This window comes from Orbicella franksi, chromosome 10, assembly GCF_964199315.1.
Source record: "Orbicella franksi chromosome 10, jaOrbFran1.1, whole genome shotgun sequence".
Classification (NCBI taxonomy): Eukaryota; Metazoa; Cnidaria; class Anthozoa; order Scleractinia; family Merulinidae; genus Orbicella; species Orbicella franksi.
The window spans coordinates 10777935-10850023 of NC_138154.1; the positions used below are offsets into that span (position 1 = coordinate 10777935).

Below are 72089 nucleotides of genomic sequence, written 5' to 3' on the forward strand. Positions count from 1 at the left end.
TAATAACGTTAGACAAGTAGTTGAGATTATTAGCACTAGACTAAGTACTAAAAAAACAGCATATTTGAATTTCAACTGTCACTGACACAAAATGAAGGGTCATCTTTGAAAGATCTCACTCCATTTCGGCAGAAAAAAAAAGTACAAAGCAGCAAAACGAATCAAGAAAATGATAAAATGCCAATCAGCTCAACTTAAAATTTATAGACAAATACATATGTATGTCAGACTCCATTATCAACAGTTTCCGTTTGGTAACTCACCATGGCGACTAAACTCAAGCCCTCAGCACCGCCTTGTTCTCAAAACGTAGAGTCTAAACGTCAAGTTTACCGTCAAGGAGATGAATTTTTTCGCTTTTGAACATATCAATGTTAACACTGAGGTAGGAAGAATCGTCTTGTCTATTCCGTTTAGACATCCATTTAACGAACCAAGCCGGCCGCCATTTTTTCCCTTATATAGTTTCTAGTCCTTCTCATCCTAAACAATAACTATACCCAGTCTTCCACGGATAATAGCGCGCAAACGGAGTTCCAATGTTGCAAAATTCAACAACTTGGACCTTCATATTCAACAACTTATATTTATGTTCAACAACATATTTTTATATTCAACATTTTATATTTATATTCAACGATACGCATTTTCTTTCAACTTCAACCCAAATTATTTTCATTCAACAAAAATATTTGTTCAACTTCAACCAAAAATAATTTCATTCAACAAAAATATTCGTTCAACTTCAACCGAAAATAATTTCATTCAACAACAATATTTGTTCAACTTCAACCCAAATTGTTTTCATTCAACAAAAATATTTGTTCAACTTCAACCGAAAATAATTTCATTCAACAACAATATTTGTTCAACTTCAACCCAAATTGTTTTCATTCAACAAAAATATTTGTTCAACTTCAACCAAAAATAATTTCATTCAACAACAATATTTGTTCAACTTCAACCCAAATTGTTTTCATTCAACAAAAATATTTGTTCAACTTCAACCAAAAATAATTTCATTCAACAACAATATTTGTTCAACTTCAACCACAATTATTTTTATTCAACAATAAAGTTCCCGGACATTCAAAATATCGTCATTCAACAAAATTCCCCGTCCCTCCCCCCGAACTACCCCGAACGCTGTCACAAATCCCTAGTGTTTTGGGTACCCAAAACACTGAAAGCGTAAAACTGATGCGAGTGAAATCATCCACAATTCTGCTCAAAACCCATTTATCTTCTTACGACGCTTTGTCTCAATAAATTAAAGCGTTCATTAGCTTGATATAAACACAATACGTCACTGAAAATAGTCGCAATTCATAACAGACTGTCTGATCCGAGTCCGCAGTTATAACGACATATAAAACCGAATTCACGCGCCAAAGATCCTTGTATGAACATGCGCTTGGTGCCTATCGATAACCCTTGAAATGCACGTTATTTAAAATGAGAAAGCCGCTTTCTAAACCTCCGATAGTGCGGCGATTAAAATCAATGTACGGACGAACGGCCGTCACGCAATATGCAGGTCTCAAGCTGTGACCGACCTCTGTATGTGTTGCCTGTCGGAAATAAACTCTGGCTTAGACTTGTTTGTCGCTCTTTCCTTGACCATCCCTCCTAGTATACGTAGATTTTGCCGGAATATATAAGATGAAGATATAAAAGATTTGCTTTGCCTTTTAATCCTCGGTCGATTTGGCTACCCTGAATTAAAGAAACGATAACAAACAAGTATATTGGAAAGGGATACCCATATATCACCAGGGATTTGGGTATCCCACTTTCCCAGTGTTCAAAAGGACTTAGCCTTGTCTACTTTATTTGCATTTTTTATAGAAATGTCTCCGAAGAAAAAAACTGCTTTAATGGCAAAATCTAATAGGAGGGATGGTTAAGGAAAGAGCGAGAAATAAACAAGTCTAAGACTTTCCCTGTATCCAAAGATTAGCCTTGTCAATATTTTATTTATATTTATTTTGGTTTTGTCTCCGAAACAAAAACTTATTTAATGGCACAGAGAACTGTTCGCCGGCAAAATCTACGTATACTAGGAGGGATGGTCAAGGAAAGAGCGACAAACAAGTCACATATTGCGTGACGGCTGTTCGTTCGTATATTGATTTTAATCGTCGCACTATCGGAGGTTTAGAAAGCGGCTTTCTCGTTTTAAATAACGTGCATTTCAAGGGTTGTCGATAGGCACCAAGCGCATGTTCATACAATGATCTTTAGTGCGCGAATTCGGTTTTATATGTCGTTATAACTGCGGACTCGGATCAGACAGTCTGTTATGAATTGCGACTATTTTCAGTGACGTATTGTGTTTATATCAAGCTAATGAACGCTTTAATTTATTGAGACAAAGCGTCGTAAGAAGATAAATGGGTTTTGAGCAGAATTGTGGATGATTTCACTTGCATCAGTTTTACGCTTTCAGTGTTTTGGGTACCCAAAACACTAGGGATTTGTGACAGCGTTCGGGGTAGTTCGGGGGGAGGGACGGGGAATTTTGTTGAATGACGATATTTTGAATGTCCGGGAACTTTATTGTTGAATAAAAATAATTGTGGTTGAAGTTGAACAAATATTGTTGTTGAATGAAATTATTTTTGGTTGAAGTTGAACAAATATTTTTGTTGAATGAAAACAATTTGGGTTGAAGTTGAACAAATATTGTTGTTGAATGAAATTATTTTTGGTTGAAGTTGAACAAATATTTTTGTTGAATGAAAACAATTTGGGTTGAAGTTGAACAAATATTGTTGTTGAATGAAATTATTTTCGGTTGAAGTTGAACAAATATTTTTGTTGAATGAAAACAATTTGGGTTGAAGTTGAACAAATATTGTTGTTGAATGAAATTATTTTCGGTTGAAGTTGAACAAATATTTTTGTTGAATGAAATTATTTTTGGTTGAAGTTGAACAAATATTTTTGTTGAATGAAAATAATTTGGGTTGAAGTTGAAAGAAAATGCGTATCGTTGAATATAAATATAAAATGTTGAATATAAAAATATGTTGTTGAACATAAATATAAGTTGTTGAATATGAAGGTCCAAGTTGTTGAATTTTGCAACATTTGGCTAACCATATTCCATGGCAGTTATGTCTTCTATCAGGAGCCCATCACCGATGGGCTCCTGATCTTGTAAGTTTCTGTTTCGTTCTGTGCGATGAACTTAAGTTTTGACAGTTTGTTCTTGTTTTCAGTGCTTTTTACAGGTTTCCTCTGGAAATAAACTTATTTTGCAACAAACCCAGTGGACAAATTATCTAGTGTCACTTGGCAGATGTTAAAATGTTCCGATTTTTGGCTGATTGCAATAATCACCAGTCAGTTTGGATTTGCATGTGTTTGAGTAAAACAAGGCCATGGAAATCACATGATTAGCGCCACGCCATCGTTTTCGAAAAGCTCCTTTTTCACATGTTTTCTGTTCACACGGAAACAAAAAGCCGGCGTGTTCAAATTCCTCCGGTTTCAAGAGCGGTTTCAAAAAGCTCCGTTTGTGTGATGAATTAGTGTGGACGGTAGGCCTAACCGTAGAAATAAAGCTGCATTTTCAAATTTCTCCGGCGTATTGTGGACTGGGCCCAACTGAAAAAGCCACCATGTCCAGTGAAGGACAGAACAAAATAAACAAATGGGCGCTGAATTCGCCTCAGTCAAGGAGCTACAAAATCATTCACTATTTATATACAGTGAGTCCTATTTAAAATAGCAGTATATTATAACGGAAGATTTTTCTTTTGTAAACGAGCTAGAACTAGTGAACTCTGACTCTCAACGAGATAATTTCCGAGGGAAGGGACCCCATGTAAAGAACGGGGGGCTGCTCGTCGTACCTTTCAGGGGTTAAAAAACAGTTTTGGTGCCTCTTAAAGTGTTCAGCCTCAGGAGGTCCTCAGCACCATTAAGGTTTTGCGCCGAAAAAAGTCGGTGTCAGTTAAATTGTTGTTTTAGTTTTGTTACCTTTTAGGGGCAGAAAATATTTTAGCCAAGCCCACAAAACAGGATCGTGGAACCTCTTAGGGGTTCTTTTCAAACTTTCCGACGAGCATCCTGGTCCTTTTTATGTAGGAACCTGTCCTTTTCCTGGGAAATAGAGAGTTTTAGCAATGACGACGGCGATGGGGACGACGCCTTGTAAAAAATGAATTTATATTTTACCTTCGAATGTCACAACTCTGTATATCGGTTCAGTACGCCTATCGGCCTAAAAACTTGCTCAGGCTAAACATGCACCGACAGTGTTCAGTTCAAAAGAAAATACCCAAAATTAGCCGATGCGGTTCGCGTTCTCCAAAATACATAGAACTTAGTCATTTCACATTGTTGTTTTGCAGAAGACAGCAAAGAAATGTACCAAGGCGGATTCAAAACGCACGTGCAAAGCCATTGTTCTGCTCATTAAACCTTTTGTTTGGTGTCGCTCTCGTCGCCGTCGCCGTCGTGGTTTGCTAAAACTTCCTAATAACTACGACGAGGGAGCTTAAGCAAATCACCACGGCAACGGCAACGAGAAGTCCACCAAACAAAAGGGTATAATGAGCAAAACAATGGCTGTGCACGTGCGTTATAAATCTTTGTACATTTCTTTGCCGTCCTCTGCAAAACAACAGCGTGAAATGACTAACTTCTGCGTATTTTGGAGAACGCGCACGATGGCGGCTAATTTTTTGCATTTTCATTTGGAATTGAACGCTGGCGTTACATATTTAGCTTGAGCAAGTTCTGAGACCAATAGGCGCACTGAACAGATCTAGACAGTTGCGAAATTCGAAGGTAAACTATAAATTCATTTTTTTACTATGCGTTGTCCTCGGGGTCGCCGTCCTCATTGCTTAAGCTCCTAATAAGACACAAATCGGGGCACTCGCTTGTAAGGAAGAGCCGTTACACTCTTGGGTACTGGGATCTAGTACCGAACTTGACAACCAATTAACAGCAATAACTCCGACTGCTTTGGTTCCAACAGCAGTGTTTGTTTTCTCGAAAAAGTGCATAAAATTTAATCGAAATGTTATCGAAAGAGCTTTGCAACTGCGATCGCTTATGTATGACTTTTACCAGCGTCTATTGCTTAACGATGTGAAGAGCAGATTGCAACGAAATACAAAGTCCAATAAGGATAGTGCAACTAATATACCAGTCAAATCGAAGTTTCAACATCCCCCCGGGCATACCCCGGGCATTTGACGCCTTTTCCTGCCCGTGGGGGGAGGGAATTTGATCATCTTAGTCTTCCCGGGGGCCGGGCATTTGATCACCACTCATAACGGGTGGGGAATTTGATCCTTAGCCTCGATATCATGTCACGTGTCCCGCTGAATCCATATGGGTTGATAAATCATGGCGGAGACAAACTTTGATGAATTCAAAGGAAAAGATTGCGAATTCGTGGCGGATTGGTTTAAAACCAAAGGCCTACACAAGCTTTGTTCCGTATTATAATTATTAAAGAGGCCTTAAAGACGGGGATTGATGCGGAAGACGGCCTTATCACATTGGCTAAAAAGTGTTGCCTTTCCTTCAATGAAGTGAAGATTTGGGTCAGCCATCTTCAGAAAAAGAAGGAAAACCGTGCAAAGCCAGTGCAGAAGGCAAAAGAAACAAGAGCAAGGAAGAAACAAAAATGATTTCGACAGAAACAAATATATTTTACACTCATATATTTTTTAAAAACTTTAAGTTCATTTTAGAAACTACGCAAATTTGAAAGTTCGCATTGACTGGCACTGACATTGCAGTAGTAGCATATAAATTAATAGTTATGTTCTACATCGACTGCGTGCTAATATGGTTACTTCAATTATACTAATAAAAGTTTATATAATTAAAGGTTTAATAATTTGACATCAAAATTTGGCAACTTTGTAATTGTTTCTCTTTTACTGATGTATCCAATATTTAACAAAATTGGCTTCAATCAAAACAGAGGTATTAAATCTACTTATTTTAAATTGAAATATTCTCTACGTCACGGTGTTTCTTTACGAGTAGAAAATTGGTCTAGTGTAATGCTTACATGCAGTTGATCCACATCGACAAAACGCTACTTTTATATTAGGGGTTTATTGATAATAATTCGACTTAAAAATTTGTCAGCTTTGTTATTGGTTCTCTTTGGTTATTACCTGTTATCTGTCCTCCTCGTGCCTCGTGGCATGTCGGCCCTTGGTTCTCTTTGGTGTTGTCTATTAAACCATGTTTACATACACATCATCATAAGCATAATAGAAGCTACTGAAAAGTTAAGTCCAAATGCCCGGGGGGTTCCCGTTAAGGGATGTTGAAGCTTCGATTTGACTGGTACATAATAGAAAAATTCTAGTTTCAACTTAAGAACTTATTGTTACCAGCGCATGTTACTTGGACGGGAAAGTTCGAACTAAATTACTCTCAATTGAAAACGATCTAACGAAATCAAAAGTAATGAGTGGCTAATGATTTGTATGGCGTTAAGGAGCGGCTTCGTTCCACAAGTTCTCACTTAAAACAAAATATTTAAATATTAATAGCATTATCTAGACGAGACAGTTAAAGTATACATAACAACAAGTGTTGGAACTTTCAATGACTGAGATAAATTAGCAAATAACAGGTGGTTATATTAAATAAAGTCCTATTGGACAGAACGGACATCACAAACTCAGGCGGTCAGAACATGAACTTATTGGCAAAATAATCCACAAGTTTAATTAGAAACTGGCAAAATGTAATAACAGAGGAAATATCTTGTAATTAAACTCTGGCAAATAAAGCGAGTGCCGTTAGCTTTTGAAAATGCAGTGTTTAACAATTATGACAAGTAAACACAAATTTAAATATTGATGACAATTACTGCGGAAATTAAAAATTGTATTGAGGCAAAGACAAAGGCTAAATACGAATAGCCGGCAAGCAAATATTAAAAACGGATTCAAACGATTACCACGCTATTTTCCAAAGCTAAATACATATAACTATAATAAAAACTTGAACTTGAATGGCGATTATGAGCAAATAAAGCAAATTATCGAAAAGCTGAATATGCCTCTATAATACACAAATTTAAGTAAATGCAGCGAGGTATTAAACTGAGCAGTCTACAAATTGCTTCTGACTGTACATTGCCTTTATTCTTAATGATACAATTTCTAGAACGTTACGTCACTAATTGCCGTCACTTTTAAAGCTTCTGTTTTATTTTCTTATTTCATATATATAAATACCGTAATAGGTGCAAAACACAGAAACTCAAGAATACAGTTATTTAGTTTAAATTACGATCAGACAGAAATCGAAGTCCAGTTTATGAGTTCGTTCATGTTTGTCCACTGACTAAGCCATCGTTCTTCCAGTTACAGCCAAGTGTCCTCGACATCCCTTGGCTGCTCACAATGTAATATGCTTCCCTTCCTCTGGAGATGGGTTAACTTCTTGTTCTGTGAGTCCATGGGTAAACCGCCCTCCCTCATGAACATCAACGGTCAAGCTCTCCTGGCATATCAAGTATTCTTCGTTTTCCTCCCTGAGAGTAGCAGACATTTCATCAGGCTTCGCTGCCTTTGGAGTTTGGGTCAGCTGCTTGTTCTGTGAGGCCATGGGTAACCCGTCCTCCGTCATAAACATCAACGGTCAAGCTCTTCTGGCAAATCAATTTTTCTTCGTTTTCCTCCCTGAAAATAGCAACCACTCCATCAGGCTTCCCTGCCTTTGAAGTTGGGTCAGCTGCTTGTTCTTTTTAGCTTTGAGATCAAAGGTAACCCGGCCGCCATCATGAGGGCGGAAGGTTGCAAGAGTCAAGGAAGACAATATTCAGTTTTTACAAGATTTTGTATTATTGTCGAGAAATAAATCTAAAACGTAAATGGTAACACAGTCTCCTACACAAAATGTGATTTTGTGGGATTAGGCAACCGAAACTGTCATGTTTTGTAGGAGGTGGGTCATGTGACTTTCAATCTATATTTAGGGGTGGGTCAGTCAGTTTTGTGCCAAATGGGATGGGTGGGTCATGTGTTTTCTAACCAGCACTTTACCCCACTTTGTAAATGTGACGTTCTGATTACATGTGGGAATCTCTTCCTCGACGAATTAACGACGATAATGGAAATTTTAGAAGTAATCGGAGCGTCACATTTATAAAGCAGCAGACTGAGATAGCTTGAGATAATATCCGAAATGTAAACTTCTTCGATTCTATTCAAAGCCCTTTTAAACGACTCAAAAAGATACAGAAACACTGGTAGATAACACTGCATTTATTTATTTATTTTTTATTTTTAATGCAGTGTTCGGGTCCCCTGTGGTCAGACAAGTCATTTAACGTTGTACCAGAACTGTCTCAAAGAGGAGCTTATATGATATGCTCCTGTCCCACAGTATTGTTTTAACCCCTCCCTCACCTACCCCCCCCCCCAAAAAAAAACAAACAAACAAACAAAAATACAAAAACAAACACAAAACAAAACAAAAACAAAAATCAAACAAACTAAAAACAAACGAAATAACCAAAGTGTGCAATGCTGAAGTTTTGTCGATCAGGAGTCGATGGAAGGCCGGGGGTAGTTCCCAGTCCTCCCCATGAAGTGGTTCAGGACAGTAGAATAATGCATACTTGACGCTTGTTCTAAGTAACCATGATCACGAGATTGAGGAAATAACTATGGTGGAACTAAATCAACTTTATAATCTTTTTTATTTAGTTGAGGTGGAAAAAAAAAGAAAAATAGTCCAACATGTGACGAACCGGTGAAGATTTTCTCAATCGAAGTGAAGAACATCTGCATTCATGGGTCTTCGTAAAAGACAGCGAAAGATTAAAAATTTATGCGTTCAGGCATGTAAATGTACTGTGCTGATTGTGCGTGCCGAATCAGATGATGAGGAAATCGTGTTTTCCTGTAGTTGTCCTGTTGGTAGTGTTTTCATCTCTTTTGGTTACTGTTGACGGATCGTTATTAAGTGGTAAGTTTCAATGTGAAGCTTTATTTAAGATTTTTGTTTCTATTTGACTGACCGCTTCAGTGATGGTTGTAACTCGAGTTTAACTTAAAAACTTAATCTTCATATCTTTTAACTACGTATGTCGTAAAATTCAGCTTACTAACAGGCTAGAATGTGCTGCGTCCACGTTTGAATGTTACGGAACTGAGCTTCCTTTTTTGTCTTAGTTTCCTAATAAGTTTTAGGAACTTGTGCTTCTCAAGTGAAACACAATATATAACACACAATACATAAGCTTTAGTTAATGATTTATTAACTACAGCTTATATATGTTTTGCCACCAAATTAACAGACCTTGTATTCAAACCCTCTCAAGCTCAGTGTAGTGCAAGTCTGGGATTAAATTGTCATTCCAGGATAAAATTAATAATAATTTTTTTTTGATACTGTGGTGGTAAAAAAACACACCATATAATCAGATAGGCAGAAGAGTGTCCCAGTTAACACTCCATTTGGCTTAGAGTTGCTATTAGGCTTGCAAAGAAAAATGTTAGTCTCACCTTCTCACCAAGTCTCGCATTTACCATTCACCTCCCCTCCCTATGCCCTCTCTTGTGTAAGGGTTTTTTGGTTGTGTGGACTGCAGACAAAGAGATAAAGATTTAATAAATACAACTAGGCTAGAAAGGAAACATGGTCAGATAAGAAGTAAATAGATGATTGATATTCTGCATGAAAGACATTTTAGTCATTGCGAGGCCTGATTTTGATGTCAGGCAAGATCAGAATTACTTTAATGAAACATAATGAGTTATCTTTTTTTCATATGCTTGGACATACCCGAGAATGTGTTTTGACTCTTCAAAGAAAAAAAATGGTATGAGAAAACGTTTTGTGAGAATATCTTAAGCTGGGAATAGTGAGATGTTAAAAGCTCTCTTACCAGAGATTTTCAACTTCCTGTCAAGGCACAAGTAATATGAGAGGAGGGGGGGGGGGGGGGGGGACACTCACATGAGTCCTTAATTGTTCCAGTCATGGCTTAGGGGAATTATAAGATTTGTAACATTCAATATGTACAGTAAATGGCTACTTTCCCTATGACTGAGGACTGAGTCCTAAGGTGTGCTTCCAGAAAATATCCAATAACCCACTCCGAATAGGGTTTGTGGAAATTTCACAGGGGAGGGGGAGGTCTTAAAGGTCAAAGTTTCTAAAGGAATTCAAAGTAAACCAAAACTAGAATTTCCAGAGGCATTGGCTGTGGGCCAGGGGGGGGGGGGGGTTAAACCATAAAGCTTTCTGTGGGAGGGGTATGGATATTCAAACCCTCCAGAGAATGGGGTAGAGATATTTTCTGGAACAGTACAAGGTAAATATTATAAATAATGCTAAATACAATAAGTGCATTTGAAATATTCACAATTAAAGCGTAAGTAATAAATTATTATTTGATACCAAAAGAAGATTCTTTTCACTTTTAATTTTACTTTTGGATTTTAAACTTCAACCAGAAAGGCCTAACAATTTGTACTATTCATTGAGGGACTCTACATTTGTTTTAAACTGCACTGTTTCAGTGGGAAATTATATGTAGGCATTGAATTTAACATGGCAACATAACAAGAAATGGTTATTTGGTGAAGTACAGCATATTGATACTGCCACAATACAACTGACATTATCAAGTACAAGCAGCAAAAACAATGGAATTTACTGGTGTGCTCCGAAACTTGGTAATATGTCACAAGGAGTTAACATATCTCTTATAGTGGCAGGTAACTGAATTAAGAGTTACGATTTCAATTAAGTTTGGACCCTCCTGTGTGAAAAGCCTTAAGTACATTTACTTTCAAAAAATACCAGATGATTTAATTTAAACTGTGTGAAATATTTAAGCATTCAAAATATTTACTGTACATCAATAAGACTTTTAGAGTAGCTTCAAATTAAAGCTCTTAGTTTCCTTTATGAAGCAAATCCTGGTAAATGTTTCCTTTTTTCTCTTCAGATTCACCCAGTCCTCCACGTAATTTAAGATACAGTGTTGTGGGTGCCATTAAGAGAGAGTATCGTGTGTTTTGGTCAGCATCAAGTGTTACTGGAGGTTTGCCTGTTAATTACTCTGTCAAGCTGTGTTTGAATGACTCCTTCGCTACAAATAATGGTGTCTGTAATTGGAGCAGTAACCCAGATTGCCGACCTACAAATGTTCTGAGTATAGATAAAGATTTCTTCTGTGTGCTACAGTATAGTGGAGATTTTGTTTCCCCATGTGAGACAAGCTGTAACTATACAGTGTCTGTGGTTGCTGAAAATGCTGTTGGAAGTGCGACAAGCTGGCGATATATGCCACTCATTCCACTGTATTCAGGTAATGCATCATGTGTTGGGTGTGGCACATGTACATATTGCCATTAGTGGTAATAATCAAGTTCTGAAAGTTATGATCCTTGATATTTTAGGACTGAATTCCTATCAGTACTTTTGAAGTGTCTTGACTTTCCAATTGTCTAAAGGTAGTCATGCACAACATGCAGTACACACTGGGTCAATTCATCTTTAGTTAACAAAACAAAAATGTCCCCAATACATGGATCATACATGTAGGGTGAAAGTGAGGGACATATCTTGTTGAAAAGGATTTATTTATTGCCTTAAATATATTGATTTCAGCACTAACCATGAAAATCATAGTCATGGTAAAATACATTCATTTGTATGTTTGTTGAAGGTATGAAACAATTAGTTGAAGGATTTGAGCTTGCATCTACTGATCATATCTTTGATTTGAAAAGTCTGCTTCTTAAATGGTCACTGAGGGCTGTTTACTTACAAGGGAAATTCAGTAAAGATAGAGTTTTTATTGACATGTACAATATTTCAAATGGATATTCGTGTTTTTTTTTTCAATATAGCCTTTCTCTCCCAAGATGTTTCCTTTACGTCCCTTCCCATGTGCTCCTGTCCCACCCCTCCCTGTCGTCACCCATAGTTAAGGTAGAATTGACCACAAAAGGTTGCATGGTACATTTGTAGCTGACCAGCTTTAAATCCATTTGGTCTAATGGTAGTAATGCACCCTACCCTCCATTCTGCAGTGCATGTCCCCTCTCATCACCCCTCCCCCATGCTCAACACTTTGGTTGCTTTGTTGACTGTACGGGCCACTGGGTGAGGAAAACCCTTATGGATCCACAAATTTAGAACTACACGGCCTGTATACTCACTGCAGGCTGCTGCTTGAAAATGTGCCTGTCCAATTAAATGTATTCATGAACACTTGGATTACAAGTTGGATTACAAATAATAAATCTCAGACCGTGTAAAACACTAATAATTGTGACACAGCTTGCACTTTGTGTTGTTTCATGTGTTGCACTAATCTGTATTATGCTCTGTGCTCTCCTGGCTAATATTTCCCTGTCTGCCGGCTACATGTATTATAAAATTCATATTTTGTTGTTTTTGAATTAATTCAATCTAACGTTTTTGTTTTTGACTTTTTCTAACTTTAAGCTACCCCTTTGCCTCCTTTGAGTTTCAATGTTGTCACAACTGATAAGCAGAATGAATTAAGAGTCAGCTGGACTGCAAGGGCTGCATGGAGATACACAAAGATGGAATACAAAATACTGTACCATGCAAGAAATGAAATGGAAAACAAGGTTTGTTGGTATTGCATAGTGTAACTCTACTGCTGTTGTTTTTGTTTTAGTCGATTAGAAGTGAGACACTGAGTTCTAAGTTTTTAATAAAACTGAAAAACTATTCTTGGTTTACTGTGAAACTGATAAAACCATGAAGAGTTTAGTTTGATTTTGACAGGTCAGTTGTGTACTGACAAGTCACAGTAAAGTTCAATACATGTGAACAAACCTCAAACCAATAATTATTACTGTTGCTATTTCAGTTAGATGGGCGCAGTTAGCATTTCTCGAGGCTACATCAAGAACTTAAAGCCTAACGTTAATGAGGGGATCAAGGCCTTTAGAGAGTTACTAGATCTTTGATCTGTTTGATTACTGTTATGACCAGCCACGAGTGAATGCAAACATACACTAATTTATTCAGTAAAAAGCGAGTACATCACGTGATCATGGAGAAATGCCAATCACAACATACCTCTCCTCTAGAATTACCGGTTATTCGTTCATAAACTCCTCATGTAAATTGGAACAACTAAATCACAAACTATTTGTCCTCTATGTCAACCACAGTCCCCGTGATAAAGTCACGATTCACACAGGTAGTCTTTCAAATACCCAGGTCTGGCCCTTTTCCACACAGGGCGTGTCCCCAGAGAACTTGCTTTAAAGGGTGTCTGGGTAGGTGCTGCCGGTGGAGACTTAGGAACCTCAAGATGGTCGCTAACACCAGGGGTGGGTGGTGCTGCATCACGTTCAGGCAAGACCACTGATATCATGCTGGGTGTCACACTTGTAACTGGCTCCCCCAGCCACATCATTCTCACGGCTTTGAACATGGTCTTGGTGCCGCCGGATGACTGTCTTGTTGTCCAGCTGAACTTGAATTGATAGTGGACCAGTTATCTCAACGACAGTCCCTGGCATCCAGGCCTTCTTGTTTCGGAAATCCTTAGCATAAACAGCCTGTCCCTCTAGAATGTCCCTCTCCTTAGCATGGTAATCATGTGCTGCCTTCTGCTGAGACTGTTTATTCCTAACGCGATTTGCTACGCTTGGAACAAGCTGATTCAGCTGTGTGTGCAATCTCCGTTTCATGAGTAATTCTGCTGGTGGAACTCCGGTCGTACCATGAGGGGTGGTGCGGTAACTAAGGAGGAATTGTGACAACTTTGTTTGGACACTTCCATCCTCTATCTTCTCATAGCCTTCTTTAAAGATTCGCACAGCCCTCCCTGCCAAGCCATTTGAGGCAGGGTGATAAGGTGCCACTTTGATGTGCTCGATTCCATTCCTTTTCATGAACTCCTGGAATTCCGAGCTGGTAAAATTGCTACCATTGTCGCTGGGAGGCCATGTGTAGCAAACATCTCTCTCAGCTTTTCAATTGTGGCAGTCGACGTGATAGACTTCATGCGATGCACTTCCAACCGCTTCGAGTACGAATCCATTACTACAAGGAACATTTCTCCTTTGTAAGGGCCCCTGCGTAGTCAAGGTGAATTCTTGACCAAGGGAGTCCCGGTCACTCCCAGGGGTGTAATGGTGCTTCTGCGGGTGCACTCTGGTTTGACTGACATTTGTCGCAGCCCTTCACGTTCTTCACAATCTCTTGATCCATGCCTGGCCTCCATACATAGCTTCGTGCCAACGCTTTCATGCGAGATTCTCCCGGGTGGGCTTCATGCAGCTCAGTGAGTATTTTTGATCTTCCTTGTTGGGGTACAGCCACGCTGGCACTCCAAAGTACACAGCCATCTTTTACGCTTAATTCACTCCGCTCGGTGAAGTAAGGGTTTACCTCTTCAGAGTTGTTTTTGGTTGGCTATCCTTCTAAGATGAAGCGCAGCACCTGTGAGAGGATTGGATCCCTCTTGGTCCACTCTTTGATGTGCCCACTATGTACAGGTGTGTCTTCCAAATGCTCCATTAACAAGATTGTTTCACCTGGAACTGGGTCTGACCAGCCTTGTACGATATCTTGTACTCGTAAGCAGACAAGGTCAGGGCCCATCGCTGGATTTGCGGTGCAGCAAGCGCTGGAATCCCTTTCTTCTCAGTCAATCAACCTCAAAAGGTTTATGATCTGTCTTGATAGTGAATAACTGTCCATAAAGAAATTGATGGAACTTTTTAACTCCGAAGATCATGGCTACCTCCTCCTTATCTAAGGTCGAGTAATTTCTTTCAGCCTCGTTTAGAGATCTGGACATGTATCCTATTGGACGTTCAGTTCCTCCTTCCATTTTGTGGGATAACACCGCTCCCACACCATAATCGGAAGCATCAGTGGCAAGTACAAGTTCCTTGGCTGGGTGAAAATGTACTAGTAGCTCAGCTCACTGCAACAGTTCCTTAGATTTCGCAAAGGCCTCCTGTTGTTCCTTTCGCCACTGCCATGTTGATCCTTTCCTTAAGAGCTGGTGTAAAGACTCCAGGATGGTTGCTACATCAGGTAAGAATCTATCGTAATAGTTTAGCGTGCCCAGTAAAGCTCATAACTGACTGACATCCTTTGGTTCCGGCACATTCTTGATTGCATCCACTTTCGCCACCACAGGTTGAATGCCATCGCCACTGATTACCTACCCACAGTACGTGACTTCAGGTTGCATGAACAGACATTTTGCCAAACGTAGCTTTAATCCTGCTGTGAAGAGCTGGCTAAGCACTGCTTCTAGGTTGACTAGATGATCTGGGTCATCCTTGCAGCTGACTAAGATGTCATCAACTTTTAAGACAACATGGGGGATGCCTTGCAATAAATTCTCCATTGTATGTTGGAAACTTCCAGGTGCTGACGAAACCCCAAAGGGCAGTCTGTTATATTGATAGAGTCCCTTGTGAGTGTTGATTGTAGTGAATATTTTCGATTCCTCATCCAATAATAACTGTTAGTATGCCTGTGACATGTCCAGCTTGGTGAATTTAGTTCCTTTTCCTAGTGTGGCAAGCAAGTCCTCAGTCTTGGGGATTGGATAATTATCCAACTTTGAGACTTGGTTAACGGTGCACTTATAGTCGCCACAAATACCCACTGATCCGTCTTGTTTCACCACTGGATTATAGGTGCGGCCCACTCTATGAACACTACCGGAGATATTATGCCTTCACTCTGCAATCGATCCAGTTCCTTTTCGACTTTTGCTTTAAGTGCATACGTTACAGGAGGACCCTTCATGAACTTGGGTGGAGCACTTGGGTCGACATAGATTTTGGCTTCTGTGCCCATCAGTGCACCCAGTCCTTCCCCAAAAATGTTCTTGTGTGCATCTAGGATCTTCTGCAGCTGAGGGTACCCTCCTGGATGTTGAAAATACTGTTCCAGTTAAGCTTAATATTTGAAGTCAGTCCCTTCCAAGTAAATTGGGTCCAGAACTCTTCACCACCATGGCTGGTAAATTATGCTGTTGATTCTGGTACTTGACAGGAATCAGTACCACCTTAACACCTTGTTCCCTGGAAACTTCGTCCACTAAATGTGAAGGCTGCTTCTTCTTCCCCTTTGCTGGCTTGCTGTCTCGTGAACCGGTATGTTTACCTTCCCGCGTTCTGGAATCGGTTCCTTTGCCCGTCTTTTTCTTCTGCCTTTTCTCGCCACGACACTCTTTGGCTATGTACCCTCGTCGTCCGCATTTAAAACACTGAGCGTCTCTAAATCGACAGGCTGAAGCTTCATGTTTCTCCCATAACGGTAACACTCTGAATCTGGACGACTATCTTTAGTTCCGTTCATGTCTCGAGCGTTGACCTGATTAACGCTGCTGGGGGTCGTGTTGGACTGAATATCAGCCACATGCTTCGCTGCTAACTCTTCTCCCAACGCAATCTCCTCGGCCTTCTTGAGTGTCAACTCTCGTTCCGCCAGTAATTGCCGCTGGATTTTTTAAATTATTTATACCAAAGACCAACCGATCTCGTAGCATTTCTGGTAACGTGTCGCCAAAATTACAATGCTCGGTTAGCTTACGCAATTCTGCCACGTATGCCGCAACTCCTTCGTCTTCGTTTCGATTTCCGCTATGAAATTTATAACGCTCCACTATCTCACTTGGCTCCGGTGAAAAGTGCTTCTCAAGTGTGTCGACAATCTTCTTAAAAGTTGTTTCCACTGGCTTCGCTGGTTGAAGTAAATCCCTCGCAAGTGCGTACATTTTACTCCCGCAAACACTGAGTAGAATTGCTCGACATTTCGCCACACCTTCCACCTTTTTCGCTAGGAAATACTGTTCCAACCGCACCACATACTGGGTCCATGATTCTTCTGATTCTTTGAATTCGCATATTTTTCCGTAGGTCGCCATTCCTGTACGAATCTAGAATGAAATGCCTCGTCGCCAAATGCAATGACCAGCCACGAGTGAATCCAAACATACACTAATTTATTGAGTAAAGAGCGAATACATCACGTAATCATGGAGAAATGCCAATCACAACAATTACATCGTGTATTGTCATTGCTTCTGTATACATGCCTTATTAGCCTTGATAGCGGAGCTCCGGCGGCCCGAAGGGCCGCCAAGCGGAGCCCCATACCCATATAGGGAAGAAAAGGAAACCCATGAATTGATTTTCTCATGGTATCATGGCTAGCGGTATTGCTCGTGGGCGCGTACGCACGACGGCGACGACGACGACGACGGAGTCGCGCAAGATGGCGGCCATACTCCAGCTAATAGGTTGACAGAGACATGCACCCTCGGTTTGTAGCGGGAGAATGCCATTTTTCTTGGCGGGATTTTTAAAGAAAAACGATAGCGGAGGTTGATCTAATATTTTTAAGACAGGGTTGCACTGAAGCAAAAAACAGAAAGCAAGAATTAACAGGCAAAGAAGTAGCGAAGAAGATTGCGAAAAAGACTGAGCGGGCCAGCGCTGGGGAAGGAGGCGAGACAGTACTGAACAATGCCGTGAATTATAGTTAGTCAAGGGTTAGAGAAAGGAGGTGAAATAATACCGAACAATGTCGTGAACCAAAGCTAACGAGGGCTATAGAAAGGAGGCGAAAGTACCCGACAAATTGATTCAGAAGACTGCAGAACTCCCCATGGCCAAGTTCAAAATTCGCGCGAACGTGATGCTGTGCAGCCGTGCAAGAAAATTCAAAAGTCACCTGATTTGGTCAGGTGATGAACAAGAGAAATCAAACGTGCCCGAGTGTTTTAGGGAAATTACAAAACAGTAAAAGTAGCGGAAAGAAGTGGTTGGTTCGTTGATTTATCGAAAATATAACTTCAGTTCAGTCTTCACAACTTTTGCTGCAAGTTTCTGCCCGGAAGATTTACACTGGCCGAACTGAATTGCCAACTTGCGGTAAGTGACTTTTGTTGTTGCGTTTGCTATGAAAATTAACAAGTTGCCTCGGCGATATAAGCTTATTTTCAATTGGAATCCATTAAAAGTCTTCCTTATTTGAAGCCATGCTGTAAGAGATTTTAAAAATTGCATCGTTTTAATTTCGCTCGTCTCTAAACAATAACACGTGGGTCGCTTTGGAGGTTGCTGTAAGTTGTAAACAAATTAAGTTTTCTGTCGATTTTCGTCGTCAACTTAAGCTTATAACCTCACGTCTAAAAATAAGCTTAACCAAAACCGTACTTGTAAACACGGCCGGGCGAGTTATGAAGTTTTCTCTGAGTTAGTTAGCACTGCCGCTTCGTAGACTGCTAAAATTTCTTCTTCTCTTGTTGAAAACCAAGGAAGGTCTACAAACCATTTTAAGCCGAAGCGAACAGGATTTGCTAAATTTAATTTTGTTCCTATGTGAATATTTGCATATTGTGATTACAAAGTATGGAGAGTTCCTCGTTTTGTTAGTTCAACTTATTCGGTTTGGCGAAATGCTTTTGTGAATTCCGAGTTTAATTTGGTTGAAGACTGGTAAAGCTACTGCCAATAAAATGACTGCAAAGCTAAATTAAGCCGTCGGCAAAAATACAGACTCTCAGTAATATTCGAATTTAAGCGGGAATAATTTTTAAACTTTAACACCGCAAGCTTAAACGAATTTTCTTTATCCTCTCTTTTATTCGGTCACCTTTCATTGAGAAGGGATTTGCTGTTGATACTCGAGCTCAGATGTAGTGATATGCATCTTGTGTTTATAATGCAGATTTCCTCGTTTCATTTTGTTGTCTGTCCAATTAGTTCGGTTTGGTGAAATGCTTATATGGTCCAAAATGTCGAGTAGACGATTATGCATGGCAATCCTGTCTGCAAATAAAGCTCTGCTTTGATTTTGATTGGCTATTTCATTTTATTTGTGCCATTGCTTTTGGTTGGGGGTACATGGACCCTATTTTCTTAATAAGAGGTTATTCCCCAATGCGGTATTTACACTTAATATGGAAATGTTCCTAAAAAGTGAGATGGTACTAATTAACTCGGTAAATTGAACAGTGTAATAGAAGTTCTTGCCCTGACCATTTCTCGGTAATAAGAAGAACTTTTACATACATATATACACAATTTAGTTGGAGAGAACATTGATCTCCTATCTCCACTCTCTCTCTCTCTCTGCTCTCTTCTTCACACTAATTTTTTATTAACTAACTTATTAAATGAATGTCACTGACTGTTTTCTTTGTTGTGCATGCATACTTTTTTGCTCGTCGAAGAAAGTTTCAGTTTCTTCCTGGCTGTACAGTTTCCTTTCTCCTGTCCTGTACCAATTCGATTGTGATATAACTTTGTGAATTCTCTATTCTCCTTAAATTTTATCTCATCAGGTTGATAGAATGCACTCTCAGAATGTTCCATCATTGTCTTCAGTCGCTACAATTTTCCGGAAAAAAGCAATAGTTTTCTTAATTTCCTTTTACTTTGTCTTAGGACTTTTTAGCATGCCTGTAATTGGCCCATGGGCATTACGGGAGAATAATTTTCAAGTAAAGAATTACATTCGTTTTAGTGTTGAGTATTTTAAATTGTTATGAATTAGGCATTTCTTTTTATTTTTCATTTTTTATATTTTTTATTTTAGTCACACGCAATGTTTTATGATTTTACTGAGGTATACCATGTAAATGTATCAATAATGCACTGGAATTGGCCAATCAGAGTGTGCATTATATCAGCTTTAAACACAAACCATATATAATAAATGACTTGTATGTAAATTATATTTTTATTACAGAGAACTGGACAGGGCAAGAATTTCTTTTGTGAATTTATAGATTGATTCCTCTCAGTGCTGTCAAAATGTCTCAGGAACCTTCATTTCTGATAATCTATTATTTTCCACCATACCTACAGCACAGAAGCTCACCAAATCCTAACTGATAACTAACATGTGTGTATCTCTAGCCTTTGCTGTGTGCTACATGTATGTTCTGTTATCCTGCCTTAACTGCTAGAAACAATTTTGACAGAGCTGTTGCAACAGTTTCACTTAAATTGAATTCCAGCAACAGCGCTACATGTAGCAGTGTTATTGAGTATGAACTTTATGGAGGATTTTAAATTTTTATTTTTTTATGATTACAGACGACAACAAAATATACACGTGTATACATAACCTGATGTTGGTGTTGGTTACAAACCGTAGTTCATAATGGTCATCCTATTACAGGGAAGGGAGAAAAGTTCAGAGAGTTTAGAACATTTCTTCCCCCAGCACACCTTCTGTTTATAGGTGCAATAATTGAGAGGTTATATATATATACGAAGAGTAATGTAAAGTTACTGTATAAACTTAGCATTAAAATCTGACATTTGAACGCCTCCTTTGCTAAAATTAGTCACGATTTAATTATTATCACTCCCTGTGAATTCATAGAGATTCCAGAGGCAAATTATCACCTAATGTGGAAGTCCTGTCTTCAAGTGAGGGAAAATGACACAAAAGAGTTACAATGAGAGTAAAAAGAATTGTGAATGTTGATATGGTGTACATTATACATCATGTAAAGGTATTTGGTGAGTGCCAAAGGCATAACATTTCATGTATTGCTTTTTCAGGACAAAATATATAACGTTTTAAAAGGTGTGATCAGAAAAATAATGAGTACATTGTCCAGGCAGCACCAGTTTATGGACGGCATATGCAGACAGTGAGAGGAACTGTAAACACTATCACGTAAGTTAGTTTTATGCTTATGACTTCTTGTTCTTGGATTTTGTGTCATTTCATCACAAGAATAGGTAATGAAAGATGCAATAGTTGTTGCAATATATTTTTGAAGGAAAACTTATAAGTCTGCCTACGCTGGATAACAGCCATGTGTAAACTGAATGTGAAGCAAACACTCTGTTAAAGACGGGGCAACCCTAAAACCCAGAAACTGGAATCCGGAATCTGGAACCAAAAACCGGAATCCAGAAACTGGAACCGGAATCCGCAAATCAAAGAAAATAAGTTCTTCAAATACACGAAAATTGTTTCGCTTAGCTTTTCGACTGTAAAAAGTAAGCTGCCAAGTGAAAAGAACCTCAAACTTAACCATTTTTGAAACAGAAATTCCCCGTCAGTTGAAATCGTGCAACCGTTATTTTTAGTGAGGGCTATGATTATGAGAATCGCAGTAAAGTGCGTCTTAATTTTATTCCAAGCACCTCGAGAGTGTCTAAAATAAGCTTGCTGGTAATTGCCATTTTGTGTTATAAGTGATCTTCAATTTACCGGGAGTATAAGTTTATCCTTTATGTCTAGTAGATACTGAACAAGATAGAAAATGTCATAGAGAACAGGATATCCATCAGTGGCAGCCCCCTGTACATTGATGGTCACGCCCCCCACTTTCGAAGTCCAAGGGCTAACCCATCTGGTGTAAATATGAAATTTGATTTTTCCAACAGATGCGAGACCAATTCCAGATTAACACAATTTCCACACTGATACTGTGACAAATCAGCATTTCATATTCTTGGCGGCCATCATATTAAAACAATTTGTAGAAATGTTGCACACTTACTTCCGTCTGCTTCTCACTTGCTAACAGATCAGACCACATGTTGTTAAAAGATGCTAAAAGACTGCCAGAAACTCACTGCAATAGCCTATAATAGCTTGTTGTTAATGTGCTGCTCACCAGTCTTCTCAGAGCAATTTGATCTAGACAAGAAGCAGGCTCTCACCAGGGCCAGCTTGAACAAAAGATGTGTAACTTAGCCTATGAGCAGGCTGTTATGTTTGGGCTGGGGGCGTGAGTGGCAAAGCCGCATGAAGGCTCTTGGTGACATGCCAATGCAGAAAAACACTAGACACCTATTTAGCCTGCTCAGACACTAGAGACAGATACTAGAGCCTGCTCACAGGCTATGAGTAACTCTATCCACCCAAAAAATCAGTAACCCTGACTGGATAGTGATGTACCCAATGGATAGCTTTATGCAGCTTTTGAACAACCGGGCCAGATATATAGCTAAGGGTTGTTCAGAACTAGTCAATAATTTTTTTAGCAATTAAAGTCTGTGGCTGAAGTAAAGCCAAGAAAATAAATAACAACAAAATAATTTTTGCTCACATTTATTTATTAGACATGCTGTTTTTAGTTGACCAGTGCTACTACATAGTAATGTGAAGTTGAAGGGCACAAATTTAAAAACACGCCCAGTGTCAACTTGTCAAATATATGAACTGGCCAGACAGTGTAGATTAAAAATTCTCTGAAAGGTAAGATGTTTCTTAAACATTATTTTGTAATTAATGATTTCTCAGACATTGTTTTCTTCAAGAAAAGATTCATACCCCACATGGAGGTTTTTTCTCTATTAGAGCTCTTGATTCCTGATACTTTAATTTGGAATTTCTAAAGACTGGCCATGAATGGGTGTTGGGTGTGAATATCTTCTGGAACTGCACATTCATTCATTGAGTAAGCAAGAACATCAGTATTTATCCTGACAAACTCTGATTTTCTTCTGGAAGCTGAACTCATATACAGTTGTGCAGTTATATGTACAACCAAACAGCCTGGATGACCCTGTGATTGGGACTGTGCACATTGTTGTAACCCTCAATGTTCCAGCTTCTTGTTTGAAGCAAATTGCATTTGCTCTTGAAAGCAAGTGGCGAAGTTCATAACAGTTATGTAAGTTTGCTTTGTATTTCAGGGCAGAGCCTGCCACAGTGAAAGTTGGAGTACCGACCCCTAGCATTTGATTCACTACTAACACTCAGTAAACAAGTAACAATGAAGTACACTGTATATCAAAGAAAGGAATTACATGCCTGTTCCTGTCAGTCAATATATGAACAGTTTACAGATGGGGAGCCTGTATTAAAACATCAAAGATTTTCAAAGCAACCATGTCCTGGTGAGATATTTCTGAGGAAATATAAATTTAAGGTCCTTAATGATTGCTTATAGGCAAGGATTTTTATTGTAAACAATATCTTACTGAGTGTATTTTTCTTGTGTACTAATTGTTGTAGAACACAGACATCACTGTTATGACAGAGATATTAATTTGTGAAAAGTTCTATAAACAAATGCATCTGGGAGCAAATTAATTTATCATGGATGCAGCTTCTGAGAGATCCCCAATATTAATGGAACATACACTGTTCATACATGTAAAAGAGTTCAGTAATTTATTACTCATGATTGTAATGCTTTGTTTGGTTTCTCTGTATTTACAGACAACTTGATGGGATTATAGATTCTGCACCAAGTTCATTGAATAAACTGACTTGGAGGTTCAGTTCTGCAACCCATCCTGTTTGTAGTAATATCATAGCTGCAACATTGTGACAGATACACTGCATTACAGTATTAAGAAACACATATTAACTAATTATTTTTAAGTTCCTTTTAAATTAATCAGTTTTTCTTAGAGATAATTTACTCATGGTTGAAATAATTGGCTTTTTGGCTTTAAAATGATATTTACTGAGCTTTTAAATCAATTTTGTGATGATCTGCATTGGATATGGCATAAATTGATATTTTGCCAACACGAAATGGAGAACTGGGTCTTAAGGAAAGTTGCAGGATTAGCATTTTTATAGAAAGAAAGGGTTGAGAAATTTGTGACATTCTACAGACAGCCTTGCCATTCGCAATGTCCAATAAGGTTAATTTGTTCCATTCTGTTGTAAAAATAGTGTTCTCTAATTTATAAATTATTTCAATCTGTTGTTTAAATGATTGCCTTATAACCCCATGTCTGGCTTGGTGCATGTAGGATATTGATGTATTTTTTAGCCATTTTGCTGTAAATTATCTTAATTGATGTGTCAATCAAAACATATCTTGGAAATGCTGGGCTCTTCTGACAAATGTACCTATGCCTGATAACCTTGGAGTGCATTTGGTTGTGTAGTGCAGACAAAATACATGTACATAATAACTTCCTCTTAGCTTACTGATAATTCTTGGTATAATTTAATCATAGCAAAATTAATTAATGGAACCCAATAACAGCTCTTGTAGTCCACAATGCCAGTCGAGAAAAAGAACAAATCACATTGAAATTGAATAATAAAATTATAATTAGAAGCCTATGCAAGTATTCATGATCAGCAAAAAAAAATATCGTAAGTACCATTCATGCGAGGGTGATTTTGCTTATTGCAAACCCTTCCAGCAGGAGGAGACTCCGTACAATAGTGAAGATGGCTAAATGTATCTTTGGGGACAAGTTAGAAAACAAAACTTTCCAACTTTTCACCTATGTATACTGTTTTGGTATTTTTGTGAGATTTCATTTGGTAGAGATTCAGGGACTGAGTATATTGTAACCACTGCATTTCAATCAGTCCCCACAACAAAAAAATGTGTAAACTTCTTTTGTGTGGGAGTCCCCATGTTAACTAAGGAAGAATATAATGATTAATAACAATGCCTTGTCTTTCTGAATAAGGTAGGAAAGAACAAGAAATGCCACCAAAAAGCAGAGAGGACAGTTCTGTTCTGTGATCAAGATTTTTGGTGGCTTCCAAGAAATCCTTGAAATCATGGCTCTATATTTCATAATCACACCATCTTACACCTTGATCTGCTGATGTAATACTAGTTCCGGCTGAAACTATTAAATCATTCGCAATTTACCTCATACATGTTGGATTATTTTCATTAGAAACAACATTCCGAAAAACAACTGAGGAGCTCCGCTTTTAGGCTGGCCTAAATCTATATATTATAGCTGTTGACTCGTTTTGATCTAGCTACATAACTATGACCCTGAAGTTTAAGAGCTGAATTATTGTAAAAACCTTTCTGCAAATTTGTAATAGTAAAACTTGGTCTTCAATGACGTTAACAATCCTCAGACTCGTCTTGTTTAATATGCTATTTCTGGACTGTTCACGGTTTCCTGAGTTTCACAGTAATAGTTAAATACTCATAGAAAAATTATTCCGTTGATACTGATTCGCTAACATCAGTGCAGTTCTTGAAAGTGTTAGCTCAAGAGCAAGAAGTGTAGCAAGGGACAGTGCAAATTAAGGGGGTAATACCATGGCAAAAGGTGTATAATATTCACCGGCGCAAATTGTTTTCACAAGATGTTCAGAAGATAATTTACCGAAGTTAGTAGAAAGGCACTGAAAGTCTGCCAACTGTCATCCTTGGTGCATTGTTTATTGAAGGTGGCTGAAGCTCACCCTAAGTCTTTTGAGCAACCTTTCTGAAAAATTTACAGCGTGACTCAAAAAACCGTGAAAACTTTAGTTTGATTCTGACATGTCGTGTACTGACCAATCACAAAAAAGTTCAGGAAATTCGAGCAAACCTCTCAACCGCAAAATAATTACAGTTGCTGTTTGCAAATAATTTTATTTGGTTTCCTTGCGTCTAATTGGCTTTTTCATTGCTACACAATAAGATATTTCCATAAATATTTCTGTTCTTCTTCTGTTCTTTTCCCTTGTAGACCAAGGTTATATCTATTAAAAACAGCTCGACAGAGGTTACCTTGCTCAAGCGATTGAAGGCATTTATGGAGTATTACGTCTACATAATAGTCAGATTTGTTAATGAAGAAGGAAAGAAGAGTGCTCCAAGTGAAGTGCAAGGACCACGCATTGTGAAAACACCAGCTGGGGGTATGTCTTCTGTGCTAATACAGCTGTACAAGCATGTTAGATCAAAATAGTTTATTTTTTGTATGTGCAGTTTAAACTCTTGTAAATGTAAGTAGACCCCTTTCAGACAAAGGTGTTTTGCTTTAGAAAGCATATTTAATACCACTTTACTAACTCCGAATTCTGAACCGCTTGCTTGGCTTGCATTGTACATGTGTGTACATGTATAAAACCTCTTGTACTAGCACAAAGTTATTAATATTGCTAGTTAACTTGTCATATACATTTTGCATGGTCCAATAATTCAGCAACCGACCTTTAAAATACAGTCATGTGCTGATACAAGAAGGTTCACAAGATTTTCTTTTTGAGCAAGAAAATGACCATTTACATTGTGAATACTTTTTAAATAGTACAGTTAAAACATAGAAACTGCAATTACAATGTAATTAATTTAATTTATTGTTAATATTTATGTAATTGTTTTGCAATTTAAATTTTAGAACCAGATACTCCATCGAAGGTGATAAGAGATCGGTCAGCGATCTTCCCTGGTAATACTGCTCTGAGGAATGTTACAGTAGAGTGGGAGGTGTGTATTAGCTTTTGAAATTACACTGCCTATATAGGAACACTGATAATGAAGCTACAGTTTAATAATTGTAATATATATTACATTTTTTATTTAATGGTACTAGAAATGATTTCAACCGACGGCTTTTCATTGTTACTGAGTGGTCAGCTTCTTACTTTTCCACCTTCCTTCTCGTGCGCCTGCCTGCCTGTTTGGCAAACTCCCTGGTTAGCACCCTTCAGTCCTGTAGTGTATTGAGCCAGCGGTTGACATTATGAGCATGCGCACTTATGCGCATTCTGTTCCATGTGCTTCGATTGCAATAAACCAAATACATGACAGTGGCGACGAGGATAAAGTCGTAGGAAAACGTCGAAAATATGACTGCTATCGGGAAGATAGAGAGTTTTGATGAGACACAAGAGAAATGGGAAACTTATGCGGAACGTGTAGAACAGTTTTTCTTAGCAAACAACATCGATGAGGACCACCAAGTGCCAATCTTGTTAAGCTCGATCGGCAGCAAAACGTACACATTGTTGAGGGACCTTCTTTCACCGGATAAACCAGCCACGAAGAGCTTCCAAGAGATCGTCACGACCCTTCAGCAACACTTAAGTCCTAAACCATTGGAAATGGCAGAACGCTTTCGTTTTTACAAACGAAATCAGCGAGGAGAAACCGTGTTGGCCTACGTAGCAGAACTGAAGAAACTAGCGACTCACTGCAATTTTGGCGCGAACCTTAACGAAGCTTTACGGGATAAATTGGTATGTGGCCTTCAAAATATGCAGATACAAAGGCGTTTGCTTTCAGAAGCAAAACTGAAATATTCCAAGGCTTTGGAGATAGCCGTAGCGATGGAAACTGCCGTTCGTGATGCTTCGGAATTGCACAGTGAGCTGTACGCAGAACCTCGAGTTGACAAGATCTCAGATAACAGTAAACCACCGCCACCGCCACCGCTGCCGCCGCCGCCGCCACCGAACCTCACGCCTAAAGGTTGCTATCGATGCGGAGGAGACTCGCACGCATCACACAATTGCAGATTCAAGGACCAGACATTTTATCATTGTGGGAAGGTGGGCCATATTTCCAGAGTTTGTAACTCGAGACGACAAGGTAAGCCGAAGCAACCACCCAAAACACCACAAAACACTCAAGTCCATACTGTTCAGTACAGTGAAAGTGATGAATTTGAAGATGTGTTAGGAAGCATGAAGATACGCAATGTGAGGAAACCGAGCAGTAATGTTATCTGGGTAGATCTGAAAGTAGAAGGGAAACCGTTGAAAATGGAACTGGACACAGGCTCGGTTGTGTCGATCATTCCATATGATTTGTACAAGGAGAAATTTAACGACAAACCCTTGCATAAAACGGAACTAATGTTGAAAACCTACATGGGGGAAAGCATTGTTCTACTGGGAGTGCTTAAGGCAACTGTTGAGTACAAAGGTCAGCAACCCTTACTGTTGGATCTGTATGTGGTTAAGAATATGGGCCCGGTGTTGATGGGAAGGGATTGGCTCTACAAGATACGGCTGGATTGGTATGCTATTAAATCTCTGAAAGCTTCACAAACCCCACCAATTGCTAACGAGCGTCTGCAGACCATGCTAGACAAATACTCTGATGTTTTTGAAGATAAACTTGGAACATTCAAATCAGCTAAGGCAAGGCTAACCCTCAAAGAAGATAGCCAAGCTCATTTCTGCAAAGCTCGTGCCGTACCTTACGCCTTGAGGCCCAAGGTTGAAGAAGAACTGAGAAGACTTCAGAATGAAGGTATTCTCACGAAAGTTGAGTGGAGCGACTGGGCAACGCCCATTGTACCTGTCCCAAAGAAAGATGGGTCTGTCAGAATTTGTGGTGATTACAAAGGCACAATGAACCCAGAACTACAAGCTGAGCAGTATCCTTTACCCCGCATTGAAGATATCTTTGCAAAGCTTAGTGGTGGGCAGAAAATCTCAAAGATTGACCTTCGTCAGGCATACCACCAACTAGAGATGGAGGAAGGTTCCAAGAAATACCTCACCATCAACACACACATGGGTCTGTTTCAGTACAACAGATTGGTGTTTGGCATCACATCAGCACCTGCAATCTGGCAGCGCACCATTGATCAAGTGCTGGAAGGAACATCTGGCACAAGCTGTATCCTTGATGATATGATCATTACTGGCAAGGATGATGCAGAACACCTGGCTAACTTAGAAGAAGTTCTACGACGGCTTCAGCTTCATGGGTTGAGAGCAAACAAGGCAAAATGTGAGTTTTTCAAGGAGAAGACAACTTATTCTGGACATGACATCGACAAAGATGGCCTACACAAGTCAGCAGAGAAGGTAGAAGCAGTGTTGAATGCGCCACGTCCAAACGATATAGTTGAAGTGAGATCTTTTCTCGGGCTAATCAATTACTATTACAGGTTCCTGCCTAACCTATCGACAGTAGTGCATCCCCTGACACAACTTTTGGAGAAGAATCATCAGTGGAAATGGACAGAACAGTGCGAGATAGCATTTCGCAAAGTGAAAGAAATGATCACGTCAGAGCAAGTTTTAACGCATTATGATCCCAGCCTACCACTAAGGCTTGCTTGTGATGCATCCCCTGTCGGTATTGGAGCGGTGCTGTCTCACGTGATGCACGACGGTACCGAGCGACCCATAGCTTTTGCTTCAAGGACACTCACCAAAACTGAGCAAAAGTATGCACAGATTGACAAAGAAGCCCTGTCAATAATCTGGGGGGTAAAGAAGTTCCATATGTATTTGTTCGGCCGCACTTTCACATTGTACACAGATCATCAGCCCCTAACGTCAATCTTTCATCCGCGGAAAAGCATCCCTGTGGTCACTGCAGCTCGACTGCAACGTTATGCCTTGTTCCTGGCGGGCTATGATTACACCATTGAATACAAGAACACTAAAGTTCACAGTAATGCCGATGGTCTTTCCCACCTTCCACTCTTAAAGGAATCCAGAGATGAAGAAGTTGTCGACCCTGTGGGTGTATTTAATTTGATGCAGTTTGATCCACTGCCAGTCACAGTGGATAACGTTAGGCGAGAAACACAGAGAGATCCTGTTTTGGCTCAAGTGTATGGGATGACCAGTAAAGGTTGGCCACACAACACTGCTCCTGCACTCAACCCCTATTTTGTTCGCAAAGATGAGATCACATCACAATCAGGCTGTCTGATGTGGGGAATAAGAGTCGTAGTACCTCCAAAGTTGCGCCCTCAAGTTCTCGAAGAACTGCATCAGTATCATATGGGGGTCGTGAAGATGAAGGCCCTCGCCCGAAGTTACATCTGGTGGCCTGGAATCGACAAGGGAATTGAACTGACGATTAAGTCCTGCTCAGGTTGCCAACTAACACAGAGAGAGCCCAGTACAGTACCGGTACACGCATGGGAGTGGCCTTCGTTCCCCTGGCAACGAATTCACATTGATTTTGCCGGTCCGTTCCTCAACAGCATGTTCTTGGTGGTAGTGGATGCACATTCAAGATGGCTAGAGATAGAGAGAATGACTAGTACAACCTCACAGAAGACCATTGAAGTCCTTCAGAAGTTATTTGCCAGATATGGAATACCAGCCAAGTTGGTAAGCGATAACGGGTCGCAATTCACATCAGAAGAGTTTCAGCAATTCCTTAAGAGAAACGGAATCAAACACATCAAGTCAACACCTTACCACCCTGCCACCAACGGGCTGGCGGAACGCTGTGTGGGGAGCTTCAAAAGTGCGATGAAGAGTGAAACTGAAATGAAATCCTTGAATCTTAAGTTGGCAAGATTTTTGCTGGCCTATCGGAACACTCCCCACTCAACCACTGGAGAGCCACCATCCCGGTTGTTCTTGGGAAGAAGATTACCCACTCGACTGGACCTTTTGAAACCAGATCTCAGCGTCCAGATAAACAACCGTCAGATAGACCAGTCTGTCGCCAAGGGTGGTTCTGTAACGCGGCATTTTACCATTGGCCAGAGAGTAATAGCACGAAATTACAATGGAAAATCAAAGTGGGTACCAGGTACTGTGCGTGCACAACTAGGACCCCTGTCTTATGAAGTGGAGATTGGGCCTAACCTAGTTTGGCGTCGACACACAGACCAAATCAAAGATTCCAATGTTCCTGTTGCAGACAACCGCACACCAGTTATCCAGCCGTTGCTGTTCCCGCCCCCAGTCGAGTACCATGGTGACCAGGTAGCTGAGCCGCCTGAGCAGACAGAAGCCGTCCCACGGGAAACGGGCTTCCAGCCATCCAATCCAGCGACTAAACCTTCAGTTAGCAGCCCGCCGAGCCAGATTGAACATGTTCCTGTTAGAAGATATCCTACCAGAGAGAGGAAGCCCCCAGCCCGACTGGACCTTTGAACATTGAACTGCCAATTTCTAGGGCTCTGACTTTATTTTTAAGAATAGCATGTTGTGTTGAACTTTTGGGGTATGAGACTGGCTTAAGGGGGAGGAGTTGTAGTGTATTGAGCCAGCGGTTGACATTATGAGCATGCGCACTTATGCGCATTCTGTTCCATGTGCTTCGATTGCAATAAACCAAATACATGACAAGTCCCGGAGTGGGTACTGCCAGAGAAATTGGGTAGGGGTGTGCGGCCCGCTTTCCCAAAACCCTAACGTAACGGCCCTGTTTATGACCGAAATCTGTGATATTTCCTACCATATTTATGACCTGACGAAAAATTTGATAGCCTTTTTATCACCTGGCCCTAAAATCGATACCCTGTTCAGACCTGCCTTATAATTAGTTCCCTAGTTTAGACCAATGTTAAATTGTTGTAAATATAATTTGTGAAGGGCTTTTGTTGATGATCTTATCGATACTGCTGAGAAAGTAGCTTATAATCTTTTTAAAAGCATACCCAGTTCAAGACTAGAATGCATAAACCATACCCTATTTATGACCAAGTTGGCCGAAATTGATACCCTATTTCTGACAAAAATGCTGAAAACCTAGCCCTTTGGGGCCGCACATACCTATATTAAGGGATTCCCCCCCTCTCCCACCCCCCACCGTGCCTTCAGTTTCCTTTCCTCCCACCCTTCTTCTGTTCTGCCTGCCTGCCTGTCTGGTAAGCTACCTGTTTAACATCCTTTGGTGTCCCTTCCCCCCCCCCCCCCTGCCTGACTGTCTTGTAAGCTCTCTGTTTAACTTCCTTCTGTTTCCTTTTTTCCCACTTTCCTTCTCTTCTGCCTTCCCACAATCTCTCTAATCTCTACTCCTTGGTTCCACTTACGACTTAAAAAAGTTTGGTTAATATTTTCCTTACAAGCCAACATTGTATAATAACGATAAAAAATATTTGATTTGTTAATTTGTGTATCCAGAGTAGTGGCCAAATCTACACTAGGGACGATTTATTTGTCTGAGACTAATAATCCGTAATTATTTTTCTAGCATCGGTCCTAACCTGGCAAAAGCCATACCTGTGATAAACTCTTCTTGTTGTTGATTCCTTGGGGATAACAACAACACACCTGAATGAATTCAAAATAATTGGAAGTTATCTGCAGGAATTTGTCAACGAGTAAAGCCCCAGGATATGATAAGATCCCAATGGATGTGATTAAAAATTCATTTCACCTCATTGTGCATCTGATTTGTAAATATCATTAACCTTTCTTTACATAGAGATGTTTTCTCGAAAAAAATGAAAATTGCTTTTTTTTAATTAGCAGGATCCTCGGCTATGTAAACAGGGATCACTATTAAGAATGGCTGACTGTTAGGATCGAGAAACGCCGGTCAACGTCCCATTTGACAAATCGCTCATATTTTGCCCAAAGATACCCTTAGGTGACCTAATTCTAAAAATTATATTTAAAGGTTCCAGCGAATTTTTATTTTTCAGAAATTCGCGAAAATTTGAAAGCGCGGTCAAAGTGCGGTTTTTCGTGTAATAAAATGACCGAAATAAGGTGCGAGGACGAAGCGCTGCTAAAGTCTTAAAATAAACTCAATTGACTTCAAACTTCACGCAAATGTGGAACAACCACTCTAATTTATTCCTCGCTTTAAACTAATCTCAGATATGTTGATATAGTGGTTTTCCGAACCATTTTAAAAACAGCTATGAAGCGTGTGAAAAATAACGGCAAAATATAGGTCATGTTTAACAGCATAAAAATGCATCTGGTACCTCACTTTCCGATTATTTTACTTCACAGCCTTAAAATATCATTATTAAAGATATACCATGCCAAGTTTCATGCTCGAACTCGCAGTATTTCCCTCTGTGAAAAAAGAAAATCTATGTCGATGTGTTGGGCGCAAATAACACAATAATTATGCACGAACTAGAGACAAATCAATTTCAATGGCGAAAGTAAAAGGCTATCATTAATTAGAATCCCGTCAATTCACTGCTATCACTAGAAACATAATGTCCACTGCATAAAAACTGTTTTTAGACGTTTTCGAACCATTGCGCGTTAACTTTGTTTAATTTCGTGTCCGCCGTCATGTCTAGTTTGTCATCGCGTGTATTTCCTTAATGTTAACAACACGTGAATGGTTGTCATAACAAACGCAAGAGATTTCCGGGAACCTTAATGTTTTCGATTCACCAAAACGCTTTAAGTTCGTTAAGACACAATAATGTGTCAACTTGGTATGCTTTTTAGCATCAAGGACGTTAAAGGACTGTAACTTAATCGAGTTGAAATATCTTGAAGCAAATCAAAATCGCGCCCTTATTCTAATTTGCTAAACAGCCGATCTCCGCTCAAGTTCAAGAAGTCGAGAGGTTAATCCGGCAATGTATTACCGGTACAACAACAAAATCAAACCGAGGTCATCAAAAGTGTAAGTTTAAAAGTGTAGTGGCAAGTTCCAAATAAATTTCGCCTATATAAATTGGAAACAAGACGTGAAACGGTCTGACCCGAAACAAATAAACAAAATATTAATATGACTAATTTAACCCGAAAATGTTACAGAAAACATACCTAAAAGCCGTCGATTCCCCTCGATACCACTCCGCATTGCCTTAAAGAGCCCAAGCTTTCTGCTGTAAGAATCAGGGGCCTCATGAATCTGTATTTATTATATCGGCAACCATGCTGCGTGGCTGATATTCGAGACTCAGTAAAAGTTGTCACACAACCGTACGAGCAGCCCAGTCACGCTTTCACTGCTCTTGCACAAATGTTCAACATTTCGCAATTTACATAAACCGACTACAAGTTTAAAGTAGTGACAGTAGATTGAAATGCGCTTTTTAAAGCTGTCCTATCGAGGAACAATTATTTCTTGTTTTTGAATGGCTTTTAGTTGTAGCTACAGTCGGGGAGGGGGGGAGAGGGTATTCCCGGAAATTTCGGATATCTGTATGCCGTGGAAGATTAAGTGGTCTCCAGCTCTTAACGCCAACACTGAAACACTAGATGATTCTCGAAGTATCACAGGGGTCACTAAGCTAAATAATTTTGAGTGTAGCACCGCTGAGTCAATTAACCGTTGGCGCGCATATTGCATTGACCGTGGACAGGTGGAAAAACAGTTAAACCGGAAAAGCCTGTTGCACATTGTAATTTAGCGTTGTCCAACACGCAGTCGGTCTGGTTGTAATGTTAATCGTATTTGAGAGAATCTCAAGTTTTCTTTCGACACATACTGGGGTGACATATTACTAGATGGGCGTGACCGGGAGCCACGAGTCAAGTCAGTCAATTTGCCATGCTTAACCGAGAAGAGTGATAGTGAGACACTAGTGGAAGGACTGCAGATTGTCCCTACGCTTTACCCTAACAGGCTGAAAATGAACGATTTATTCCATAAACGCAACAAAATTTATAACAATATTCATCTGCTCTTTGACCCGAACGTCCAGCTCACGTTTTTTCGTTTACAACATGTCATCACTCGGACCTAGTCTCCACTCGGTAAATAGGCAACGCGCCTTACACAAAATGAACACAAAATTTCAGTTCGGAACATCCTCCCGCCCGATGCAGGGAGTGCATCACTACATGTAACTTGTCAACCAAGTTCAATAGAGTTCAACTAAAATGTTCAACAAGGTCTCATAAAGTTCAATTAAGTTCAGCAGCTAAGTCAGCATCAGAGCTTTCAAACAGGTGTAACCGCTGTACTGGACGACGGGTAAGACTTCCAGATGAGGTCCGCAGGGTAACGGACTGGACAAGACCGTCACGGCCTGTGTGGGTGTCTTCCACTCGTGCACGTGACCACTGACCCCGAGCTACGCGATCCTCACTTACTAGGACCAAGTCACCTTTGCAGATTTCACGACCAATCTTGTACCATTTCTTGAGAGGTGTCAGGGATTTTAGGTACTCTGCATGCCAACGCTTCCAAAATCCATTTACAAGCTTCTGGTGATACTGAAAACGTTTGGTGAGGGCTCTTGAGGTCTGTTCTGAAACATGAGTGTCTTTAGTCGGACACGCTTGAAGATTCCTGCCAATCAAAATCTGTGCAGGGGTAATCACACTGTAGTCATCAGGGTCTGCACCAAGGTAAGTAAGAGGACGACTGTTCAGCTGTGCTTCAATTTCAGCTAAAATAGTAGTTAACTGCTCGGCATCCAACACTGCTTTGGCAAATAGTTTCTTCAGTGGCGTCTTGACACTCTTTACAAGACGTTCATAAAAGCCACCCCACCATGGGGCTTTTTCCACAATGAACTTCCACTGAATCTTCTTTTCAGACAAAGCACTTTGGGTCTGGTCTGATTCCAATACTCTCCAACATCGCTGTAGCTCCTTGTTAGCAGCCTTAAAAGTTTTTGCATTATCTGACCAAATAATGCTGCACATTCCTCTTCTTGCAATCATCCGTCTAAGAGCAAGGAGAAATCGCTCAGTTGTCATATCACATACCAACTCCAAGTGTATTGCACGGGTAACTGCACATGTAAATAAACAGATATAGACTTTTTCACCACTGTCTTTCAAATACAAAGGACCAGCAAAGTCTAGACCCACGTTAGTGAACGGTGGTGCAGGCTTAATTCTGTCTTCAGGAAGTGGTGCCATCTGCTGACCAAAGGGTTTTGTTTGGTAATGGCGACAAATTAGACAGTTCCTTAGTGTCTGACGGACGGTCGATCGTCCCTTGATCACCCAAAATCTCTGTCGCAAAAGTGACAAAGTGTGTTCAACTCCAGCATGTAGTTCACGGCTGTGAATATCATCAATTAACAACTTAACAACAGGATGGTTAGAAGGCAGGATAATAGGATGTTTCTCCTCTTCTGGCAACAGTGACTTGTGAATTCTTCCTCCAACACGAAGAAAATGACTAGTCGGACACATAAACGGGTTTAAATTGGCAAGGTTGCTGTCCTTCACAGGACCATGCTGTTTACATGACGCAATTTCTTCAGGAAAACCTGCTTCTTGTACATGAGATATCAACCATTCTTCTGCATTTTGTATCTCTAAACCAGTTAAAGGGCTGTCAATTCTTTCCTCTTCTTTCACTCTTGAGTTGCTAACGAATCTTCTGATCCAAGCAACAGTTCTTAGCAAGCGACTATACTTGCTGAATCTTGTGAAGTCAATAAACGGCTCTTTGGGTTGCACAACACAACTGACACTAGCTTTACTCTTCCTCTCTGGGTTAACAATTTCACTGGAGGGTTTTGACCTTAAATCCTCGGGCCAATCTTTTTCGGACTCTTGCAACCAAGAGGGTCCTTTCCACCACAAATGACTCTCTCGTAACTGACTTGCAGATAAACCTCGGGTAGGTAGATCAGCTGGGTTCTGCGGTCCTGGACAATACCTCCAAACACTGGGATCCAGCAACGACTGAATTTCAATAACACGATTAGCAACAAATGGTTTCCACTGTGAGGCTGCTCCTCTAATCCAGTGTAACGTTGAAGAATTGTCTGTCCAACAAACAATGCGGCTAATGGGACAATCTATTGCACCTTTGACATAGGTGCAAAGTCTAGCAGTAATTACAGCAGCCATCAACTCTAAGCGCGGTAGGGTAATCTTCCTTACAGGAGCCACTCGGGTCTTGGACATCACAAGACTGGTAGATACCCTTCCATCTTCACAAACAACTCTCAGATAAACTGCAGAGGCATAAGCAACTTCTGACGCATCACCAAATGCGTGTAGCTCTACTTTGGGGTTCTGACCTAATGGCAAATCAGTGTAACATCTAGAAATTTGAAGGTGTCCAAGTTCAGAAATCTCTTGAACCCACTGATTCCATTTCGATGAGACTTCCATGGGAATTTCCTCATTCCATCCAACACCCTTGGTCCACAAGCTTTGAAGAATTAATTTTGACCTCACTGAAAAGGGTGCGATTAGACCAATCGGATCAAATATCTTTGCTGCCAAAGACGCCACCTTTCTTTTAGTGTACACTGTCTTTGATCTCGACTTAACAATGTCCACATCAATTGTAAAGACAAGGTTGTCAGTAAGTGTATTCCACTTTAATCCTAATGCTTTTGTGATTGGATGTGCTTCTGCTAGATCACTTTCCAGGCTGACAAGACTAACTGCTGCTCTGTCCCTCTCTGGTATGGCCTCCATAAGCTCAGATGAATTGCTTGACCATTTTGTCAAATTAAAGGCAGCTTTCTGCATAAGCTCAGTAGCACTTCGCTGTAATTTCAGCGTTTCCTGCACATTGTCTCTCCCTGAAGCAAAGTCATCAACATAAGTGTTCCTCAAGATTTCATTTGATGCAACAGGGAATGTTTCTTTACACCTTTTCACATGCTCTTGAATAGTGCCAATGGCAAGAAACGGACTGGAAACAACTCCAAATGTGACCCTTGTCATTCTGTAAATCTTAGGCGTGGCCTTGGGGTCCAAATCTCTCCACAGATACCGGTGTGAATCTCTGTCTTCTTCTTTTAACCGAATCTGCAAGAACATCTTCTCTATGTCACCCATGATACCAACATAATTCTTTCGAAAACGCAGAAGAATTCCGACCAAATCTGGCTGTAATGCTGGGCCTGGCTCTAAGCAGCTGTTCAGAGAGACACCATTGCTATCTTTCGCTGATGCATCAAACACAACTCTTGTCTTGGTTGTCTGCTTGTCTTCCCTGATGATCGCATGATGAGGGAGATAGAACACCGGACGCCCATCTGTTGGTGTAATTTCATCACAAGGTACTTCTTCAGCAACACCGTTCTCAACATACTTGTTAATCGCTTCTCTGTACGATGCAGCTTTCACTGGCTCATGGAGCAGCTTCTTTTCTAGATTGTACAACCTACTTTCCGCTTGCCGGTAATTATCTTTCAATGAAATGCAATCTTCCTTCCATGGTAAGGATACTTCATAGCGACCATCATTGTATGTTAGTGTCTCTTTAAACTTCTTCAAGACCACATCTTCTGCATGAGTAGTAGAAATTGAACTTTCAGCAAGTCTGACACCAATGGACTCCAAATCCCAGAACTTTTGAAGTGTTTCATTCAATTGTTCTTCAACACTAATTTGAACATTCATAGACACAGTGCATTCTTGGCCATGACCACCTGTTGGCCCACAGAAGACCCAACCCAAAGTTGTGCGAACTGCAACTGGCTCACGGGAACCCCCTCTTACAATGTCTCTTGTCACAAAGGAATAATAGAAATCCAAGCCAATAAGCACATCAATCTCTTGTTCCTCTCTAGGGAATTCTTCAGGAAATGCTATGTTTCGAAGGTGACACCATCTTGTTGGATGAATATCCACAGCTTCAGCTGGCCGGCATATTACTGGTGTAGTAAGTGCCTCAATACATTGAGGCTGTCCAGATTTGTCAATAGGTGCCACAGTAAACGCAGTTCTCTTCCGCAAAGTGCTCTTGGTGGCCTCTCCACCAAATCCAGAAACAGCAATTTTGACACTCTTCCCATCAAGACCAAGCTCATCAATTACACTCTGCCGAACAAACGACGTTTGAGAACCAGGATCAAAGAAACATCTCACAACTTTTGAACACCCATTTGATCCACACAAAATAGCTGGTATGGTCTGCAGGATCACTTTTCCACCTGAGCTCACTGCAACAGAATTTGCCACAACTGAGGACGGCAAAGCAGGACCTGACGACGAGGGTAGTAATTCCGGGGCTGATTCCACCTTGACTTCTTCCAAGGGAGGACGAGCTGAATCCTGATGCAGGAGACTGTGATGTCTACCTTGGCAATGCTTGCATGGGGGTTTCTGGCACACTTCGGCTCTATGACCAGGTTCAAGGCATCGGAAACACAGGCCTTTAGACGTTGCTTTTCTGAATCTTTCTTTCACAGGTAATGTCAGAAAAGTGACACATGACTTCAAACCATGGTTTTTGTAGCAAATGACACACTTGCCCTCTTGCGTTGCCGCACATAATGCAGAGGTGGATAATTTTTGTGACCGGTTAAACTTGAAACGGTTTTCACGATTTCCAAGATTTTCCTTTGCCGGAGCTTTGGAATCAAGAGAAGGAGGCTGTGAAGACTCTTTAGCTCTTATCAATTGCTCCAAGAAAGTAAACAGTATTTTCACTTCCACACAGTCCTGTTTAGCTTTCTCCTCATTAAGCTCCAATTCCCATTTTTCCACAATTTTTTTTGGCAGCTTGTCAACTATTAGAGGCACAAGAACTGGAGCCAAAGTTTCAGAATTAAACTTTTCACCAAAGGACTCAACAGAGCGAACGTGACCTATCACTTCATCGTAGAATTTACGCATGGAGGTTGCATCATCAGAGCTCAAACGTGGCAAATGGATCAAGGATCTTACATGTGCATCAAGTATTAACCTTGCATGCCCGAATCTTTCCTTCAAGATTTCCAAAACTGGCTTGTAATTCGCTTGTACCACTGCAAAACCTTTCACCGCTTCAGCAGCCGAACCCTTTAGCGATCTCATCAAGTACTCTAATTTTTGGACATCTGCCAACGACGGATTGTCAACCACTGAAACTTTTATCGACTGATAATAGGGTTGCCAGCTCAAAACATTTCCGTCAAAGGTTGGTAGATTAATCTTGGGTAGCTTAACTTGTACTTGAGAGGACGACTGGGATACGGGTGGATTGCTTCCTAACAATTGTACTTCGGGAACTTGTTTACTTGCCAAATAACTTGTCATTTTGGCCATGCTTTCAATTACACGCGCTTCGTATTCATTATGGCTCTCACATTCCGCCTCGATCTCTTCATCCTCTAACATTGTGCACATCGTGGCTTGCACTTCCTGCAAGTCACTCCACTTACTTGCGACATTATCTTTCAACACTTGAACTCGTGCATAATTATCTTGTTGTGACAGGGCTTCGTCGATTAACTTCAACGTGTCTGTGACAGATTTTCTCAGGAATTTTCTCTTTTTCTTGATAGCTTCTAAATCTTTCGACATTTTGAAAGACCACAAATTTTACTAACCTCATATAATCGCAACAATTACAGGTCTGCACATTCACAGAAGTTCCTCTCGTTCAAAGTGCTGATGCAATACACATGTGGTTTGTTTGGCGCCAAATCGCCGATATGCGAAAACCAACTTCTTCGCAGTAATAAACGGATCCAACTCTCCTTTTGCTCGACCAATCGTCGAAACTGTTTCTCCAAATCCAATATTCGGCTCGAAGGACCATGAAAATGAACGATTTATTCCATAAACGCAACAAAATTTATAACAATATTCATCTGCTCTTTGACCCGAACGTCCAGCTCACGTTTTTTCGTTTACAACATGTCATCACTCGGACCTAGTCTCCACTCGGTAAATAGGCAACGCGCCTTACACAAAATGAACACAAAATTTCAGTTCGGAACACAGGCCTCTGTGTTATTCTAATGAACTGATGCTGAGCTCGCTCCAGGGGGGTGGTGAAATGAGAGACCCTGGGAACGAGGTTGAGACGATTCGGCCGTTAGTTTTTCCTCTTAAGGGTCTTCCTCCTCTACTCCCTCCCCTTTTCTACAAAAATTTAACGATCCTCCCCCCTCCCCCCCCCCCCCGCTCCCGCAAGAGGTGTTTGCTAAATACCGAAGAAGCCAAACACCGGCAGTTCCTAAGAATACTTCCGCCAAGTGCAGTTGTTAGTAAAATACTTCAAAAGCGCCGAGTTTGGAGCTTTTCCGCGCACTAGTGGGAGAGGTCTATCTAGTCCCATGTCTTCGCACCCGCACGGTAGCATACACAGTTTCAGGTTCTTTAGGTCACCCTCCATCGCCAAGGCACAGGAGTCTCGCTGGTCGTGTACCAAAGGATGCTGGAGCTGGAGTATTTCTACAACTTCCTTTGCCTGACTAAAATTTCTCACCTCTTTAGATGCCTGAACATGCATCTCATCAGGATCACTTTGGCGCATTGCGGCACTTAGATGAAAGAAAAACTAGCACCTGAAAAAGACGAAAATTATAAGGATCCCGGGCACTGCGCATTCCCGCGCCACCAGTTCGGCGTCAACCTTTCGGCCTGTCGTTTGACCAACGCGCAATTTTGCCATAAGATACGATTGCTGCTTGTCACTGACTGCCCTGAGAGCCGAAACCTTTTTTAAAACAACGAGGGCTTCCTGGTGACCTATTATGGCTTTGAGTTAAGCGCCAACGCCTGCTCCAAGCAAGGTTTGCACATTTTGGCTAAGTCCATAAGGGAATAGCTTTCCAGGGACTGAGTACATTTCTCCAGCGACAAGTGCCTCTCTAAAGTAGACAGCCTATAAAAGACACGAATGCAGCGGCCTTGAAGACATCAATACACCCCTACCGTGCATGGTTACTATCTATGGAAACCTCAGCAGACGCTTCCTCGGTCACACCCGTTGATAATGGCACTGATGTTAAGGTCGCAGTCACTCTTCTCGGTTAAGCATGGCGAGTTGACTGACTTGACTCGTGGCTCCCGGTCACGCCCATCTAGTAATATGTCACCCCAGTATGTGTCGAAAGAAAACTTGAGATTCTCTCAAATACGATTAACATTACAACCAGACCGACTGCGTGTTGGACAACGCTAAATTACAATGTGCAACAGGCTTTTCCGGTTTAACTGTTTTTCCACCTGTCCACGGTCAATGCAATATGCGCGCCAACGGTTAATTGACTCAGCGGTGCTACACTCAAAATTATTTAGCTTAGTGACCCCTGTGATACTTCGAGAATCATCTAGTGTTTCAGTGTTGGCGTTAAGAGCTGGAGACCACTTAATCTTCCACGGCATACAGATATCCGAAATTTCCGGGAATACCCTCTCCCCCCTCCCCGACTGTAGCTACAACTAAGAGCCATTCAAAAACAAGAAATAATTGTTCCTCGATAGGACAGCTTTAAAAAGCGCATTTCAATCTACTGTCACTACTTTAAACTTGTAGTCGGTTTATGTAAATTGCGAAATGTTGAACATTTGTGCAAGAGCAGTGAAAGCGTGACTGGGCTGCTCGTACGGTTGTGTGACAACTTTTACTGAGTCTCGAATATCAGCCACGCAGCATGGTTGCCGATATAATAAATACAGATTCATGAGGCCCCTGATTCTTACAGCAGAAAGCTTGGGCTCTTTAAGGCAATGCGGAGTGGTATCGAGGGGAATCGACGGCTTTTAGGTATGTTTTCTGTAACATTTTCGGGTTAAATTAGTCATATTAATATTTTGTTTATTTGTTTCGGGTCAGACCGTTTCACGTCTTGTTTCCAATTTATATAGGCGAAATTTATTTGGAACTTGCCACTACACTTTTAAACTTACACTTTTGATGACCTCGGTTTGATTTTGTTGTTGTACCGGTAATACATTGCCGGATTAACCTCTCGACTTCTTGAACTTGAGCGGAGATCGGCTGTTTAGCAAATTAGAATAAGGGCGCGATTTTGATTTGCTTCAAGATATTTCAACTCGATTAAGTTACAGTCCTTTAACGTCCTTGATGCTAAAAAGCATACCAAGTTGACACATTATTGTGTCTTAACGAACTTAAAGCGTTTTGGTGAATCGAAAACATTAAGGTTCCCGGAAATCTCTTGCGTTTGTTATGACAACCATTCACGTGTTGTTAACATTAAGGAAATACACGCGATGACAAACTAGACATGACGGCGGACACGAAATTAAACAAAGTTAACGCGCAATGGTTCGAAAACGTCTAAAAACAGTTTTTATGCAGTGGACATTATGTTTCTAGTGATAGCAGTGAATTGACGGGATTCTAATTAATGATAGCCTTTTACTTTCGCCATTGAAATTGATTTGTCTCTAGTTCGTGCATAATTATTGTGTTATTTGCGCCCAACACATCGACATAGATTTTCTTTTTTCACAGAGGGAAATACTGCGAGTTCGAGCATGAAACTTGGCATGGTATATCTTTAATAATGATATTTTAAGGCTGTAAAGTAAAATAATCGGAAAGTGAGGTACCAGATGCATTTTTATGCTGTTAAACATGACCTATATTTTGCCGTTATTTTTCACACGCTTCATAGCTGTTTTTAAAATGGTTCGGAAAACCACTATATCAACATATCTGAGATTAGTTTAAAGCGAGGAATAAATTAGAGTGGTTGTTCCACATTTGCGTGAAGTTTGAAGTCAATTGAGTTTATTTTAAGACTTTAGCAGCGCTTCGTCCTCGCACCTTATTTCGGTCATTTTATTACACGAAAAACCGCACTTTGACCGCGCTTTCAAATTTTCGCGAATTTCTGAAAAATAAAAATTCGCTGGAACCTTTAAATATGATTTTTAGAATTAGGTCACCTAAGGGTATCTTTGGGCAAAATATGAGCGATTTGTCGAATGGGACGTTGACCGGCGTTTCTCGATCCTAACAGTCAGCCATTCTTAATATTCTGGTCTTTTTGTAATTTACAGACAATCTCTTCATTAATTTGTCTTGGACTGATCCGTCTCAGCATGTCTGCAAGACGTGCTGACAGATGAGTCAGTTCAAGATCAATTTTGCCACCTAATTCGTCCAGACACCGGATTTATACCTAGGCTATTTATCCATGTCAGACTGATAAGGCGTCTCAGTTGGATAAACCAATGTCTCCTCATGTAAATTCGGCATCGGATAATTCGTCTCTAGTATAAATTTGGTAATGAAGGTCTTGGTAAGTGTTTTCAACGTCATCCTTTGGCTTCAGCTGACAGCACCTACCCCACCCTTAATCAGTTTGGATATGATAAAGCACCTGATGGTTGGAAATCTTCAAAAACGTCGTTATGTATTGTGAGAATTGTATCTAATAAAAATGAAAATTTCATGGTCGCTTGGAAATACGAAATGTATCTACTCGTGTTGAAAAACATTTCAATCGTCCGCAGCGCTCACTCGTGAAATATTTTTCAACACTCGAAGAGAAATTTCTTATCTCCGTGCGGCCATGTAATATCCTCTATTGAACTCTTAACAGTACTTATGTCCTACTGTTTCTTCCAGTTGGCACGCAATTCCTCCTGGCATGGCACTCCTGGTAAACATGTGGTTTACTGCAATTATCATCATGTTAGCCAAGGTTCTGTTCCAGACTGTGAATATCATGTGGATGCCACATCAAATAGAGCAGTTTTACAAAGACTTGATTCTGCCAAAAGTTACAATGTCTTCATAAAGATGTGTAACAAAGAACAATTTTGTAGTGCAGGTGGTGAGCCGTACATAATTAAGGAACTTCAAGGTGGGTTAAGAAAGTAAAATATCAAATAGAAAGAAAACGTTTGACCGCATTTCTAATCACCGACAAGAGAGTTAACGATATGACACATAGCGTAGTATTTTTGCGAAACCTTGAGGTGTCTGGAAATGTGGTCAAACAGTATCTTGAGTGAAGTTTATATGAAATAATTCATATATGAACTGCGGTTGTAGATGAGAGTGAAGAATGATCATCGCACTTAATTTTCCAATTTAAGCAATTGGAAAGAAGAAGCCTGAAAAAATCAGGGCTTCAACGGGATTCGAATCCGTGACCTCCGCGATACCGGTGCGATGCTCTACCAACTGAGCTATGAAGCCACACATTGGGAGCGAGGTCAATCAATTGAGTTCATATCTTCCCGTGAGGAGTGAAATGATGTGAAGTTTATATGAAATAATTCATATATGAACTGCGGTTGTAGATGAGAGTGAAGAATGATCATCGCACTTAATTTTCCAATTTAAGCATTTGGAAAGAAGAAGCCTGAAAAAATCAGGGCTTCAACGGGATTCGAACTCGTGACCTCCGCAATACCGGTGCAATGCTCTACCAACTGAGCTATGAAGCCACACATTGGGAGCGAGGTTATTAATTGAGTTCATATCTTCCCGTGAGGAGTGAAATGATGTGAAGTTTATATGAAATAATTCATATATGAACTGCGGTTGTAGATGAGAGTGAAGAATGATCATCGCAGTTAATTTTCCGATTTAAGCAATTGGAAAGAAGAAGCCTGAAAAAATCAGGGCTTCAACGGGATTCGAACTCGTGACCTCCGCGATACCGGTGCGATGCTCTACCAACTGAGCTATGAAGCCACACATTGGGAGCGAGGTCAATTAATTGAGTTCATATCTTCCCGTGAGGAGTGAAATGATGTGAAGTTTATATGAAATAATTCATATATGAACTGCGGTTGTAGATGAGAGTGAAGAATGATCATCGCAGTTAATTTTCCACTCTCATCTACAACCGCAGTTCATATATGAATTATTTCATATAAACTTCACATCATTTCACTCCTCACGGGAAGATATGAACTCAATTAATTGACCTCGCTCCCAATGTGTGGCTTCATAGCTCAGTTGGTAGAGCATCGCACCGGTATCGCGGAGGTCACGGGTTCGAATCCCGTTGAAGCCCTGATTTTTTCAGGCTTCTTCTTTCCAATTGCTTAAATTGGAAAATTAACTGCGATGATCATTCTTCACTCTAGTATCTTGAGTGTTTGATATATCTTTTCAATGGAAACTAGAGCTAAGGAGAAAACGGAGAAATAAAATCATAAAAATCTCTTTTGGTACAGGCTGCCTTGTCGTGGAAGTCCCACTGTGTAACTTGTGCCCCAGCATGGCTGATTTTGTTCCGTGTTACCGGATCGTGTAAACACTGTCACGTTCATGATTTCTCTTCTTATGGCTGCCGCTTGGTAGTCGATTTTTTGTCGGCCAACAAAAAATCTTCACTTGTCGGCTAGTGTGCGATCAATTCAGACAAGTCTGCGAGAAGATCGGGGCTTGTCGGGCGATACCTGACAGTGCTAGATCTGAAAACGTCTTGTCGGGCCTTGTCGGCTAGTGTGCGGTGGACCAAGACAATTTGTCGGGGCTCGCGCGCGCCTCAACTAATTAAGAAATGTCATGAGAGTCACGTCAGTGAATAGGCGCCATCTTGATTTTGGATGACTCGGCCCCAAGCCTGAACGCGGTTAGTCGCGACAAAAAAATTGGCTAGTGTGCGACAAGCAGATGGCCCGACAAATTTTTTCACCCGATTTGACCCCGACATAAAATCTGCAGTTCTACGACAGAAAATCGGCTAGTGTGCGGCAGCCTTTAAAATTTCATTAGTCATTAATGAGTTTGCGAACACAATGCAACATACCGTCATGTAGTTTAAATTTTATTCTAAGCAGTACATGATTAAAGGAGCAAAAAAGTGGACCCAAGCTTTTACTTATCATTTTAGGATAGGTGGCTCCATGGTGGGGGTGCTCTTGAAAGAGAGTACAGTTAAACTTATTCCGAGGGAGGGTTTTGTTTTTTTAAATGAACAAATATTCAATCTTCAGGTTTTTGTGGTATGTAAGATGATTACAATACATGGCGTTTTGAACACTGGGCCAGGGTTTGTTTTCGTGTTTCCATTTTGTTTTAAAATGAATCCCTGGTAAGAAACTCATATGTAACTGCTAGGGATGCATGTATTTTTCATGTAGATAACTCAACACCACAAAAGGACGGAGGAAACCTGAGCAGCAAACAAATCGCTTTGATCACAGTGTCAGTTGTGGTTGCATCTATAACAGCTTCGGTTGCGGTATACTTGCTTAGGTACGAAGGTATTTTTGTCAGTGTACTGCTGCTAGTCACGAGTGGCTTTTTTTTACTAACAGAGGAATTTCTTTTAAGTGACCACCTTGGGAAATCCAAGGAGGGGTCTTTGGACATAAAGAGAGATCTTGTCGCTTGTGGGAATGGGTTCTTGTAAGCGATCATGTTCTAAAGCAATATAGGCTTTGCTCTTTTTAGAACTGTTAACATAAAACTTGGAATGTGTTAATGGTTGTGAGTAATATTTTGAGTTTAATCGATGGGGTTTTCTATAGACAGTTGATTTAAAGAGTGGAGACCTAGGGTGCTTACCATTTGTTAGAATAAAGCGGTTGGAATGACCGTTGAATAATGGTTAGGGTTTTTCCAAAATCAGCAAACCAACCGAACGAGATGGCGCATACCATTTGAAATTAGATTTCTCCTAATTGTTTTCGGCTGATGAGACACTGGAAACTGGAAAATTTACAAAATTGCAAGGAAATTTCTGTCGTTCCTTTCCGAACAAAAAACGTGGACTACTTCTGGAGGTAGTCTACAATTACCGAACGGATTTTCTGGAAAATTACTGTTCCATTTAACTTGCAACTGAAATTTCCGGATTTTTTTTGCTAAATGGTAAGCTCCCCTATTCAATCAACATCTCAAGACAGTTCTTCATTACACGGCAATCCAACAATCTGTTAACCTCAGCAGTGTTAGAACTGGAGCAAACGTCGAACTTTAATCGAACTTAATTCGTCGAACCTATTAATTTTGAAATAGGAGCATGAATGGTGCGACGTTTGCCGCAATTAAGTTCGACTCAAATTAATTGGTTCGACTCTAGCATAAGCTCGACTTGCCAAGTCGGATAATCCGACAGTGGTTCGGCGTTTCAGCAAACGTCGTTCTAAACACGCGCTGAACTTTATCCATAAATCATGCAAATTAAAAAATAATTGATGGGATGGGCTTGGCAAACGTAATAAACACAAAAATACATACTCCCTTATCTGCCGAACGCTATTTTCCCCTTCCTCCCCTGGTGAGCATGCGCTGTACAAAGACAATTTCGCGACCGGGGAGTGGCGAGCTATGGAAAGTCATTGCTGACATCAAGACAGCTGCCCAAGACTGCTGCTCCTTTGTTGTTCGCCAACAAAAGCATGCCACTTGGAGCAATAGCTGTCGTCCCTAACGCACTGTCCTCAGAGCTGTATGTAATGCGAGTCGTCTCTTTCTTTTTTCGCAATTAATTGCCAAAGTAAGGCCCGACGAGTACTGTAGTTCGGCATTTCGCTAGCAAGTCCTAGCATTAAGTAGCTGCACATCGAGTGAATAGCACGGGGACACGTGCTTATTCCCGTGTTTTAATGAAGTGCAACTTGTGAAAGAGGATCGAAGCAGGTTCGACGTTTGTTACCACGCTGGAATTAAGTCGACTCTTTGTCGCACCTATTTTTAATTTATTCGACGCGACTTGGATTCGACTTATGCCCTCGGCCTTATTTTATTACAGTGGCTGCGCCCTCGTCAACTGTCACGCGATAGATATCGAGAGTTAATAATGTTATTGTTAAATATAATTCACTAGCCTCTCAGCTAGTGTATCACAGTAAATCTGTTGATCAAAGATTAGGCATGCATCCAAACTGTGTGTGTAATCTTCTCCTCAGACAATGGCTTCATAGGCGTGGTGTATTACCAAGAATACGCTTAAGGAACCGTTTAATACTTCAGGTAAGTAGATATTGTCTGATAATATTACAATATATCATTTTGCTAATGCTAGCTCCAGTCCCTTGTAGGGGCAAAATTTGATCTATTTAATGAATTAATGAAGCCATTTTTGGCCTAGTGATCACTTCTTGCCCCCACAAGGGAAGGGAACTAGGAAATATTTGCATAGCAAAATGGCCTGTCGATCTTTATTCGTCCCAACTTTTGTGCTTTATGATACATTTTTTTTAATTCTTAAGTATTATAAGCCCGAGTACACATATTGACAGGAAGGCTCTTTTTATCAGAGAAATATAGGTTTTCCATGTTTGCTAACCACAATTTATTTGGAAAACTCGCTGGCTGTACAGCAGTAGAAGAAAGTGGATTCCAGCAATAATATTTCAAAGCAAAATAGTTTGATCAGTTGCGAGTATTTAAGGACGGTGCCTACTAAATACAAAGGTTTTTGCGCCAGGTTAGAACCACGCGGAAAAATTAGATCTTTCCAAGGGCTATTGGAATCCACAAAGAAAATAGGGGGTAGCCACGCATTTTTTCGAGATAATTAGCCTTGAATCTCAACAAAAATGCTGACATCAGCATTTTCCTGAAAAAAGAAGGAAAGGAAATTTCATTACAGATTTCCTTAGAATTCTCCTTTACATACAGAAAAGCAAACATATTTAAAAAGATCTTTAAACTACATGGCAAATGGTAACATAAAAACCATTTTTGATATGTTTTTAATAACAAATTCGTTGCAACAGCGCTTGTAGCGTCTCTGACAGCCTTCCTCTGGTTCAGCTAAAATACAGTCTAAATACCTTTTGCTCACAACCAAAAACTAATCACAAGTTGAATAGGCTTGCCACTTCCATTTCATAACATAAAATGTAGGGGAACCACGCGTTTTTTAAAGTTATTCATCTTTTTTTGAAAACTTTTACGGTGCGCGTTACATTTATTGCTGTCACCTTCCCAGTAAGTAAAACATTTGCGTATCTCGCACTTGTTTTGCGCACGCACTACGCCATCTGCAGGTACATGTTTACAGTTGGATTTCAATGTAATTTTTGACAGATAACAGCTAGGTTTTCAGCTGGTAGTCGTTAACAGTTAGTGGTTAGCGATATGCTGCTATTCTGGTGTTCCTGGTTTAAGTACAGATTCATTAAACTTGATTTGATCACAGTGGGAAAATTTTCCTTTCATTTTAGTCGTGTACTTGGTGGCGTAGTTGATTGCGTCAATGCCAACCCAGCGTGGCGCTTAAACCATGCGAGAAAATTGCGAAATACATACGGACTGCAGGCTATGAGCTGCTCTGAAACTGACCACATAGCTAGGCTAACTCAAAAAAAAAAAAACAACAACAAAAACAGCAATCGTCGACATAGTACCAGTACAGTGGAACCTCAGACATTCAGACGCCTCTCTATTAGAGAAAGTTCATTTTTTCCCAACCGAGTTGGAATTCAGATAATCTCTACCTCTGTAATGCAGTAAGTCAATATTAGGGACACATGGAGAGGTTTGATGGTATTGAGGTACTTCTGTTTTATGGCAACTTTGTATTGTAAGTATAGAGTTCTAGAGAGGTTACTTATTTCTTGTTTATTTTCCTTATATGGTATTCCTGGTGATTCCTACAAAATCACACACCACACTCAGCTTGTAGCCAGTGCATTCCATAATATTTCCATAAAATTAGATTTTGTGTCCTTGCCACGTTCGTTCTTTATATTACTGCTTTAAAATGTTTACCATTGCTCTTGACAAATCCGAGATTCGCAAAAAGAGGTTTTCTTTTCTTTTCTTTTTTTTTTTTTTTAAAGTGACCTACCACAGTTTTGATGGATTATAACAGCCCAACTTCTAACTCTTTTGAAAAATGTTCCAACATGTTTTTTCTTTCTCTATTTACTGTTTACTTAAGTCTTTTACCATTCTATGTGAAACTTGAACAATTAAACGTCAACAAATGGCTAAAATGAACGACCGAGTACCTAAGGAGAGACTGGGCTCTAGTAGGTTAAATCGCGTTTTTCTCAAAATCTATCTGTATGACCCCACCTCAAAATTTCAGGAATAAGAAATTGGCTCTGATTTACATTCATGCAAAGTAAAATATAAATCTGTAAGACAGATTTTTTGCAAACTAAGAAAATGTGAAATCAAAAATAGCTCAAAATTTGACTTACAGATTTTTATTTTACTTTGCATGAATGTTAAATCAGAACCAATTTCTTATTCCTGAATTTTGAGGGGGGTCATACGGGTAGATTTTGAGAAAAACGTGGTTTTACCTACTAGTGCTCAGTCTCCCCTTAGATACTCGGTCGTTCATTTTGGCCATTTGTTGACGTTTAATTGTTCAGGTTTCACATAGAATGGTAAGAGACTTAAATAAACAGTAAATAGAGAAAGGAAAAACATGTTGGAACATTTTACCAAAGAGTTAGAAGTTGAGCTGTTTTATTCCACCAAAACTGTAGTAAGCCACCTTAATGTGGTCGTTTTTAGAAATTCCGAGGAATTCGCAGATTTCCGACAATTGGTTTCACTGGGATTTATGGTTGTAACTTCTCTGGATCCTAATCAATTTTATTACAAGAAGCGATCGGTCAGCTTCAGGTTAGCAAAATGACATGTTATTCTCTTTTCCTTTGCAGCCCCCTGTACCACCTTATGACTATGTGGAGCCATCAGCGACAAATGACTATGATCAACTTAATTTGAACGAAAGCCAACTTTGATGTCACATTGGACAACATGATAAATGCCCAAGTAAAGTAGTCGCATGGGTGCTGAGTCAGGCAATTGCTATTTTATATTTAAATTAATAACTTAACAGTCGAACCTCTCCACAACGGCTGCCTTGGGACAGAGAAAAGTGGCCATTAATGATAGAGGTGGCCGTTATGGGGCAGTAAGGGTGAAATATTACACCTGATTGTGTGTGTGTGTGTGTGTGTGTGTGTGTGTGTGTGTGTGTGTGTGTGTGTGTGTATAAATACATAACACAAATATATATCTATTAAAAGAGCTTCCTCAAGGTTTGCCTATGTTGAAGATTTGAGCCTGAATTTTTATCGCTGGTCGTTTGTAGTCCGTGTCAATCTTCTCCATCCTTAACCACTCTTGTTCCTTTATGGTTTATTATTATCGCTTTGCTGTTTTTCTATCGTAGTAAAATATCATTTTCAGGTTTCCTTTAATTTGGAGGTAATTTTGCACGTGGCCAAAATAACAAAATGCCATGACTGAGCTCCTTTAAATAAAACAGAAACAGACACCAACGAGGCACTGTACGGATTAAGTTTCGTTGACCTTTTGCTATAAAAAATGGAGTTTTGCATACACCGTTCGTGAATTATTGTTAAACTGGCCGTTGTTGAGAGGTTATTTAGGCAGTCGGGACGCACTTTAGTGGCCGTTGCTGTTGTGGAGAGGTGGTCCTGGTAGAATTGTTGTACTGAGATATGGACCGTCAGTGGAAGAAAAAAAAAAGGGGGGGGGCGTTGTGTAGAAGTGGCCTTTGGGTAGAGGTGGCTGTTGTGTAGAGGTGACCGTTGTGGAGAGGTGGCTGTTCTATAGAAGTGTTCATTAGTAGAGGTTGGACCTTAATTAAAAGGTAAGCGTATGTTAGGAAAATTATGATGAAAAAAAGGACAAAAGAGAAGAAATCGACAGTAATGTTTACAAATTACATGCAAACAAAAGTAATTGTAAACCTAGATAAGTTAGGAATTTCCAAACCAATTACATTTAAACATTATTTTGAATTAAATGTGAAAATCTCTTATTTAAAAGTGACCAAAGTTTAAATTGCAAATAAACAATGGCCTACATTTGGCGTGAAAAGATGTTCAGATATTTGTCTGCGGACATTTTCTGTTTCTGGAAGCGAGCTGTTAGCTTCGAGGAACAGATAATGTCAAAGGACAAATATCCGAGCCTAATTGTAAAGTCAGCTGGAGGCTATTGTGACTTTTAAGTATTTTTGCAACTCGCGAGATCTTTTTTAAAATTGGGGAATGTTCCCCGTTGGTTTATATTCAGTCACGTGACTCATTTAGATCAATCTCGTGCGAGCAAAAATATTTGATGAATTATAATTACATATATTTAATTACTTTAAGATATTTGAGCTGCACTCTGATTTTTTAATCCAATCCACCTCAAAATAATAACCATCATGACTGAGCCCGTGTCATGAGTATAATTTATTTTATTTACAATGTACTCTTTGTAATAATTTTGGATGCTTTTCCATATCATCTTCATCTGTCTGCTTGTCATTGTATATAGTAGGTATTGTGACAGGAAATTAGGCTTTTCAAGCTCATTAAGAAAAAAATTCATCAACATAGTACATCAACATAGGTTCAAAAACCGGTCGACTACTTAATCAACGTGAGCGAATCAGCGACTTCAACCAGTTAGTCATGCTCAGAATATGCATTAGGCAGTTTTGGGTTTGATCCATTTTGGACCAATCTGGGGTGAAGATAGCCTAAATTGCACGGCCGCTGCCAAAATGAACTGGTCTAGGTATTCACACAGAGCGGGTTCAATTTGAACGGTTCCAAAACTGAAACTTTGTTGTGAAAGGCAAAAATTGGGAGAGGAACAGCACAGGTAGCGGGTCGGTGACTCTATCCGGTTTAAGTGTTGGACCTGATCCATTTGCAATTGTTCCCTCGTCACCATAACCTTAGTTAAATTGAATTTTCTAGGCATTTGAAAATTGGGAGCATGCACTCTTTTTTAGAATTGCATGCCCAGACTTTTTATACCAATTTCTCATCCACATACAACTTTGTTCAATGGAATTATTTGTACTATGCAAATAATGTTTTTTCTTATTGCGATCAAAACTTACTCTCAGACGAGAAAGTACAAGCGTTGAGGTTTCTTATTACTTTCTTCGCTGCTACTACTATTATATTTAAGACGATCTTGTTAAATAATTTTGTATTTCATGTTTTATACTTTGATTTTGTAGTTAGTTAGTTAGTTTAGCTGTTGCAGATGCTGCTGCTGTTGTTGTTGACTTTAGATGGCTGTTCAATAACCTATAAGTAGCCTTATGAAGGCGTGGTGAATAAATATTTACAAAACATAAACTTGTTAAAATTGTTTTTAGCTTCTCTGATTATCATAATATTTGATTTAGTTGTTATCAGAGTGATGTTCCAACTCAGATTCTAGCTTTCCGTCAATAATACTTTAATGGATCAATGCTACCGCTCTTTATTACCTGATGCTGCAATAATAGTATCACATAAATGTCTAATCGCTGATAAAAAGCTGATGTTAGTATTTTTGTGGAAACAAGGCTTTGTATGTCAGATAAAGATGATACGTATATCCCAAGTGGATTTACTCTTCACAGAAATGACTTTTAAAACTTCAATATCAGAACTTGCTATGCACTGCCTTATACATTAAAAAAATGATTTAAACTATACAGGAATTCCATGCAGGTTCAATATTAATAATGTAGAAATTACATACATACATACATACATATATTTTTGATGAGGCAGGTCTGCGTCTGGCAACCCAGGGGGCTGGTCTGGACCTGCCATAAAATATAATACTGTAACAGTTCTAAGCAGTTCTAAGCAGTCCAATTCCAAATATCTATGTAGTAGGTAGCTACCGTTCAAATCTAATGTTCCAGTTTTATAGTTGATAAAAGCCCTCGTTCATCTTCATAACTCAGTAATAACAGATACTAGAATACCCACCATACTTATTGGAGATTTCAATATTAATATAATGCAAGACACAACAGACGAAAGGTCTCTCAAAAAATCACTGATAAAAAACAGAGGATACATACAATTAGTTAACCATTATACTACTGACTGCCGTACACAAATGGATCACATTTATATCACTGTACCACAACTTGAGCAATCTTCATGAACCCTTGAGTCATACTGAGGCAACTCGGAATTGGCCTATTGGCTGCAAACATGTCTTTTTGGGGGTTGCCAAATATTTGAAGTTTTACAGCCGACAAGCAAACTTTCGCGCCAACGTTTGCAAGTATTAGAGGTTTTTGATATATTTTCGATTAATATTTACTTGCGCAACTTCAAACCTAGGCTCGACTTCCAGCCGTTTTGGGAGTCCGTTTGTTGATAGTCCTCCCAACAGACGGCTGGATCACTGGTCCGTATCGCTTTTGTCCGTGACGTCATATCCGCTTTTTATGCAAACTAACATGCGAGCAGCGCGGGGGAAAATATGGCGGAGGTTGTCTGTCCGTGAAAATTAAACCTGTTAGCAAAAATGTGTTCTACGTAGAAACATTTTGGATAATCCAAAAAAAAAGGCGTAAAACTAAAACAGGAACTGCACGAAATCGTAGCCAGCAAGAATCTGGACCCCAAGGGTATCTTTGCAGCGATAAACTTATTTATGGTAAATCGGTAAACAAATATTCTGAGTTGAGTCGAAATCGTCATCACTGAGCCCGAGTGGTCCAATGCAAGTGATACCAAGGATCATAAACCAATGTTACTTCTTCGGCCTGCCTCTGTTATAAGACCTCTGCAGCAAACTAGACCTTTTCCTTTTTACCATACAGGTTCTACCACTCTTGGTAACATCACCGAATGGCACTAATTTTGCAGGATTTCCAAAGCGAAAAAGCTCATATTTGTAAAGTGAAGGTAAGAACTCTTTTTCTGTTCTTGGGATAAAAGATACCAGGAGTATAAGGTAAAGTACTGTTTCTGTCCCGATTGTATGATACGTTTGGGTAAACACACGGGCGTAATAAAACTCGTATCCAAGCACATGTTTAGTTAGCCCTACCTTTTTGCGTCTATCGAAAATAACCATAAAGAAAATAACCAACGGACAAAATCAAGTTGATTTACTGGTAAACATCGCCGAAAAATAACCTTTTCTCCGGCAAAATTAATTAGTGAGAGAATAGGCGTTTCCTCGGTGATCCGCATGCTGTAAGTAATGCCAAGTTTTGTAGCAAAGGCTATAAACAAGTACAGTGGAGCAGGTCATACATGCATTCAAAACTTATTTCCTGTTTTTTTGGGTGCACTCACAAGAGCTGATGGTTCACGGGATAATAATTACTAAAACGCACAGATACTTTTCAGGTTTATTGATTACAAATAACCTCCCCTCTTTGTAAGACAGATGAAGACTTAATTAAGGGCAAATATTTACAAAAGAACGTGTATTCCATTTACAATTGGATATCAAATTTGCAAAGTTTTTTTTCAAAATCCCCTACGTCTGCATCAAAATGTAATTTGTGATAATCGGTATTGACATAAATTAATATTTTGCCGACACGGAACAGAGAACTGGGTGGGAGAGTAGTACGCGAAGGCTCGTGGGTAGTACGTTTGTAAAAAGAGACGGTTGAGAAACTTGTGACATTCTACGGTCAGCCTTGCCACTAGCACTTTCCCATAAGGTTTATTTTTATTGTACAATTAGCGTCACATGATTTGTTTTTTTCATTCTGTTGTCAGTTATAGGTCAACCTTAAAACCCCAAAGGTGGCGCCACTGCATTTGGTCGGGGGTACACGGTCCCTATTTTTCCTAACAAGAGGTTTTTGGTGTTTACGTGTCCGGCTTTGGCGCATGTAGGACGTTACTTGATGTATCTCTTATCTACTTTGTTGTAAGCTTATTGTCGCAAATAAACCATATCTTGGGCCTGGCTGACCAACGCGCCCATGCCTCAACCTTTCAGTGTGTTCGGTTGTGTAGTGAAGGCAAAATATGTAGAAGTAAGACCGTGCTATTATGTGCTAAATGTCCATGTCACGATGCTTCAACATGACATTTGGAATAGACCTTTTTAGCATAGGCCGCTTGTTGCACTATTTTAGACCATGTGTTGATACTCTTGAGAATTCTCGCTTTCAAATTTTCAAATAGTCGCGTGTATATGAATAGATATTTTTTTAGGTTGATAAAAGACAATTCTCTAGCAAATATCACGTGATGTGTAATGGGAAAACAAACCACCCAAGCTAAAAAAGTCTATAGAGCATTACTGGAGTGCACAGGCCAGATGTGTTTGTAACAGGCGGTCAGAACTATCCCGTGCTATTAAACCCTTATTTCATATCCAGTGTTTTCTAAAGATAAATTTGGAATCAACTACGACAAATATTTGAGACAAATCATTCTAATTCTTACCAGTGTCGGATAAAGTGGGCGTCATCAATGGCCCTCAGCCGCAGCCTTTCCCTATAAGTTACATATATCAAATTTATATGGATCACCATATCGGGGACCCTAGCACGACCTAAAATAATCCGCCCTCTTTTGCTCGTCCCAGATATTAATTACTTTTACACAGATTGAAGTAAGAAACCTGGCTTAGTCCTGCATAAGCGAGTTGAGCAGAGAGATAATATAACCAATGCACAACCAGCACAACTAGTAAATTGGACTGGTTTCTGAATCTCATCAACGCAGCATCGAAGACGAGCGGGAAAGACTGAAAAACTACGGATTTTCCTGAGGCCGTTGGCTGTAAAACTAAGACATCTTTTCCCTTAATTTGCCGATACGAAAAGCGCCCTAAAACAAACTTTACTGCAAAAGAAAACTCATTAGCACTGTTTTCCGCCATGTTGGAAAAACGAGTGACACAATTGACCAATCACAGCCAAGCCTGCTCGATTCTAGCAGGCTTGGCCGTGATTGGTCCAAAAATACAATGGCTAGACCAGTGATCCAGCCGTGGTGTGCGGAAAGAAACGCGGGCTCACAAAGCGGCCGCAAATCGATCTTAGAATTTGAGAAACGAGGTGTCGCATGCTTCCAGTTAGTACAATAAGTCGCAGGTTTCGTCTTCCAAGTTCAGCTGCGCACAAGAACGCTAAGCAACATCACGAGACAGGTAACATCGACTCGCTTTCAGGAAACCACATCAGAACACCGAGCAAACTGTTGTTCACTTATTCGAAGTTGTTGGAATCGATTGTCCAAAGTAAGGGGTCATTTTCTCGAAGAAGTCTTGGATATCCATTTTTTCCCGCCATTTTAGCAGAACTTAGCATGCACGAACGCCCTTCAAACCTCAAATATTTGGAGGTAAACATGTCATGTTTTCACCAATTAGAACATATTTTACGTCATGTGTCCACCCTGAGATGAAAAACTCGGTATTAACATTTTAAACACCCATTTCTTTTTTTCTGATTTGAATATTCCAGATATTATGACCGACCGAACCTCTCTTCTCCAAAGAATTTCCCCGCCATGAACCAATTCTCAATGATGGCCCATTTTGTAGGCCTTCTTGTAGGATGAAAGCAATCGGTTGAAAACGAATTTCGGATTAAAAAAGCGAACGAAATCAACTGGAGGGAATGTTAAGCTTAAAATGATAAGCGGAAAATTCGCCCGTCATGCCAAGTAATATTCAATTTCATATTCAAAGACGTGGTAGTCAAAAATAGATATATATTAAACTCGATTTAGCTTTTTCGTCATTTTCTCGTAAAGAAATATTTTCGTTTTCAAACAGAAGTTAAAACCAGACACGATAATTATAAAGACAACTGTCCATGTTAATGATTTAGACTACAGAAATTATAAGTTGCGCACAAACACCTTAATGAGAATTTAAAAGCTAAGTATTCATTTTATTAAAAGCAGCTGAAAGGACGTCCCAACGAAATTAGCGTTTTCCAAATTGCTTGCCTTATTTGTCAAGTAATCAATAGCCTGACAAGTTAATTAAAAGGTTGTTTAAAGACTGTCAAGATGAACGGGCCTTTTGGAGGAAATGTCAGAAAGCAGCAAATATTAGGCCAAAGATACATGGTGACTAGTTAAGTCCTAAAACGTAAAACCGATTGATATTTTGAGATATCATAAAATTTTAACCTTATTAATAGAGATAATCTGATGACCTTTATTAATACGCGATAAATTTTTAAAGCATGGAGCTTCTGGAGCCGTGGATAAAATTTACAAGGAAAAAAACGGAATGCAATTTCACCTGGACTACTGAGAGTATGTGGGCAGACCTCATTTATATTGAAAAATAATTTATTTTTGGAGAAAAAAAAAAAGCTGTTCAGCAAATTTTCGAACCGATCGTGAATATTGCATTTAATTGCATATTATAAATTATTAGTTCGGTTAGAAATGTATTGTTTGTTTCTTCGTGGAAAGTTGGATTAGAAGCGTGATATTTAGTTTTTTGATCTCAGACAGATGGAAATCGAAACCGAAAAATATTCAACTAATTAGTATTGAACACCAGAGCATTTTGACATATTATTTACATTAAACTCCTCTTCTAAAAGCAACATGAAATTGATATCTACAGAATGACTGTTCTTCATTATCAGTGAGACCACTCACTTGGAGCTAAGTCTTCTATTGACGAGGTAGGTTGAGTGACTTTTAAACTTCTTGAATGATCCTACTTACTGCTGTCGATTTATTGTCTCGTTACAAATTAAGAACATGTTTTTGCCGGTCAGGCAGCCCTTCGTTTTTTCCCATTGTTGGGGTTGTTGTTGTTTGACAGGATGGTATTCAAATTCAAACTCAGTTTAACATTTGAAATTTAAAGCGAGTTTTTCTGTCAGCCCTGAGTTAATTTCGTCTCAACTTTTCATCTTACCTGAAGAGATGAAGTTTTCCAGTACTAGGCAGACAGTGGTTATGTATGAATAAAAACATTCTTGCGATTTAAAAGCGGCACAGGTTATATTGTCGTATTCGGACCCTTGTCTTTTGCGTCACAGTTATATTTAGTGTTTTAGAGAAACTTTGGAGCTTATGTCTCTCTTAACTAAATTAAAGCTAAATTAAAATGTCGAATGTCGTGTGTTCTGTTGTTAAGGGTAATTATTTTATGTAGTTCTTTACAAAAATTGGGAAAAAGCTGCAAAGTTAGAACTTTACCGATCTCGAATTCGTTAATAGAGGTCTTTGAAGCCATAAAGTTTAGTCTACTTGAATAGAATTAACTGAAGCGTTGTCAACCTGCGTATATGCATACTATGGTTTTAATGAAACATTTAGCTTGGCGTTGAGATCAGGACGCTTTTGTGAAACCGAGTGTAAAACGTATTCCCGTTAGCTTTTGATCATTCAATCGTCGTGAGAGTTTTGAGCATTTCGTTTTCCTAGGTCGAACTCTAAAGCGGAACTCTTAATTAGCATCAAAAGATGTTTCATGGAAAGATTCGAACGCTTCTGTATTTCAATATTCTCAGGTTAGCTGAAGTAAGTGGTATTGAACTTAATACAAAAATGGCCGAGTTATTTACGTGTCGACCTCAAGTGTGCAATTTGTAGTTTTATTTACAGCAGGGTAATTGCAGTATCCTTAACGGTGCGAAACGAAAGAGCGACAGTATTTAATTTACAATTATTTAACATCATAATAATTGAAGTCAAATTTTTTATTTTTTTGAATTAAACCAACCTTATCTCTTTACAGTGTGACTATTTTCCCTTGCCTTTAAACCTAAAGTTTCCTGTTAACAAGGTAAGTTGAAGACTCTCTAAACTTTTTGTCAGATAATTTTTACTGTGCGTATATCCTATGTGTTGGGAGAAACACGTTCAGTGCTATAATCGGATAGCTGTTCGCAATCATTATGTATATTAAAAAAAAACAAAGTCAGTTAAACATTTGAAAGCCAGGGGAAGTGTTATTCACAATCCTGAGTGAATTTAGTTGACAGTTTTAAACTCGATTAACACTTTTCAGCGACGGTTTTAGCTCGTGCAGCGAATTAACTTGACATAATATTCGGCTGTCAGTATTTTTTTGACCCAAAAGCAAGTCTTCGAGGCAGCAGACTTTTAGCTTTCTGAATACGAGCTCAATTTTATTTGAACGCAGAATAATAATTAGTTTCTCGCTTTTCGAAGACTTCAATTTGATGTTGTTTTAAAATGTGCGATGTCTGAACATGGAACAGGAGTAAAATAAGCTGATAACTCGCTTTTTCTCGTTGATAATAAAAAAAACATAAATTATTCATTTCTTAAGAAAGGGTAGGTAGGAAACGCGAGGTTGTGATCCCGTTTCAAGCACAGATTTTACGTTTTGTCAGTAGATATACTTCTTAGGTACTGTTTACGGTACCTTTTTCGTAAAAATAATTCACTCATTACGTATGTCTTTTGGTTGCTTTTCACGCTTCACACGATAACTTTTGCCCCTATCGCGTATTTGGAATAAACTCTGTCTACCCTCATAAGAATGAAATGACATTGTAAAGCAGCTGAAAGGAGGTCTTGGGGAAATAAAAAGTTCCGAACCAGTTGCGTTGTTGGTGAAAATAATCTATCGGTAAAGCAGTACTCACCGAGAGCCGCCTTGGGCGCCTGACATCTTGTTTGCTTCTTGTTTACACCGAACATTTGTTATTTTTGCATTAGACCAACATTGTACTTTTCTTCGAAGTGTGACTGGGTTAGTTTACTCAGAGACCACTCACCAGGATGTAAAGTTTGATATCAAGGTGAGTTGAAGTCTTTGTCAACATTTTTCTTGATAATGTCTACTGTAGATATCATCCTTTTGTTTTAAAGAACAATGTTTTGCCGCTGAGATCTACTATGTTTTTATATTCATTACTATTAAAAATTGCTCGTTTGAGGAGTTTCACAATCCTAGGAATTTTCAAAACCTTGTGGAAAGTTTTTTTCGACCTTACATTAAAATTATAGTCAATTATTTAGGCGCTTTCAAACAATAATGATAATATGTTCCAAAAGTTCTTTTCGCACTGCGCCGATTTTTTTTGTTGTTATTTTTGAAAGTATTCAATCGAGCTATTGTATAGATTCTGCGCCTGTCTAGAGCTGTTGAGGAATGCACTACAAGACATTGCGACAAAGAAATTTCTGCTGAACGGAGAATCATTCTTTACAAAAATACACTTGCGCGTCAATAACTGCGTATTCACTTCTACACTTATCATTCTAGCTGTTTTTAGATGTATTATATGCTTTTCTAAAACATATTTAAGTTTAAATTATTGATTTCACAAAAAATAATAATAAATAAACAAACAAACAAACGAGAGCATCTAGTTTGAGGTAAGCTGAAGACTTTTTCAATTGTTTTTTGTTGTTGTTCTTTTTGTTTTGTTTTGTTTTGTTTTGTTTTGTTTTCAGTGGTCCGGTTTAGGCCATATTCGTATTCTCGGTATTGGACTGGAACTAGCATAGAACTGAGGCTAATGCGGGGAGTCTTTTGAAATGTAAATGACATTTATCTCTTTTTAATGATATTCCCCCGCACAAGCCTCCATTTCAAGCTAGTTCCAGTCCAATACCGAGAATACAAATATGGCCTATTTTTTCGGTTGAAGGTGTAAGTAGAACATTGTTTCCCGCTAATTTTTTACTTCCAATGCTGATAATCTTTCTTCCAGAAAGCTTCAGAATTAAATGCGAAGTCAATTTGAATGCTTCAATACCAAGTTAAGCGCTATTTAGTTCTTATGCGTGGTTACCTCAGTGTGTTGAGACAACACTCTTATGTTTGCAACATCAGGCTAATTTTATCTGGAATCACAACAAGACCATTTTAGACTCGATCTTCGTCTCACAGAAAAAAATGCCTTTGAGAAGTGAATAAATTTTTCAAAGTTAACTTCGTTTTTCCACAGTGAGGATTTCGCCGTGATTAAATTCTATTGACGTTTCGAAGAAACAAAAGTGTGCTAGACATATGTTGGTTTAAACTATTAAATTCGTCTTTCTCTTTGCAGTTAAGTTTCTGTTGTCTTGGAAAGAATTTTCACTGGGGATCGAGAATAAGTGTAAGTTTAGGTTAGGTTAGTTTCCATGAACGTCTTTTACTGTTGTTAGCGCTATTATCCTCCCAGCTAGAGTACTGTCGCTCTTTTCTTGTTTCTAAACGATATTCATCGGTCCAATATTGTAAGAACATATTTGATCTGAAACTGCTCATAAACAAAAGACATCAATAGTTAACGGAAAGTTTGCTTTTCAAATCACCTTACCGCTGTTTAATTTCTGCAAGATGAGCTTACTTTCCTATCCTACTGAAAAAGCAAGTATTGAAATAAAGAGAACCGTCAGTAGCTCAGTGGATAGAGCGCCCGCCCGGTGTTCGGAAGGTCATGGGTTCGATTCCTGTCGGGGACTCAGAATTTTTCTTTGTCCCACGCTCCTGTCATGTTGATTAATTCACCTTCACATTTCATTACCGAGCTTAAAATTCACCATCTTTATTAACTTATTGACTCAATCAATCAGAATTTTATGTATCAATCATGACGTCATATCATCTGCGAGTAATGCCACATTTAAAAATGTCTGTCATCTGGGATCTGCCGGTTTGCTAATCACACAGGCTTCCTTTCAATATGGTTTATTCTTGGGTTAAAAAGCCGCTCAAATTTGCTTTATTTCTTACTCCACTTGAAGCCAGCTATTTGTATTAATTGTAAGCCAGTATTCAAAAATTGATAGTTATTTTAGGCCTGTGTAGCAAGCCCTCAAGGTGCACGATGTTGATCGTTTATCAAGAAAAACGGATCGAGTTTGAACACAATTGGCTTTGTTATACGATTTCAAAATAACCTTATATGGCCATTTTAGAATAATAGCACCGGGAGCTTCGAAATGCGCTTGGGATTTTTCGAAATCTGCGATGACCATACGGGCGAGAAGTTCAAACCATCGGCAAGACCGAAAAAATACAATTCCCCCCACCGCCCCACCGCACTCCCGAGGGAGGTGGTACCAGTACTAATCGATTTTTTTGTAATTATCACACTGGGGTGGCTGATAGGGCTGCTATCATAAGGCTGTAGCTTAAACGAGGAGCTCCGTTGTTACCTTAAAAACTTAAAATACAGTTAAGGTCCCAGCTGGCAAAACACATATCTCGTCCCTTTACCAAGATCAGCATTCTCTATGGTTAGCAAGAAAGTCAACTTTTCAATGAAATAATTTTACCTAAGGCCCGTTCTTAACAAGGACGAAAGTTTATAAGACTGAAAAAAGAATATAAATAATATGACTATATCTATGAAAACTGCCGCTCTCGTTTGGAGCGGGATTAACCCTCAGAGGTACATGGATTAAGGCATGATTTGAAGTGGAAAGCGTTTATATATATCTCCTCACTACTAGGTTTGGCCTTTCAGATTTATCAGTCACATTTGAGAGCATTAATATCATTTCAGTTCATATCATTGGAGTTGTTCCACTGAGTTAAAGATGCAACGCTGGCTTTCTACAGCACCGGTCTTGATTGCAATTTTACTGTGCAATCCGCAAGGTAAGTCATTTGTGGACAGTACTATCAAAGTATTACGCAAGATTGACTAATTTTGCAGTTATATATAGGTAAAAACTAAAGATGAGGACTATAGAAATCCTTTGAAATTATCCGTGCAAACAAATGCGCACACACGGAGGATTTGCTGCAAGGCTAATGAGATCAAGACTAAATTTGGATTTATTTTGCATAAACTCAAGGGAGTGACAAATATAGAACAATTAAATTACTCTAAATCGACAGCAAGGTTTCAAACATATAAGGTGACAAGATATTAAAGTTTGTTTTAAAAGAGCCATAGCTGTTTTAGAATACCTGTTCATAATATTACGGGGGTGAATACTTCGTATGAAAAAAGATGGTGGCTGTACATTTTTCCACAATACCTTGTAAGGTTTACACTGCCCGTAAAGTACAAGCAAAGCCATATTTTTGCAGTATTTATCCCTGTGCTAACGGCATTGTGTCTACTAGGTTTGAAGGTTTTAGAACTTTTCTGTACGTTTTTATGAGGATCGTCAAAGTTTTCTTGTGCTAAGAATTATGGGTAAAGGTACTAGTCGCCATCTTTTTTTTTTTCCTATGGAGGATTGTACGCACCCGTTAATTGGCTAAAATGACTCGCAAGAAATTAAGAAATAATTTATTTGGACTCGTTCCGTAATTTCTTATTTCGACAGTAAAATGCAGTGTTTCAAATTGGATTTTGTTTTACAATAATCTGATACTGAGGCATCTCCCTTTATAGATGTGTTTTCCACATGCAACTTTGTCGTTAATGGACCTTCTGGTGAGTCCATCAGTTCCGAATTCAAATGGCCTTGGACTTACATCTGGGTCATCACGGCACCACTGAACCACACCATCAGATTGAAATTTGAGACATTTCAGTTATCTGATTCACAAAAGCTTGGGCAGAGTTTGATCCGAATCTATGATGGACGAAAAACAACTAACACCTCTTTAGGGGTTTTTACCGGAGCAAGGCGACCTTTCATCATACAGTCAAGTGGCCGTTTTATGTTGGTGGAGCTAACGGAGAACCGTTATTGGTGGGAAGATAACCTTTGCAACTTGAAGGGTGTTTACACATTTAACTCATCTAAAGGTAAACTTGTTACCTACGAATTGTTCAGAGAAATTTAAATTTGAGGAAGAATACTTGATTTCCTTTTCTTTTTGTAGGAATTCTATTACTGGAGGAACATAATTATAGAACACGCCCCTAAGGTTAAGAAATGTTGTCTCTAAATACCCTACTACAGAAAAAAAAAAAAAAAAAAAAAGAAAAGAAAAGAAAACTAAAAATGTTAAGGCGTCGGCTCCTTATGCATAATGTACGTGGTTTATGGGAATTTTCAACGAACAACGACTTCGTGAAAGAATTATAGATGATATAAAACAAATGAAACAACGCACTCCATTAAATTAGGGAGAAGTAATCCCTCGAGTTTGGACTCGAGTTCGAGTTCGAGTTCGAGTACGAGTTCGAGTTCGAGTACGAGTTCGAGTTCGAGTACGAGTTCGAGTTCGAGTTCGAGTTCGAGTTCGAGTTCGAGTACGAGTTCGAGTTCGAGTTCGAGTTAGACTTCCAGTTGGACTTCGAGTTGGTTTTCGAGTTGAAGATCGAGTTAGACTTCGAGTGGAAATAGATTTGACAAGAGATAAAGGCGAAGATAGGCAAAGACCAAACAAATGGAACCAAACCAACCAAATTAGCTTTTCCGGCTTTGTAGCCCGGCAGCAGTCAATTGTTTTTTTGTTTTTGCTTTGTTTGTTTGTTTGTTTGTTTTTTTTTTCCACTTTACTTAAGTTAAAAAAAAAGTTATAAGAAATATATTGGAACAATATATTTATTCTTCTTTATTTACCAAAAAATAGTTAGATACAGGTACAGTGTGACAAACAACCTGCCGTCCACTTAAACTAAAAGCTTAAAAATTAATTGTAACTATTAACATTGTTAATGTTTTTAAAGTCATTAAATCACTTAATCTTGCAGTCTCGAGTACTGTCATTAAATGTAAACGAAAAAACAACTAGTGTCAAGTAAACTGAAATAGAAAACATTTGCATTTGTTGAATCGTTTTAAATTAAATTGGATTGAACTGATCGGAGCTATTGAAAGTGTATGGATGTATGAATGAGAGAACATATCCCTGGCCAGCTAGTACCCGCGCGGGCTGGAAAAGAAAATTCCAAATTTTTCATTACTTGCTTAAGATAATGTACAGAAGAAGGTAACCTCCAGGCCAAATCTTTGGGGTAATAGAGGAGTTCATGTTCTAAGGGACATTATAGGAAAAGTTGTTTGCCATCGGATTCTCATACAAACACAGTAAATCCTAAAGAGTATAAAAGCAGGAAGCGACACAACGTAGGATGATTGTTTTGAAGGTGTACTATTTCGGTTGGCCAAACCAGCCTTCCCCAGGTACAGTGAGAAGTTTCCTATACGGCGGTGTTGATTAAATAGGTCTTTTAAACGTCGTTTCCTCTCTCCCATGTACTGTAAACGACGTTTAAAAGACCGATTTAACGAACACCACCTCACCATAGATAACCCTAACAACAAATCTAAACTTAATACAGCCGCAGAACATTTCCTGTCATCTCCTGACCACACTGCCACGACATGCAATTAATCCCCATCAAAAAATTCTTTTCCAACCGATACTCCATCCGTAAGGCCAGAGAAGCTTTTTTTAAATCCAAAAAGGCAGAACAATTGATCCCGATGGTCTGAACATTTTATTTTGTTTTACTATATGCGTATCTTTAATTCACACTGTCAATTAGTTTTACGTGTTTCCCGTATGACGAAAATATGCTACATAAAAACACGTCCTCATGTTAAATTCTCATTGTACCTGAAGAAGGCTGGTTTGGCCAGCCGAAATATCGTATACCTTCAAAAAATCATCCTACGTTGTGTCGGATTCTGCTTTTATATTCTCCATTTTATATGTGAAGCCGATTAGATCACTATTGTTTTAACGTATACCAGCAAGATCATCGTTCCGGTTGCTCACTGTAATTTCTGACCGCTTTACCTACCCGTCAAGATGGCAGGTCTGTGCTGTGCCACTCGGACGGACGCATAAGCAATAAAGCCACGTACAGAAAATTAAAATCCCAAAACAGCAATTCTTCCTTCAGTCTCTTCTGAAATACCGTTTTGATCCATGATGAAAAGGAGGACTTACATTGAATCACCACGTGTATCTTTCTGATGATCATCTTTCTCTAGCAATGAAGTTATCTCTATGCCGGGTCTCTATGATTGTTTCCTCGCTGAAAACAGGGGCATGTTTCAGCGTTAATTTGCATTCTAAAATAAATCTTTCAACTGCAAGTCTTCATAAAGTAAATTAAACCTACCTTTCCATTGCCAATTCCACGATGGCCAGCAAGCAGGCTGATGACAGGACCTCAGATCATACCACGTTATGCAGGTCTGTTATTTTAACACAAGATGAGTCACGCATCACGCGTCACGCCACTCGACTTTCTTAACAGAGATCGTTGGCTCATGGTTAGAATATGACCATGTAATTAGCATATAATTCCCTCCTCCATTTTTTGTTTTTGTTTTGTTATTTATATTTGTTATTTGCATTTTTATGTTTTTTATCAGATGTCAAACTCGATCTCCAACTCGAAGTCCAACTCGAACTCGAACTCGAACTCGAACTCGAGCTTGAACTCGAATGCAAACTCGATGGTTCGGATTCCCATTAAATTATACTGTGAAGTTCTATTACGTTTTGCCGATTTACAGTACGATTACTCGAACTGATCCTTTTGGAACAAAGCTGATCAAATAGAACTTTAAGGAAAAAAGGGCCAAACTTTTTTCGTAAAGAAGCCAATAAAATTAAAAAGACAAGACCGATGAAAAGACATATCCGGTCCTCCCCGGGGGAGGTGGTACCAGTACGAAAGGAAACGAATGGAAATGTAATCTTTTTTTTTATCGGCAAGTTTTAATCCATTAAATTTTTTAAGCATAAGTATTTTCCTCTTTTTTTGTTACACGGTTTCTGGGAATAAAATCTTCTAGATCTCACGTGCGCCCTGAGCTGATCGCAGCTCGTTAAAAAGTTGTCAGCACCTGCGAAGTGTTTTGAAGGATTCTGATCAGAACAGTTCCTCTCAGTGTCTTCGTGAACTGAATTTTAATTTCACGTTTTCGATCAAAAACAGTTATGACAGATGTTAAGAAAAAAAAAAATGTGTACACCGAGTATCAAAGAGCTCCGCTCGACAGGGATTTTCGTCTTGTTGCTTGTTTGTGAGACAGTTCTTGCATTTAGGATCGAAAATAAACCAAAAAAATTACCAAGATTACTAAGAGATCCATAGCTTCCCGCTACCTTATTGGTCTGTTTTAAATATTGAGTTGGACGATTCTTTGTATTCTTGAACTTCACAACATCATAACAAGAAAAGAATGACATCCTCTGCCCTCAGATAACTTTCGGATTGGTCAACTCTGTTCCAAGTGGCCCGGTTTGAGTAGTCGCACTGTAGTGAAACGTTAGATTCTGGGTCCAAATCACATGTGATAGTCAAACAAGTCTGATAACATACTGTCGCTGTCAGTGTACCTAACAATCCTGACTTCACATAGATCTTTGGCAAGCTAATAAATAATGCTCGGTACCTTGTCTGTTGCATGACGTATTACCGTTTGGACTACAGTGCAAGCTAGACATCTAGAAATAAATAAAAAGCTACTATTAATGAAAGAGTTTTTCATAAAGGCCTTTTATAGTCTAATAGATAAAATTAAGTTTGTTCTCCTTGTGCATTACCTTTACATATGCAGATAAACCGAAAATATTGATCTCAGTCCCAGTTGTGCGGGCGGCACCAGGTCACTTTGTTTGGTGTTCTGCCGAAGGATCACCACCTATCAGCATATCCATCTTTAAGAACTCCACGTTATTGGTTAAAGGAACTGGTTCAGTAATGACTCACTTAAATGAAACTGGAAACTACTCATGTGTGGCCAGTAATGAAGTTGGTAACGACACCAAAGACTTACCGGTTACTATTGTAGGTAAGATATATTTTCCTGTAGGAACTACAATGAAATTCTTTGGTTTTCGAAAGCCATCATTATCATTTTCCCTTCGTAAAATAAACAAGATAAGAGCGATTAAGAGCATGTCCAAGAGAGAACCAGACAGGGGCTGCGGTAATACAGCTCAAATCACTGATTTTACTCAAACTTGGCATAACTGTTGGGCTTGGTGAATAAATGATTATGGCGAAAATAGTATAGGCCAAAATATTTTGATCCCTCTAAGTAAGGCGGAACCCCTGCAGGTGAAGATGGCCATTTCACACTTATTTATGCACATTTAATTAGTTTTCTTTGGTTTAGTATTTCTATAGCAAGAAAAGCCGGCCTTGTGAAAGTGAAATCAAGTGCTTTATGTTTTACAATTATCAGTCTCAAAGCTGATGGTTAAATAATCGGAGATATTAGCTCCATAAGCTACTCTGAAATCTGTGGGTAAATAAAGTAATGTATGCAATGTGTGTATTAAAACTAGGCATTTGATTTATCTCCGTGACCCCGTCCTAAGTAAGGTTCATATTTCGCAGTGTTCTGCATACAGTTTAGTTGATAACAAAAATTAAAAAACGAGCAACAATAAACTCAGATCATTTTAACGTGGTAGTGAGCACCATCCGTAAAGTTCCCAAAAAAGCCATAAAATGTTTGGGAACTTCACTGTTTGGGAATATTCATAAATTGAGTCATTTCACAATTGATGAACATTCTCTGAAACACAAAATATATTTTATGTGTTAACGTAATTCCAAATCATGCAGCAAGGAATATCTAGCTAAGCGTTTTGCCATCGATTATGAGTTAAAATTTGGAAAAAGAGGTTCTTGAGATACTTCTTTCAAATATTTTCAGAGATATATTTTGTGGGAGCGATATCGATATAAATACAGCAGTAGAAGATTAAAGTCGTAAGTTCAGGTGTAAAATACAACAGAAATAGGAAATGACCACTACATTTATGTGACTTATGACGCGATTTTGTGCTCTCTTACATTCTTGGTGTAAATCTCCACGTTTTATTTGCAGACTTTTCGCTTCTGAGAGTTTCATAGCGAAGTATCGTAACCCTCAATATGCGCTTCTACGCATCACGTCTGTACGTCTCGCCTCAAAATTCTCTGAACTTACGAGCTTTCTCCGCGAACTTCGCGAACGAACTTACATTCTGAACTAAAAGAAAACAGCAAAGTTAAACATACCTGTCAAAAATAATTTCCTAGGCACGCGAAACTTGCTACATCTGTCGAATTCTGTTGGAGTGATATGCACTTGACTTCAACTTCAACCTCAACTTCACTTTATTTTGCACTTACATTTTGAATTTACAATATAAGCATAAAGAAAAAAAAGAAAGATACATATATAACAATTAAAGGTAACAATGGTATATAGTTTGTGCATGGAGGCTAATAGAACCGTGAAGTTATCGAGTTAGCCTCCATCTCGTTTAATTGAACAGAAAAAAACAAACATGGGAGTAGAAGGACGGATTACTAAAGGAAAGAGCTTAAAGAATTGTGGAAACTTACTTTTGATATTGCTGAGATAGAACATAGTTTTTAACACGTTTGGAGAAAGCAAATTGATTTAGGTCTTTAAACTTGTATGGTATTTCTTGCTAAAAGATCAATGGCCATAAATGAGATCACTTGTTTGCCAGTATTTGTTTCTACTCGGAATTTGTGAAGATTTTGATTGGCCCCATACCTCCGCTCCGGCGAATAAACCCCACAAATTCTGTAGGTATTCCCTGGAACCTCGTGCTGAGGAGTATTGTTTCAGGTTGCATTTTAATATATCGAAACTGGTCAATTTGTTCAATTGTTCGAATTCACGTGCTAACAAGCGCTTTTAACATCATCGGTTGGCACGCACACAAAAGAGACGATAATTGGATTTAGGTGCCTCCTGAAAATGTCCAGTTTTGTGTCATCTGTTCGGCTGCTTCGACGCGCGTTTTAAACAAAAGAATATCCGCGGCCTTCCCGCTTTTATCATCAGAGATATAGACAGGCTGTTAGGAAAGCTACTCAAAATGCCGTTAAACATCCATGGAGAGCCATCACTGCTGCTATAAACATACAGACTTGTTTCAAAACCAATAATAATAATAATAACAATAATAATAATAGTAATAGTAATAATAATAATAATAATAATAATAAAGATAACCATAACGATAACGATAACGATAAGGATAAGGATAAGGGTAAGGGTACGAGTACGGGTACGGGTACGGGTACGGGTACGGGTACGGGTACGGGTACGGGTACGGGTAAGGGTAAGGGTAAGGGTAAGGATAAGGATAATGAAAATAATAAAAAAAAACATTGCGCTACCATTGAAGATCTTTAATTATGCGCGGTTTATATGCCAATTTTTTTTTAATTTTTGGACCGTCTGAAATATTTCGTTCGGCTCAACCGAACTTGATCAGCCACTTTATAAACGTGTATGTAAGGAAGGGTTTAATCATTTTCATTTGGGTCTTTGAGGGGGACGGGAGGAGGGGGGAGGGGTGGGGTGGTGTTGGCTTATTCGAAGTCATTGCCTTTCTTGAAACAGAGCTTAGTTACACTGCTCCTCACTTTTTTTTAAGGTTTTCTGTTTTTTTTTCCATAACATGTGCTAATTGCGATCTGAACAGAGAGTTAAAAAAAACTTGTGGACTTCGGACGAGTGGGACTTCGTGTAATTTAAATGCTCTTTGATGTATGACACTATAATATATTCTCCTGTTAAGATATTCTTATAATAATAATAATAATAATAATAATGTATTTTTCTCCCTCCTCTTTTCTTTATTTTTCCTACAACCGATTTAAAGCGTAATAATCTTGTAACTACTCAGCTCGTTTAGTTCTTGCTATTTTGAGTAGTTTTTTTGCTTATTTACGTTTAACTATTTTTTTTTCGCTATATGATATTCTATGCATTAAGCAAAATAAAATGGTCGTTGTTGTTGCTGTTGTTGACTTCATTGGATAACACAATTCTTCGGACTCTCTCGTACCAGCCCTGCCAAGTGTCAACTGCAGCTCTTTTTTGTTGTAGACAATGGTTAGAATGGAAATTCAGGTTTGAACAGAATGAGTCGTTTTCCGGTACGTATAGACATTCCTTGAGTCATCTTAGTTCACATGTAGGCAGGTGTCAAGGAATGGAATTCTTCCATGGAGTTCTTTTTTTTCCTGCAAAGTGAACTGAATGTTTGCATCAGTGACATCAAGATAATCGAAGTCGAGATCACTGCGTATTCATGAATTTTGGTTCTCGAATCATCAGCATATCGATACACTCTTTGTATTAATAACTGTGAATGTATATTTTTTATACCCAGATTGGATATCTTTATGCTTATACCCACTTTATGCTGAAAATATTGCTATGTACATTCTTAGATTACAGAGTGAGCTCATAGTGGGTGTATTTCAGTTAAACAAAACGGATTAGACCAGCCTAATATAACTGTGTGTCTAGTATTACTTTTTATCAGTTTGCTAGCTAGTTTTGTTAGAAAAAGGAAGGAATACACCATACTTTTCAGAGGTAAATTAAAATACAATTCTTTTGAAAACGTTATATGATTTTATTGCATTTTATTTTACATCAGCACCCAGAAAACGCTCGTGACAAAATCTCAGCTGTATGCCTCTCTTAAGGCGACTGTGGGGAATGGTTTTTCGATTTGCAAAGTTGCTCAGTCATTTTTAGGGGCCCGATCGATTTATTACTCTCTTGCCTCAGTCAGAGAAAACATTCCAATACCACAGTGAGTACCACATGCTAAGATCCTTCGTAAGAACACTAAAATAAATATATAAATTAACTTTGCTTAAATAAATTAACTTTGTTTA

General features: G+C 39.2%; 5 protein-coding genes and 1 long non-coding RNA gene across 6 annotated transcripts in view; 4 read left to right on the forward strand and 2 right to left on the reverse strand.

Moving 5' to 3' along the window:
• LOC145500458 (kinesin-II 95 kDa subunit-like) overlaps positions 1 to 527 on the reverse strand; it is a 31197-nt gene extending 30670 nt beyond the window's left edge. The window contains exon 1 of the mRNA XM_081479972.1: positions 264 to 527. Within this exon, the coding sequence (XP_081336098.1) occupies positions 264 to 266 (3 nt within the window). The 5' untranslated portion in view covers positions 267 to 527. The remainder of the gene's footprint in view (positions 1 to 263) is intronic.
• Positions 528 to 10551: 10024 nt separating this feature from the next.
• Positions 10552 to 26614, forward strand: LOC145500498 (uncharacterized). Its single transcript, XM_081480034.1, has 5 exons — positions 10552 to 10724; positions 10958 to 11320; positions 12466 to 12614; positions 25410 to 25581; positions 26064 to 26614. The coding sequence occupies exons 1-5, from the start codon at positions 10688 to 10690 to the stop codon at positions 26168 to 26170; spliced, it is 828 nt and encodes a 275-aa protein (XP_081336160.1). The 5' UTR covers positions 10552 to 10687; the 3' UTR covers positions 26171 to 26614.
• LOC145500512 (uncharacterized) lies at positions 21218 to 23495 on the forward strand. Its single transcript, XR_014051104.1, has 3 exons — positions 21218 to 22206; positions 22647 to 22850; positions 23176 to 23495. It is a non-coding gene; the product is annotated as an uncharacterized LOC145500512 (long non-coding RNA).
• A 7592-nt stretch (positions 26615 to 34206) lies between the features above and the next one.
• On the reverse strand, positions 34207 to 39516 carry LOC145501635 (uncharacterized). Its single transcript, XM_081481066.1, has one exon. The coding sequence runs from the start codon at positions 39514 to 39516 to the stop codon at positions 34207 to 34209; it is 5310 nt and encodes a 1769-aa protein (XP_081337192.1).
• A 3869-nt stretch (positions 39517 to 43385) lies between these two features.
• LOC145500496 (uncharacterized) lies at positions 43386 to 52971 on the forward strand. The gene is made up of 4 exons (XM_081480033.1): positions 43386 to 43784; positions 46024 to 46138; positions 47797 to 47860; positions 50515 to 52971. Exons 1-4 carry the CDS (start codon positions 43526 to 43528, stop codon positions 50596 to 50598), a joined length of 522 nt encoding a protein of 173 aa, XP_081336159.1. The 5' UTR covers positions 43386 to 43525; the 3' UTR covers positions 50599 to 52971.
• A 10113-nt stretch (positions 52972 to 63084) lies between these two features.
• LOC145501636 (uncharacterized) overlaps positions 63085 to 72089 on the forward strand; it is a 31371-nt gene continuing 22366 nt past the window's right edge. The window contains exons 1-3 of the mRNA XM_081481067.1: positions 63085 to 63145; positions 63894 to 64253; positions 67978 to 68211. Coding sequence (XP_081337193.1) covers positions 63085 to 63145; positions 63894 to 64253; positions 67978 to 68211 — 655 coding nt within the window. The remainder of the gene's footprint in view (positions 63146 to 63893; positions 64254 to 67977; positions 68212 to 72089) is intronic.

Bases quoted from the DNA above. Each gene is read 5' to 3' on its own strand.
- LOC145500498 (XM_081480034.1), top strand. From the start codon at position 10,688: ATGTCACAAGGAGTTAACATATCTCTTATAGTGGCAG. The intron at 11,321-12,465 runs GTAATGCATCAT...TCTAACTTTAAG, and splicing joins ACTCATTCCACTGTATTCAG to CTACCCCTTTGCCTCCTTTG. The intron at 25,582-26,063 runs GTATGTCTTCTG...TTTAAATTTTAG, and splicing joins TGTGAAAACACCAGCTGGGG to AACCAGATACTCCATCGAAG.
- LOC145501635 (XM_081481066.1), bottom strand. From the start codon at position 39,516: ATGTCGAAAGATTTAGAAGCTATCAAGAAAAAGAGAAAATTCCTGAGA.
- LOC145500496 (XM_081480033.1), top strand. From the start codon at position 43,526: ATGTCCTACTGTTTCTTCCAGTTGGCACGCAATTCCTCCTGGCATGGC. The intron at 43,785-46,023 runs GTGGGTTAAGAA...TTTTTCATGTAG, and splicing joins CATAATTAAGGAACTTCAAG to ATAACTCAACACCACAAAAG. The intron at 47,861-50,514 runs GTAAGTAGATAT...TTTCCTTTGCAG, and splicing joins GGAACCGTTTAATACTTCAG to CCCCCTGTACCACCTTATGA.